Source organism: Stenella coeruleoalba (assembly GCF_951394435.1).
Source record: "Stenella coeruleoalba genome assembly, chromosome: 4".
In the NCBI taxonomy this organism is placed as follows: domain Eukaryota; kingdom Metazoa; phylum Chordata; class Mammalia; order Artiodactyla; family Delphinidae; genus Stenella; species Stenella coeruleoalba.
In genome coordinates this window covers 85,337,709-85,409,797 of record NC_137149.1, presented here as the reverse complement: position 1 = coordinate 85,409,797, position 72,089 = coordinate 85,337,709, and the positions used below count along the sequence as shown (strand labels likewise).

At 36.5% G+C, this 72,089-nt stretch overlaps 1 protein-coding gene across 1 annotated transcript; it reads left to right on the top strand.

Moving 5' to 3' along the window:
• Nucleotides 1-17,534: 17,534 nt before the first annotated feature.
• Nucleotides 17,535-65,131, top strand: LOC307186058 (transmembrane protease serine 11D-like; the record flags this gene model as incomplete). Its single annotated transcript, XM_079920724.1, has 10 exons — nt 17,535-17,545; nt 17,942-18,063; nt 19,943-20,061; nt 37,109-37,176; nt 50,652-50,806; nt 54,092-54,130; nt 56,786-56,963; nt 59,317-59,580; nt 60,694-60,832; nt 64,614-65,131. The coding sequence occupies 10 exons, from the start codon at nt 17,535-17,537 to the stop codon at nt 64,773-64,775; spliced, it is 1,257 nt and encodes a 418-aa protein (XP_079776850.1). The 3' UTR covers nt 64,776-65,131.
• Between the last annotated feature and the right edge of the window lie 6,958 nt (nt 65,132-72,089).

Here is a 72,089-nt window from a genome sequence, read left to right as displayed (position 1 = left end):
AAAGAAATGGCAGATTCAATACAATATTTTCAATATCCATGTGCCAGAAGTATAAACAAATGTATCAATGATTAATAAAAGGATATGTGATCTCAAATTTCAAGTCAGTGGATAAATAAATCCATCGAACATTTTTCTAACCTAGACATTTTTTTATTCTGAATTAAACAAATTAAAACATATAGTTTCCTTCTCTGCTGGAATATTCCTATCAGTATAAAGACATACCATGCTATCTTCAGTTTAAAAAAAAAATTCCTCCCTGATCCACAACTCTTCTCTAGCTATTGCCTCATTTCTCATTTTCTCCCCTTAACAGCAAAACTCTTGTAAAAGTTTGTTTAGACCCACTGCCTCGATTTCTATTTTCTTCTCCCATTCACTTTTCTTACTTAAAAATTTTTTATTATGAAATATATCACACACAAAGGCTTATTTAAAAGTGAACCTCTGAGTACTCAGCATTCATTAAGAAAAATAGTATCACTGTAATTTAGAAGACCCTCTGGGCCCCTCCCCAGTTACATCTTGTTCACTAACTGCCCTCCCCCAACACTGCCCTTGTAACTGTTATCTGTCGTGGTATCTAAATTTCCTTGATTATCTTTATGATATATATATATACATATACATACGTATATATGTGTGTGTATATATATATATATATACACGTGTGTGTGTGTGTGTGTGTGTGTATATCTCCCTAAAGAACATACTGCTTAGTTCTACCTATATTTTAAATTCATTACATGGGATCAAAATTAGGTTTTATAAGATGTATAGTAATAACTTATTCGTGTTCACAGCTATATGATATCCCATTGTAGGAGTATAATATAACCTACATATCCACTGTTTGGGGATTTTACCATTACAAATAACACAGCTCTGAACATTCTTGAATGGGTCCAATGGTACAAATGTGCAAGAGTTTCTCTTGGGTATGTTCCTGCAAATGAATTTTCTGGACCATAGAGTGTATGCATGTTTATCTTTAACCCATTCTCTCTTTTCCCATTACAAACAGTTTCTCATCTCCACAGCTCTCAAATTGCTCTTGTCTAGCTCTCCAGTGATCATGCAAAATCCAGTGGTCAGATCTCAGAGTTCATTTTACTTAACAGCTTCACAACAGATCATTCCCTCCTTGAAACACAGTCTTCACAAAGCTTCCAAAACATCATTCTCTCTTGATTTTTCTACTATCCCACTGGTGAAACTTTCTGAGTTTATGTTACTGGATCCTTCTCATTTTACTGTTGTCCAAATTCTAAGTAATTTGAGGTATAACTTCTTTTCTTCTGTAGCTCTGCTTACTTTCTGTGTGATTCCATCCAGTTCCATGGTTTTTACAAACTTCTCAACTGATTTTTACACACACAAAAACTTGAGAACTGTTAGCTTAGATGGTAATTGAAGTTGACTGAATGAGATCAACTAGAGAGAAAAGTGAACACCCAAAGACAGAGCATGGAGCAACACTAGACTCTTAAGGTTGAATAGAGGAGAAGCAACCAGCAAAAGACATTTAAAAGAAGAGTCAAAAGGATAAAAAGAGTGTGGAATCATGGAAATTAATAGAAAGAGAGTGTTTCAATAAAAAGGAATGGTCAAGGGTGTGAAATCCTGCTAATAGGCTATATCTTATCTTCCCTCAGAAAGTCATGAGTGCCTTAAGCAAGGACAATTGGCCATTGTTTTAAAGTCCCCAGTGTCTAGCAGAATGGCATAATAAGTATTCAATATCTATTGATCTTTCCACCACTCATTCAATAAACACTGTGTTAATACAGTGCCCACCATGTCCTGGGTTGAAAAATAAATAAATAAGACTTCAGAAAAAAACCACAGATTAAGAAAATGAAGAGGCATCTCTGTACAACCACTTAATCTCTCTTTAGATCAGTCGATTCATCTGGAGTGGATATTCCTGAAGTTCCCTTCCACTGCTAACATTCTGTGATTCTGAAGAATGTTATTACTCTTACAAAATGCCAGCATTTTGTATCTGGCAGCATTTTTACTAAGTTCTGAGGAATATATTTTATTATGTAGGCTTCAAAAATACTAGTGTCATAGACCTTGGAACTCTGCTAATTTCATTAATCATCCTGGGAAAATGATACTGAGAATCTCAATTCTTTCCCCTGCTTCTTTAGAAAATCTGGGCAAGAAGCCACTAGGATTAAGTTCAGATGGGTTTGAGTACAAGATGTTTTTAAAAATATATTGATACAACTAAATGTTACTCAAAAGCATTGGAAACAACTAATCTTGGGTTTGGTCCATGATTCATTAGAAGCTACTTTTTTTCTATGAGAACAATCATCATTTACTGGATATAGTTAAATAGAACTAACCATGATAAATACATATGGGGTTCTGGGTTCAGTCTCCACTTCTTCCAACTTACTGGTAATAACCCTTAACTAGTAGCTCTGAGAGAATAGTTCAGTAAATTTCTATATTCTCTATTCTATCATTCCTACTAACTTATTTCATCTAGTTTGTGCTGAAATGTCTTTCTTGCTTTAGACCCTTAACTAATACATTTTTACTTAACTTGTGCATTTCTTTTCTCTTTCTTCAACCCCATTTTTCATTGTACCTCCTTTCTTGCCTCCCTGCCCCACCCGCCCCAAGTAAACAATGTTAAAAATCTGGTATATATCTCTCTATACAAATTAAACAGGATTGTCTCCTTGGTAATTGTTAGAATTTTTTAATATTTGGGTCTATGTATAACAATCAAATCAAATATTAGAAGATGAACACATGTGGGGCAAAAAATGCTGCCTTGTGCTTCTCCAGAGTGTGATGTACCAAATTTCTCACCTCATTGGGACACACTTTGTAGAAAAAATAAAACAGGGAATATCCTGATACTTTAAATTTAGTATTACAAATAAGGTCACAATGAGCTAGGAGTAAGGGCCCCCAGATACTTCACCCATTTATTTTCTATAGAAAGCAAATATGTATCTAGTTTTATTTTGACAAAGCAGTAAGTTAAGGTTTTGGACATTTCATAATGATCTTATAGCAGAAAAGGATTGTCTCTGTACTTGGACTTTAGGAAACAGAGAAGAAACTAGGATGTCTTCAGTAGAAATCGCTCTGTTCTGTCTTGGAGCTACTCTTATCTAAATGTATCCAAAACCCTTGTTACACAAAGTGTGGTACTGGGACCAATAGCATCAGCATCACCTGGGAGCTTGTTGGAAATGCAGAATCTTGGGCCCAACCCCAGATTCACTAAGTTTAAGTTTACATAATAGGCAATTGATACATACATTAAAATATAAGAAGTACTAAACAAAACAACTTCAACTAAACTAAACAGCTACAAGGTAGTCTCCCAAGTATTCAAAATGGAGAGAGAGGTACAGCAAGAAGTATCTTTGTGTGTTTAAATATGAATGAGCATGCCCTCTAACCTGGGTGTGCGATAGATTTCCCATTCCTCTCCTGCAGAAACACTTTAGTGCCTTGGGCAAGTCACAACTCACAGAGGAGCATTTTCCTAACTGAGTTCCAGGAACACTGTGCTCCTCAAAATGTTAGGTATTTTGGAAATAAATGTTTCTGAGCTCAAATAAGTTTGGGAGACACTGCTATCTAGACAGGTCAGGCCGCTTAAGAAAGGAAGAAATTGGGGAATTGGGAATTCCCCAGGAGAATTGCGGAATGCACAGAAAATGAATGGCTTTTTTGTCATTTAGCAGCTGAAATTTAAATATGTTTTTCTCTAGGACTTCTTAGTTCTTTTTTTCCACCCTGACAAGTAACAGTAATATGTGTGACATACCCCCCTGGATCTAACCAGGCTTATAAGCAATTCCTAACGCACTCCTTGTAACTCCACTCAAAAAAGAAAAGGAAGAAAGAAAATACAAATGAGTGAGAGGAATGTTATGCTAGAATTATCTGCTCTAAATTGTGTAAGAAGTAAATCATTTCAAAACTCTAATGCTTTAACTATTATTTGTAACAAGTTGTTTGCTATTGTTGTTGTTATTAACAATAACACACCACTGTATTCCAATACCTAGATGAGAATTTCTTTCAAGGAAATGGCACTGAAACTTGAACTGAATGGGTTATTGAGTCCTTTTCTGTCTCTGTGAATTCAAGTCCACCCTCACTGTCAATTACTCTTTGAAAGTTTGGTAATTTTGTTATTGCAGTAAGTTAAGAATCATTAAAAGATAAACAATTTTAACAGCTTTATTGAAATGTAACTATGTATCATAAAGTTCACCTGTTTAAGTGTACAGTTCAGTGGTTTCTAGTATATTTACAGATTTGTACATCACCAAAACCTAATTTCAGAACATTTTCATCATCCCAATAGATACATTTAATTTTAAAAATTAATTTCAAATACACATTTTTAAAAGAGGATTTTGACAATAAACTATCACATGCTTATAGTGTCAAGAATATGTCTTTGTAATTTGCAAAAAGACAGCAAAATAATGTTGGTGCCGATAAAGGTTAAATACCATCTTTAGTTTAAAAAAAATTTTTTAAAGAAAAGAGGAAGAAAATCTCTTTAGTTTTTGAAAAAACTAAACAAAAAAATTTAGTTTTTGAAAACTAAATCTATATAGGAAAAATATACTATTTGGAGGAAAACAGACAAGGAAGCAAATCTTCAACTAAATAGTTATTTCTTGCTCTGAAACTAGTCTGGGCTCAATGGTTCTGTCAATAGATAGCTACACTTTCTAGAATTCAGGTGGAAAACTAACATAGAAGAGCAGTGCCCTCTAGAACAGCGGTCCCCAACCTTTTTTGCACCAGGGACTGGTTTTGTGGAAGACAATTTTTCCTTGAACAGTGTGGAGGGGAGGGGAAGGTTCAGGTGGTAATGCGAGCAATGGGGAGCGGCAGATGAAGCTTCGCTTGCCCACTGCTCACCTCCTGCTGTGTGGCCCAGTTCCCAACAGGCCTCAGACCGGTAATGGTCTGCAACCGAGAGGTTGGGGACCCCTGTTCTAGAGTACATGCTAAGCTCTCCCTAACATTAATCAGCAAGGAGATAGGTAACCTCTGTCAGGATTTTCTCTATTACAGTTGTTGGTATTGAAACACCAGGTACACGTTTTTTGACAGTGGTAGAGTCAAGAAAGCGTTGCTCCCATGACTTTGTGGACTTGGTGATTCCTAGAGAAATATTCTTAAAATATCAGCATTGTCAAGTTCCAGAAGTATTTCAACTGTTCTGTAGTTTTCAGATCACCTACGCAGGTTCACCTTTGCAGACAGTGACACCGTGTACCATAGTGCCACTGTGCCTATTTGCACATGGAAAAGCCTCCATAATCTCAGTTACAGAATCAGAACCCACCTTTAGGCAGCTATATAGTTCCAGCAAAGTTGACCTTCCTTATAAAAGCAAGTGTATATTAAGTTTAGCAGAGCAGTAACCAGAATATGCCTTTAAGTCTTTAACTGACTCTATGTCAGTTAGGAGTCTTCAAATATCCTCTACTAATAATTATGCAAGACTAACCCTTTTATTGAATTTGGAGGTATATACTGAGTAAATGAAACCTGGCAAGCTTTACTGATCTATGTCCAGCAGCATTCCTCAAACCCTCCTCAGCAGTACATTCCATTCTCTAAACCAGACCATCTGCTTGAGGAAAATGAGCATGAGTGGGACAATTCAGATATACCATCTCCTGCCTTAGTCTAAAATAAGATAAATATCAAAGAAAGATCAGAAACAAGTATCTGGAAATGCTTACTTTAAAACAATGGGTGCAAGGCTGTATTAGGGCTGTGATTTGAAAAGGAAGGACTTTGATTTTCTTTGGATAAGTCTTCCACAGTCAAGAATCTCTTCCCCTGAAAAGGCCTATGAAATCAGCCTGACTCATGAACAAAGACTCTTGTTTTTGGATGTCACATTCCTTTACAGTCTTTTCAATATCAGAATTAATTCCTGCTTCTAGTAAATGCCTTTCTTGGAACAGTTCTTGAATATGTTGAATACAGAGAAACCAGAGTAATGGGACCAGTCTTCTTAAAATAAATACATTACTCATGAGGAGGAAGGAGGGAAGGAGGGAAGGAAGGGAAAATCCCCACCCTCCTGGAGCTTCTAAATCAATGAGGGGAGACAGATAACAAACTAAATAAGTAATATGGTATATCAGAAGGCTCTAAGTGCTCTGCAAAATAATAAGGCAGGAAAAGAGGATAGAGAGTACTAGGGGAGGAGGAGCAATTTTAAGTAGGGAAGCCTCACAGAGAAGGTGTCAATTTAGCAAAGACTTGAAGGAGGGAAGGGAGGGAGGGAGCCCTGGGGAAACCTAAGAAAAGTGTTCCAAGGAGAGGGAACAGCAAGCACAAAATCCTTGAGACGGAGAGTGCCAGGATGTTTGGAGCACAACACGGAGGTAGAAAGAAGTAAGAGATAAGGTCAAAAATATAAAGAAACATGGAATCACATTAGAAATACATGGAAGTAGCATCACCATGCAGCACCAAGAAATTGAGACAAAATATTACAAGATAAATATCCAAGGTTATCTTGGATATCTGATAAACATTTCAGCATCAGCATTCTTAATCTTGAAGATATAAGAAAGTATTAAAATATACAAAAACAATATTGCCAACACAAGAAAAGCACATAGCATTCAGCATGAAGCCCTAATTGGGGTGATCAATGTGCCACCTTGGTGGTATAGCTTGTGCCAAGACCATTTTGTTTAATTAGATGCTCCAATTCCTTACTCTTTATGGGGTGAGGGGGCCAGCTCTGTACTACAAAAGGAACACACCAGCAAAATAGCAAATAAGAACAAAAGCTCAACCTATAGCTCTGAACTGGTTGGGAAAATCTATCTGTGATGAAACCTTTGACCTTGGTCTCATTATATCATGCCATAAGTACACAGAATAATCAGCTACTGAAGGACAATTCCGACTCCATTAAACCATCAATCAACTGTTTAAATAACCATACACCCAAGCACCCAGCATGAGTAGTCATTTATGTTGTTTCATTCATTTGACTATTCGTGCCTCTTTAAAGTGTAGACTAGCTAGGACTTCCCTGGCAGTCCAGTGGTTAAGACTCCATGATTCCATTGCAGGGGGTGTGGGTTCAATACCTGGTTGGGGAACTAAGATCCCATATGCCATGCGGCACAGCCAAAAAAAAAAAATCTAAATAAATAAAGTGTAGGCTAGTTAAAGAAGTACAGACAAAATTTTGTATTTCTTTCTTTTCTATTTGTAAGCCACAATAAAAGTTCATTTTCACTGGGTCATGGTTCATTGCATTTTTAGTCTCATATGTAAAAATTATTTCACTTTGGACAATGGTGTAATTATATGTGTTTAGTAGATATTAATTGATGGCCGCCTAAATTATATACACATACTGATTTTCATAATGCCAAGTGCTTTCACTTATTAATGGATACCTAAGGCTGTAGTAATGGGAAGTTCTTTATGAAATCAAATTCATGTGTTTCTGCATATCTGCCTAGACATTTACATTGTATTTTTTTAATCCAAATTTAGTGAAATGAGTTGGTTTCACACTCTCTTTTTCAGAGCTTTAAATTACTCTCTCTCAGATAATGGCTTCAGAAAGGATACCTCCAGTCCCAAGATCTTTTCTTAGGTTAGACGTACCTTTCCAGTTAACTGCTGGGAAATATCATACAAGTACTGCTAGTTACTAAAATTAAATATTATTAAAATACCTGAAAAAACTCAAATTATCTATTCATATAACTAGTATAACTAATTCCTAAGTTACTCAGGCTGAGCCTTCAGCCTCATCTTGCTCCTCTTGCCTCTGGCACTGAATTCTCTATCAGGGACTGATCCTAGTTTTCCATCTTCCATATTTCCCTCCATCCCTCCCTTTCCATCCTACAGTCTCTGCAAGGCCCTAGGCCCATCCTATCCCGTTCACGGACTAATGAGTTAGTCTCCCCAGTAAGACCTCCTGCCTCCCAACTCCCTCCCATTGTGGCCCAATCAGGCCACCAGATTAGCCTTTCTACAACACTACTGTTTTTCTGTAACTACTCATTTCAAAAACCTCAGTGATGTCCTAAAGCAAGCAAAGACTCCAAATCCATCACACTTAGTGTCTTCTATAATCTTGACTTAGTTTTCCAGATTATTTTTCCATTTACTAATCTATAAGCACAATACAGGGCCAATTACTATTTCCCAAGCACACTTTGCACTTTCTCTTTTGTTCTTGTTTCTTCATCTACTCAGAAGTCCTGCCCATCTTGCAAAGTATAGCTCACATGCCACATCTTCCATGAAGACTGGAATCAATTTATATTTCCTTTAACCAAAAGTTACTTCTCTGACCTCTCAATTTCTATAGCATTTGGAGTGCTATGTGCCACTTTTTACCTATCACTCTAAAGTTATTTAAGGAATTTTATTTATTTTTACATGTCTGGCAAAATTACAGGCATGTAAAACCAATAAATCTTTCTGAATAAAGGAATAAGAAGAGTAGAAATATATAAGAAGAGTAGAAAACTAATATTAAATTTCTTCTACTACAAAAAGGACTTCAGTAGAGGCAGCTGTGGACATGTTCCTTTCCTTTGGTCTAAGGTATATATATGATAACACCCAGGTGTCAGTTGGAGGAAATTGGAGCTCATGAAAAACATTACAACTAAAGATATAAATTAGAAGTCATCTCTGAAAAAGAATGTGTATAAAGTAAGCTTGAAAAAAGTGGAGATAGAGTAGAATAGGTAAATAGGTAAAACTGAATATTTTAAATGAAATATATTTTCTTCTCTTGATAGTATAAATTAAATATGAACAGAGGGTAATAAATAAGATTAAATTGATTAATGAAAACAATTTCTTCTTGCTCCAAAGGTGCCTTGTGCTTCTTTAGCACTTTATAGTTTATATAGCATGCATATTATCTGCTTTAATTCTCACAAAATACTGTGCGGTGGGTATTGTTATCACCATGGTACAGCTGGGGCAACTGAAACTCCACCATGTTAGAAGGACTCATTCAAGATCACTCAACAGTTACTGGAATAACAATCTTCTGTTCTTGAGATCTTTCTAGTATACTTCAGTTGTCCCTATAATAATGCCTTATATTCTGAAAAACTTTTTCAGAATTTTACAAATAATTGTCACATACATTTTATTTTGTTCTCTTTGGTTAGGGAAGGTACTGTTTTATCAATTTTTAAAATAAGACAGCTGGAGTTTGAAAAAATTATGATTTACATGAGACCTTATAGCTTAGATTTGACAGAGAGAGAACCTGAATCCACACCTCCTAACTCCAGTTCTCTTTCTACATCTCCTTATAAGTCTTTTACAATGCAGGAATTAAACACTATGCTCAGAAGTTTAAAGTCAATGAAAGGAATCTTTTATATCTCAGGTCTTTCATTTCAAAAACATGACTGATATTAGAATGAAGGAAATCTCAAAAAGAAATAATTTTTAATTTCCTTACTTATTGCAGAAATGTAAAGTGAACATTATTAACAAAGAATGTATTACAAAACTGGAACTATTTTTCAATGTAGCTGGGTCCAAGTAAATTAAAACTTGATATACTATGCTGAAGTATAATCTATAATTTTTCCCTTCTCCAATAATTGTTTAATGCAGCCCAAGATCTATCCTCAAACAGAACTCAGTGAATCTTTTTAATCAAGTAACAATTGCTGTAAAACATCTTAAAATACATTTCAATGATATAATAATAATAAACTGGAGAAAGAATGTCCATGGGAGTTCTGGGCTTTTGAACACGAGCTGGCCATTTTCCTTGCTTGGCCCTGAAATAAACCTTTTTCTGCTCCAAAAAAAAAGAATGTCCATGAACTTCCAGTATATGAAAAATTGACTCCTTCAAGTTTAGAACCAATTAGACAAAGTATGAATAGAGTACCATAGGGAAGGAATTAATTTTTCCCCCAGCAATAAGGATGGATTTGTCTTATTATGGCCACACTCTCTCATGGAGTTGAATCTGTGGCCTGGATCTGTTAAAAAGAGCCTGAGTTCCAGGATACAGCCTGAGTCCTAAGAAAGAAAGAACTTAACTAGCCTGTGAAGCTACTGAGCCCACACTCTTGGCTTCATTGGCAGCAGGTTCTCCTGAACCATCATCAACTCCCCAACTCAACTACTACATACATGCAAACATAGGCACATGCTTACATAATACCTATTAGTCATTTGTCCACATCAATTTGCAAACTTTATGAGAAAAAAATGAATCCTAGATTGGCTTTTCCCACTAGCAGCAGATTTCAAAGCTTTGACACATCATTTCAGGTCTGTTGTACACACGTGTGCAGTTTGTGCAATGCACAGAAATGCTGGTTCAGGGAGAGACTGGAAGCCTAGATGGTGCCTATGCTCCCTGACAAGCTGTCTACCCCAGAGTAGAGCTGCATGCAGACCAAGAAACACCACTGTCTCTGTTTCCCAGAGAAGTTGTCTTTTCCTAACTCTCAGAAAATCATTGTATAGGCTTGCTCAGGTCCCTTACCACTTGCCCAGTCTCTGTATCCTCAACTGGTATAAAGTGCTGTATATCCTCAAAGAATATAAACTTATTTAAATGTTACCCAAGATAAAGTTAAGTTGGAAGGTAAACCATTGAATTAAAAGAAAGTAATGTAGTGCATTCCAAAGGTACATGCACATAAAATGTTGTGGATTTGTGATTCAAGGATAGGAACCTTATCTTCCATATGAACCCAGAGTTTTCAGAATGCATCATGTTTTAATAAAACAAACATATTCAAGAAGTCTTAAAACTACGGCACTTACTCTACCATCATCCAGTTGTGCAATCCTGAATAATACAATCATCCAGTTGTGCAATCCTGAATAATCCTGTCTCTCTTTTCTTTCGGAGCACACCTAAGGTTATCAAGAACAACCAAAAAAAAAAAGTTAATAAATAAATAAATAAAAGTGTTGGACTAGATCAGTGATTTGCTGGAAATAGGAAGGTGTCCTTTTCCCACAACTCAAAATCAAACAGAGAAGCTACTCCATTTTCATCTGTTTTAATCATTAAGCTTCCAAGCCTTTCAAGACCTTGTCTGAACAAAGTATTTCTCAACTTAAAAAATTAAATCATTCAATTAGATAGTCTCTATTGCCTGCCTCATGACCCCATCCAAAGTTAATGAAAGGGACTAAAATAGAGTAAGTTCCTCTACTTTGGAACCATTTCTCATATTCTTCTTAACTCCAACATAAAATGTAAATACACACACTCAAATATATGTGTTTGCATATCCTGTAATACAAGGGCTATAGAAATATTTTTGAACTTTCCATTTCTTAGTATCAACAATAAGGTAGTAAGTGTGACAGAAATTAATAACAACAACGTGATGATTAACAGAAAACTTCCTCCCATCTGAAGTGGCCATTTGTAGTTTGAGCTTGACAGACCTGTATTTGCATTCCAGCTCTCTTACTAGCTGAGTAAGCTTCTGTTTCTTACCTGTAAATAAGGGTTTTTAATAGGGATTAAATTAAATGAGGTAGAAAAGTTCAGCCAGTACATGGTATGCACTCAATAGATGGCAGAGATTATTCTCTGATCTATATTTTTGTCACTATTTAAAATAAGAATGCACAGCATACAATCTTACATAAAGTCCCTCCAAACTATAGTAAAATTATTTTTTAAAACCCCCTTTGCAGAGTCATTCATAAATTTTTCCATAGCAATGCCTGATGTGGACTCTGTAATGGGTATTATGTAGGAATGGGGCATATCCTGGCAGACAAGATGCATCGCTACCTTTCATGAGTTACAGCCTAGACTATGGATGCACATGAGGGGATAAGGGACTGCAACAGAGAAATTCATTGGGCATTATGAGATCAGATGAGGAGAAAAAGGTATCTACCTGGAGGGAAATGAAAGACATTTAAATTATTTTAAGGATAAAATGAGAATTAACCAGGTATGACATTTTCCACGCAAAAGACATCACATACAGAAGGGGCTGTGACATTTGATCTGGCTGGGGTCAAGTGGGCAGGTGAGGATGTGGCAGACGATGAAGCTGCAGGGGTGATATGATTGGCCTTAAATGCCATGGAAGATTTGAATGCCATCTGAGGATTTTCATGAGCTATAGAAAAATTTCAAATGAGGTATTATTGGAAGGGGAGGGTGTCAGACCCTAAGATCTACATTTTTTAAATCCTTTGAAGGATTTTAAAGTGTTGACTGGAAAGAGGCAAAAATCTTGAATTCATTGGAAAGAGGCAAAAACTTTGAATTCGATCTGGATTTCTCTTTTTCCCACATCTCATAAGTGAATCATCAGCAAATCCTCTAGGGTCTAAATTCGAAATATATCCACACTCTGACTACTTCTTACCACCTCCACTGCTACCACCCTTGTCTAAAGTACCATCGTCTCTCACTTCGATTATTTAATGACCTCCTAAGTGGTCTCCCACACCATCCAGGCCCACTATTCCCCGCAAAGTACCCAGAGTGATCCTATTGAAGAAATAGATCTGAGGTCAGTCTTTGCTCAAAACCCTCAAAGACTTTGTCTCACTGAGAATAAAGACCAAAGTCCTTACTTTCAAAGCCTTAAGTGATCTTCCCCAAACCACTGACTCCCTGATCATTATCTTTCTGACCTTATTTTCCTCCAGTATCCACCACCCCTAACTTTCTCACTCCACTCCAGTTCAGCTGTCTCTCTTGCTGGTCCTCAAATTTACCATGTGAGCTCCTTGCTCAGGGCCTTCAAACTGCTGTTTATCTGCCTAGACAATTCTCCCCCTGGTATATTCATGGCTTGCTCATTCACCTCCTTCTGATCTTTACTCAAATGTCAACTCCTCAGCAAAGGCTTTCCTGGCCACTCTATCTAAATTTTCAGCACCCCATACTTATACTTCTTCCTATTTTTTCTTTTCTTTTCTTTATTTATCTTACTCATTTCTCTCCCCCCATTATTAGGAGTGCTATGATTCTTTTCATTGTATTCCCAGAAATTAAATTTTTCCTAGAACATTGCAGTCACTCACCAAATGTCTCTTGATAATGGAAGAAGGGAGAACATTTAAGAGGTATTTCACATAATACAAAATAATAGCAGCCAGAATTAAGAAAGAGATAGAGGTGATGGACAGAAAGATTTAGGCAGTAGGTATAAGCACCAATGACCTCTCGAATGTGGGAACTTACCAAGAGGGAGCAGGTACAGCTAATTCCTGGATCTTTAACGGTACCAGATAGATGGTAGTGACATTCACCAATATTAGAAATAGTGGGACATGAGTGCAGGCTGGAGAAAAAGCAAGTTCAGTTTTGAACTGAACTGTTATATTTAAGGAGGTTCTAAAACATCCATAAGATGTCCAATGCATAATTGAAAATAATGATGTAGAGCTCAAAGACAGAAGTCTGGGCTGAAGATCTATCTTAGAAAATATTACCTTATTATATGTTTGCTGAAACCAGGGCATAGGATGGGATCATTGAGGAAGAATACACATCAGGAGAAAACAACCGTGGACCAAATCTCTGTTACTATCATACCTGAAATCTTATTTAAATGGACACAAAATTGTCTAAAAGTCCTCTACGGACATACTATGTATATCTGAATTTGCAATTACCCTGTCGCTGTTTTCCTCTATTCTTACAAATAATGAAAAGTTATTGCCAAGTGACTCTATTAATCCACAACCATATATTGCTTCTAACTATGTGTCAATGGCAGAAGTTAACTAGTATTCCTACATAAATCTGATATATTAATGTAAGGTGTAATTTCAAATTAAAATTAAATCAACAATTATTTTATTACACATTTACTATGTGTAAGAACAAAATCCTAGCACTCAATTTAATAAGCACTCAATAGATGTTGATTCCCTTTGCTTCCTCCAAGTGATGTCACAAGAGATAGGAGTCCCCAAATTTTTTCCATCTCTATAATGTGAGGGAGGAAGTCTACATCAGAGGAAGCCCATGTTCTTTTATTCTAACCACCCTGGTTTCCATTTCCAGCTCTGTCATTCCTGAGTTATTTACTTTCTGAACCTCAGTTTTCCTATATTCCAAATAGGGATCATAATACCCATCTTACAAGACTAATATGAAGATAGGCAATAAGCATGTATAAAGTCTGACACTTAGGTTCTCATAATAAGAGCACAGAATAAGTTTTCTAAATTCATGTAATTTTCCAAGTCAATGAGAGAGAGAAAGAAGGAGGTGGAAGCTGGTTAAATATTTCACAACTACATATTTGTTTTGCTGTTTAAACACAACCACTAAAAATTTTACTAATCAGGATCATGCTTTAAAAGCAAAGTATTTGCTTGAAGATTTCCACTGAATATGAGTCAAAATTCAGACAGTGTTAGCAAATATATTTTCTCTAATAGTTTGCAGAGCAAATATTGTACACAATTCAGTGTGTGTTGGCATAAGCTTTATAATCAGCCACATACAGAGGTTCAATGACAAGCTGCACTGCTAACAAGAGAGCAGATATTTCTTCAGCAGTTTCTACAAGGTGGAACAACCTATTCTTATGTAATTAATAATGGCTTGTGAGATTAAGGTAATTTGAGCTCCACACCCTTTGTTTATTGAGTCACATGTCTCATGGTGCTTTTTAGCCATTGGGTTTAATATGTTTTCCATGAACTGAAGCAAGGTTGGTTCTAAAGCCATTCCCATGGGAGGCTCATCCAAGCTAAAGCATATGCTGACTCTAGCCTATGGTTTTTGCTTTTTGGTATTTTGGCTTCCAATTTAAGCCTTGTTTTTTAGTAACTTCTCATTCTACACTCGTAAATCTTGATACTTCTATTCACCTCTGGAAATACAGTCAGTCCCTTGTTTGGGGTTTTTTTTTTAAACATCTTTATTGGAGTATAATTGCTTTATAATGGTGTGTTAGTTTCTGCTTTATAACAAAGTGAATCAGCTATACATATACATATATCCCCATATCTCCTTCCTCTTGGGTCTCCCTCTCACCCTCCCTCTCCCATCCCTCTAGGTGGTCACAAAGCACCGAGCTGATCTCCCTGTGCTATGCAGCTGCTTGCCACTAGCTATCTATTTTACATTTGGTAGTATATATTAGTCCATGCCACTCTTTCACTTCATCCCAACCTACCCTTCCCCCCACCCCATGTCCTCAAGTCCATTCTCTACATCTGCGTCCTTATTCCTGTACTGGTTCTTCAGACCACTTTATTTTTATTTTTTTTTTAGATTCCATATATATGTGTTAGCATACGGTATTTGTTTTTCTCTTTCTGACTTACTTCACTCTGTCACCTTATTTTTGATAAAGGAGGCAAGAATATACAATGAAGAAAAGAAAGCCTCTTCAATAAGTGGTGCTGGGAAAACTGGACAGCTACATGTAAAAGAATGAAATTAGAACACTCCCTAACACCATACACAAAAGTAAACTCAAAATGGATTAAAGACCTAAATGTAAGACCAGACACTATAAAACTCTTAGAGGAAAACATAGACGAACACTCTATGACATAAATCACAGCAAGATCCTTTTTGAACCACCTCCTAGAGAAATGGAAATAAAAACAAAAATAAACAAATGGGACCTAATGAAACTTAAAAGCTTTTGCACAGCAAAGGAAAACATAAACAAGACGAAAAGACAACCCTCAGAATGGGAGAAAATATTTGCAAATGAAGCAACTGACAAAGGATTAATGTCCAAAATTTACAAGCAGCTCATGCAGCTCAATATCAAAAAAACAAACAACCCAATCTAGAAATGGGCAGAAAATCTAAATAGACATTTCTCCAAAGAAGATATACAGATAGTCAACAAACACATGAAAGAATGCTCAGTATGACTAATCATTAGAGAAATGAAAATCAAAACTACAATGAGGTATCACCTCACACCGGTCAGAATGGCAACAAATCTACAAACAGTAAATGCTGGAGAGAGTGTGGAGAAAAGGGAACCCTCTTGCACTGTTGGTGGGAATGTAAATTGATACAGTCCCTTGTTGTTGAGGTAGGGGGTCAATCAGTATAAAACTTATTTGGGTTGGCTTGCTTCCAGCTCTTCTTTTGACTCTCCCCTGCTGAGTACCCACTGATATTTACTGAACTTACAAATGCCAAACACTGTGCAAGTGTCACCACATGTCATTGGCACAACAAACCCAGTAGGAAACAGAAGAGTAAACTGAGGCTCAAAAAGTCAGCAAATGTCAATGGGCCAATTTTATCCTACTAGAAAATTACTGCAGTTAGTCATTCCCAAATGTTGGACTCTGGACCAGTGTCGCTGAAAGTCAGTTTTGATTAGCAGAGCAAAATGAACAAATAAGAGCAATGTAGTAAAAAGACATCATTAAGCTAGAGCTAAATTATTCATCTAATTTGTTATTATGAGATTATGTCCTTCCTACTTTTATCAATTTAAATGCCCTTTTACTAAAAAATAATATTTGAGTGTGGTCAATTTTTGTAATGTTTAATGTGTTTATTCAACAAAATTGAAAGTTGGCAAGTCTATGTCCACCTCCAATAATCTTCTGAAATGATACTGGTCCCATAGCCATAGCATACAATGTGCAGGTGGTACAATGTAAAATACCAGGATATGCCCTTTCATCAGTATGTGAGTTGGGTAGAGCCCAAACAATATCAGGCAACCCTGCTGTGAAAACTAAAGTCTGGGAATCACTGACTCTCAGAGCATTCCATTCCCACTTATACCAGAATGTTAGCAAAACAAATAGAAAAAATGGAAATCTGACTATATTCTAGATAAATGTAAGTGCTTTTCAGTTCTGTTAAGGCTTTTAAATCTAAAACACACCCAGGAGTTAACACATACAACAAATATTTATAAATATCATAAATCTATGGACCACCTATATATGCCAGGTACCCTACAAACTATCAGAAACATATGCATGAATACCATCTTTATCCTCAAGGTTCTCACAGTCTAGTGGATAACCTACTTAATAGAAATATATACTTTATACACTTAATATAACCTCACTGATTTTCAAATTAGCCTTGCGAGGCAAGTATTATTTCCATTTTTTCAGATGAAGAAAATCTCAGATAAATGACAATATGATCTCCAAGCAAACAAGGGATAAAACAGGAATTCACATTAAGCTCTTCTGGTGACCTCCCCAGTGTGAGTGTGTGTGTGGTAGGGAGAGAGGCCATGAGGAAGTACTTGGATTATATGCGTAATATAATACCAGATACTGTTAGTACAAATCTACTGACTTACACTGCTGTTGATGATTTCATGGGTGAAAAAAATTATGCAAATCCTCTGCTGCTGGTATAGTTCTAATTAATTACAGGTGCTTATTACTCTCCTGGATCTCAGCTCTCAGCCTCTAGACATATCCCCATTTTAATAACCCGGAGAATATTACAGTGAGAAATGCTACTGTCTGACTCCCTCCACCCCTCTCCCCACCCAAAATGATCTCTCTTCAGCACATCCCTGAGGATGGTGCCCAGGTAAGGGAGCTTACTACAGTAGTGTCCAACATAGGGTCTTAGAAGGAGTTGTAGTAAAACAGAAATAGTTGTTATTCTTGAGAACCTCATCAACTGGCAGAAGAAGGAAAAGCAATTGCAAACCTGAGGTCAGATTTCCTTATTTGTCTATCAAACTATCTAAATGTCAACATTTTAGTGCTGAAAAAAAAAATTGAAAGAAAAACCATTAAGGAGAGTGTTGTTCAGTTAGATTTCATTTCCAGAACTATATTCCTATCAAGAAACAATCGGTTTTCTATAATAGAGCCATGTGCAAGCTAAGAGACTTCAGAAGGCAGAAAATGATCATGAGAGCTGAAATGATTGCTTCTCTGAGTGAAATGAGTGGTCTTTGATCTTTTCTCTTGTTCTAAGGCCATCAGGGGTGCCATCGGCCTCAAGATCTGTGAATCCATCCATAGTATGTTTTGTTGTCATGGCAGTTGTGGCGATCCTGGCAGTGACCACAGGTTTACTTGTCTACTTTTTAGCTTTTGGTAAGTACCAGAAGATTGGATATACCACTCTTCAGATGAATTAACTAAATATACTTTCAGATTAAAAGTTTGGCATTCTCACTTTTATTGCCACTTCTATTTCTTAATACAACATAATTATATATTTATTCATATACCCCTGAATATATGTTCATGTCTATATTTTCTCTAATTCAGTATTTTTTCTCTTCTTTTTCTTTTGGCCTTTTTTAGTATACTAAACAACATTAAACCCAGACAAGAATTATTCTAGCCAAGGGAAAAAACTCAATATTTTTCTGATGCTAGAGTTCACTTGTTTTGTTCTTTCATTAATACCATGATTTCCTTCTTCATTTAAAATTTGCAAAGGACCTTAAGTTTCAACATCTAAAAGTTGGATGTATCTAAATATTTGTTAATTCACAACCTGTCTCCCGAAAATAATCTTAGGAGCAGAACAATTATGATAGGAGATGAATTTGAAGTTAAGAAGTAGAAAGAGGTTTAAAAACAAACTTTAAAAGGATTCTGTTCCTTTTTTTCCTCTTAGTTTCTTTAATTTTTCATTACATCATAAAAGTAGGAAACAAAGAAATAATATAAAGAATGCATATACCCTGCTCATTCACAAACAACTTAATATCTCAGTGAATATTCTTTCAGATGTTTTAATGTAGATAAAATGTGTCAAATTTCACTAGATAATATATGTTATAATCTGTTTCTTTCACCTGAAAAAACACTTCGAGTTTTTTTTTTTAATTTTGCTATAATCCTGTTAAATTATTTAAATCATTGGGGCAGGGTGGGGCAGAGTGTGAAGGCATATGGGTATGTATGAGTGTGGAGACTGAGTAAGAACAAACTTATTTATTCTAGTAACTAGGAATAATCTTTTCAGTCAATCTAGTTATAAAGTTGTGGCTAAATTTTGCTTTTGACTACATTTTGCTATCAAATTACCTAGAGACAAATATGTCCAAGGTGAATTACGGAAGAGTGAAAAACAAACATCAAGTTTCAGATTAAACTAATGAATTTTCGCTCTTAACAGCACTGTATTGTCACACTTAAACACAAAGGGTGAAGCCTTAAATAAGTCCTCTTCAAAGTGTATACCAGCGACCACTTATGGCCCTAGAAAGACTTGTCCTTCTGCCACAAAGGACCGCACAACCCTATCCCCATGATCTCAAATGCTTTCCCTGATTGAGGTATTTCTCTGCATAAATTATGTATGTGAATGATCAAATGGAAGCATGGAATTTTTTCCTGAGACAGGTTAGGTTATGTCCATGTTCATAATGTTTCTAAGGTAAGGACAAGTATGTTTTAGGAATTTTTATTTCCTTCACATAGCTTAATATATCCATTGGAAGACCCTTTGTGATGGAAATAGTTCACATTGAACAACCAGATTAGCTTTCTTGTCAGAAGTTATTTTCTAGCTTAATCCAGAGAACCAATAAGTCACTAATTCCTCTAAAAAGAATAGTATTTGAAATAATTTTTAAAACTATTCAGAATTACTTTATTCCTTAATTATAAATGAATAATAGTGTATTATAGACATTAATATTTCCTGAATGAATAAATCTGTAATCACAAATCTCCCTAAAATATAGTAAGAATGAAAATTATGACACTACTGAACAATTTAATTTCTCAAATAATGCTGCTCTGATTTTCATGCATTTTTAACACTTCCAGCATTGCCAATCTTTTTAAAAACTGAAAGAAAAATAATTTTATTATAGTTACATTATATTTAGAGTTTTCTTTCAAGGGAATCAAATATTTTTTAATTGTATAACATAGCCTCCCATAATCCTGTATAAAATACAGATTAAAGTACTTAGTAATGTGAGATTGATCCTGCCTTTTCTTTGTTTTACAGGGCAAAAAGATTACTTTTACAGTAGCAGCTTAGAAATACTAAATGTTCAATATACTGATGAGCTAAGTTCACCAATTACACAGAAATATAGACTTTTGAGTGAAAAAATTGAGTCTGCGGTAAGTTAATATTTGCATTTCCTCTTTATTATATCATAAAACAATTATGATAATAAACCTAATATTTTGTGATATATTTGCAACTCCTAGATGCTCTGCATATTCTCCTCCCCAAATGGTTAAAGATATGTTTCATTGTGCTTTTTCCAAGTCAATTTGTACACTTTGTACAATTTGTACACTTGTTCTTATTCATATTTTCTTACATCATGAGTGAAAAGTTTTAGGTCATGAGTAAACATTTTTTATGATTATGACTTCAAAGATTGGAAGTCTATTGTTTATGCAATTTGAGCATTTTTCCTACCCTCGAGATTGTCTTTTTAAATCCTTTTCATTTTGCCTTCTTTCCTTTTTTCTTATCCAACTAAACATATGGGTAGTAGGTGTTAAAATACATATTAACATAGTTTGGAGAATGTCATACTTTGGTTCAATGATTGACATAGAAAATATACAAAGAAAGCCTGGGCTCTCACTTGAAAAGACCCCCAGGCTGCTTACCAGGAAACCTCACAAGCAGACCCTTAGCACTGGTTTATCATCACAGACCAGGGTTTGGCCTTCAGCCCTGCAGAGTCAGAGCTGAACAATCTCAGGGTTGCTCACTTACCCTTAACGTTTTCTAAGATTCCTAAGGTTATAAATTAATCCAATGGTTCTAAAACTTTAGCAAAATCACCTGGAAGGTTTATTAAAAATAGAGTTCTAGGCCCCAGTGTCAGAGTTTCTGATTCAGTAGTTAGAATTTGCATTTCTAACAAGTCCCCAGGTGATGCTGATGCTATGGTCCAGGGACCACACTTTGGGAACCACTGAGTTAATCTATAATGAGAATTATCATGGCTGGGGGACTGAATCATCTACTTGTCTAACACCCTTTTCCCCTAGGGGCAAACTACACTGGGAGCCAAGTATTGAGAAAAGTGCTTGGTGAGCATTAAATTAGAGCAAGGGAAGTTAGTATATAATTTAAATGTTTAATCAGAATAAGCAGCTGAGTCAGAATAATCTGGGAACAGAATCTAGGCCAGGAGGCAGTGGTAGGGTTAATATTGGGGAACATCAGTTTATTATGCCAGAAGTGGGAGCCTCCTGTTCCTTCAATAAACTTTTTTTAAACATCAATCCTGTCTAATGCTGTGGACATACAAAAAGTGGAGTAGATATTGGATCTGTCCTCATGGAGGTTAGTCTAACATGGGAGATTAAACAAGCTTACAAATATTTATAATATAAGGTATGCAGTGAGTATGTGACATGAGAGCAACGCAGATGTCAGTTTGTGGTAAGAGGATAAATGATATCCAATTATGGAGATCAGAGACAGCATCTTATAAAAGATGACTCTTTTCAGGTTAGCTTTAGAATGAGTAGGGCACACCACAGCTAAAATATGAGCCAAGGCATAGAGAGGAGAATGTGCTTAGCTAAAATGTTTGGGTTTTATCTTGTAGAGAGAAAGTCTTGAGCTAGAGGCAGAATGATGCAAACAGGATCTGACAGATTCATGTTCCGAATATAAAAATTATACTATAAAGAGAAGAGCCTGCACACAGTAACGCTAGTTAGAAGCTCATTACCGTGGTCCAGAAGAAAGCCAAGGGGTTAAAACTTGAATTAGGGCATATTCCAGAAAATGTGGAAATGCACATAAAACTTCCATTTTAGGCTTACCAAAGCAATCCACCTCCCCAACTTCCTACTTTCTCTTCCCAACCTGCTCTTAAAAAATCAATAGGAATATTTAGTTATATCATTTGCATCATGAGAGCCCATTGTTTAGACTTCAAACCAAGAGATATTCTTTTTTTTTTTTAGTATTTAAAGAATATCCTTAAATTTATTCACATTTATTTAAAAATGCCAGTTTTTAAAAACTTTGGTACTTTGTCATTAGTAATGAATTACTTCACGACTGACTGCCCACACAGTTTAGACGTTGAAAGGTGCTGATTTATGCAATAATCGGTACTTGGGTTAGTAATACTACTCTGAGGCTGGACCCCACAAAATACACACACAAATACAAACTACACAGACAAATACAAAGAGCCTGTGAGTACCTCTGTCTCAGGCAGAGGGCAACATGCAAATCTGAACAGATTTTCTTGTGATTAACACTGCAAGAGACATTCTTAAATTTCTTGACGAAGACACTAGAGACAAACATCTCAGGAGGTCAGTCTGAGGACAGTTATTCATAATGAAGTCCTCACATCCACACAAAGACATCATGTAATGTTTCAGCTATTTACCCAGTCTAATAAAAGGGAGCAAACTGTAAGTATGTATATTGAGAATCCCAGCTTCATTATAGGGAATTAGAACCCAACTATTTGTCATTAAAGCAAGATGCCAGAGACATCCTCAGCCCTAAAGAGGTCACTCAGTTCCTGCCAGACAGATCAGATATGTCAGGTCAGCGCATCCTTCATAGAGCATATGTAAAATTGCAAAAGACTGATATGGAGAGAAACAGCATAAGGCATAAAGCACAACGTACATATTCAGCAATGTGAAAAACATAAACTAAGTTTCTTTTCAAAAGTACTACCAGCACATTTGGAAGATATTCAGTAAGTCTTTGAAATCCAATCCCAATGACAAAAAAATTATACAATCTAATTTGTTATTCTTGAATTACTCTCAAAAGTGGTCTATAAAGTAAATTGTAATGTATAAAGTGTTATCAAAATGAAAATAATTTTAGTATTGTCTTTTGTTTTAAAGATAATAAAAAAGTAGAAAAGTCAAGGCATTCAAGAAATATAAAGAGAAAGAAATATGCACAAAATCTCAATACTAATATATCCATTTTTAATATTTTGATGTTCCAAGTACTTTTCATGAAAACTGCATAATCATCCATGCACAAACACATATAATTTTCTGTCAGTGGAATAAGACTATACATGCTTGTTTACTACCACTTTTTTCTCAAAACATATGTCATAGAGGTATTTAAATATCAATGAAGAAATATGCCATTTTAAATAAATAAATAGTATTATAGTGCGTAAAGGTACAATATTTTATTTAACCAGTCCTCTGTTGACAGATGTTCAAATTGTTTCCAATTTTTCACTATTATATCCAATATTCTGATGACCAGTCTTGTTGATACATCCTTGCACACCTGAGTGATTATATTCTTGGGACATATTCCCAGAAGTAGAATTATCAGAATATAGGGTTTATGCTTTTATTTCTCTCTAGAGATTTTTAAATTTCTTCTTCAATTTTAATAAAGATTTTATTTTAGAAGCATTTTAGATTTATAGAAAAGTTGCAAAGATAATATAGAGTTCTCATATACATCACACCCAGTTTCCTCTATGATTAACGTTTTATATTACAATAGTATATTTATTGCAATTAATCATCCAATATTAATACATTGTTATTAACCAAATTCTGTATTTTATTCAGATTTCCTTTGTTTTTACTTAATGTTCTTTTCCATTTCCTGATCCCATCCAGGATAGCAAATTACAGAGTTGTCATGTCTTCTTAGGCTCTTGTAGACTATGACAGTTCCCCAGATTTTCCTTGTTTTCGATAACCTTGACAGTTTTGAGGAATACTAGTCAGGTATTTTGTAGAAATGTCCCACAATTGGAGGCCTTCTGATGTTTTTTCTTGTGGTTAGACTGGGGTTTGGGGTTTTAAGGAGGAAGACTATAGAGGAAAAGGGTCATTTTCATTACATCATATGAAGTGGGGTACATAATATCAACATGACTTACCACTGTTGACCTTGATCACCTGGCTGAAGTAGTGTTGGCCAGATTTCTACACTGTAAAGTTACTCCCTCCCTTTTCCATATTATACTCTTTGGAAGAAAGACACTATGTACAGGCCACACATAAGAAGTGGAGGAGTAACGAGTTATGCTTTGAATATTTAAAGAATATTTGAAATTCTTCTGTTTGTCTAGTTTCTCCATGTACTAATTCAACCATTTGTTTATATCAATATAGTGATCTATGCATTTTTAACATTTATTTTAATTTCTAGATTGCACTCCAGAAGTGCCCAAGTTTACATTCTTACCACCAGTATATAAGTATGCATAGGTATGCTTATTTCCCCTACAGCATTAACACTATGCATTGTAAACCTTATTAATTGTTGCTAATTCAATAGGCAAGAAGTGATATCTCACTATTACTTTGGTTTGCATTTCTTTGATTACTAGTAAGATTTAATCTGTCTCCCTATAGTAATAGGTCATTTTTATAATTTCATTTGTGAATTGCCTGGTCATGACCTTGCCCATTTTCTTACTGGAGCCTTTGTGTTTTTATATAAATCTAGGGAAAAAAATTCTTTCCTTGTTAAAATATTAAAATTTGCCTGTTATTCATTTGCATATATTTCTCTAACGAGATTTGACTTTCAACCTTGTTTATAATCTAGGGTTTTTTTTTACTGCCATATAGATTTAATTTTTTAGGTAGCCAAAATTATCAATTTTATCTTTGATTCACCTGTAATTTATTTTGTAGTAAGATAGAGATCCAGCTTTTTCCCCTAAAAGAGCTAGGTGGTGGTACCAAAACAGTATATTAAATAGTGCAATGGATTTATTTGTTGTGCCGTCTTTATCATACACTAAATTCCTCCTTTTCTTTTTTCTGTACTCCTCTCTCTTTCACTGACTAGTCTTTGTCTGTACCAGTACCCAGCTATTTACTGTGGCTTTATAATTAAACATCTGGCAGAGAAAGATTCCCCTTGAAATTCGCCTGATGTATGATTTCTACAGTTAATCTCATTTATTCATACTTCTGTAGAAACACTTTGGATAATACTCTAATGTAGTATTTTATAGTTCATAAAGCACTTTTACATATATCATCTAACCTTCAACTCACAATGGGCATGTAATTTTTATAGATGGGTAAGTGAATACTGTGAGAGATTAAGAAACGTGACAAAGGCCATTCAACTGGAAAGTGACAGAACAAAAATTCAAACCAAGGTCTCCTGATTTCAAGTTCAAGAATCATACCACTTACCAGTGGTAACATGAGTACCATCATTATCCTTGTTCCATAGTCAGCAGTGTTAATTAATACTTAATGAGCTGTGGAATAATCCCAGAATTTCTATTATATTAAGCAATTCACTTTTCTGGTTCACAGTTTATTCATTAGTAAAATAAAATCATTTAACTAGATGATTTTTATAGTACATTCTACCTCAAAAAGTCTATGATTATGTGGTTTTCACACAAGATATCCATGCCACCGAATCACCTGTTTTTCTCATCGTGCCTCTCTGGCCACTCCTTCTCCTCTGTATCTTTTATAGATTCACCCTCCTCTACACTAACATTAAATGTTGAAATTCCCCAACTCTTTGACCTATGCGCTCCTCTCCTCTCACATTATTTTCTATCTCTAGATGATCTCACCCATGACCATTACTTCTACCAACACTTATATACTAATGACTCATGCTGTCGTCAGCCCAGACTTTTCTTCTGTACTTCAGACCTTTTCCCCCAACTGCCAGCTTAATATCTCTACTTGGCTGTTGTAAAAACATCTCAAATATATTATGTCCCTAAATCAAACTCATGATCCCTCCACACCATACTAGCCTTCTTCCCATAATCCTAACCCCATTGATGATAATACCATTTATTCAGTTTTCCAAACCAGAAACCTAGAATTCATCCTTGACATACTGCTCTATGTCATTCCAAATATCCAATCTATTACCAACCCCTGTAGGTTTTATCCCCTGTATTTCCCTCAGATCCATTCATTTCTCTCCATATCTGCTACCACCATAACCATCCAAGCCATGACCTCTACACCGAAGTGCCAAAATAGCACCATAACTAATTTACGTTATTTTGTACCTAAAATTGTTTATCCACATGCAACCAGAGAGATTGTTCTCAAATTGCAAATCTGATTTTATTATCCTCTCATTTAAAACACTTCAGTGACTTCCAATTATGATGATAAAGACCAAATTCTTCACACACTAACAAGACTTTCATGGTCTGGCCTTTCTATATAACTCTAGCCTCCTTGCTTTCTAGGCTACAACTGTCCTGGCCTTTGATTCCTTAAACACAATCTGTTTGTTCCTACCTCAGGACTTTGTATGTGCCATTCACTCCACCTGTGAGGCTTTTCCTTTCTCTTCAACCAGCTAACTCTGATTCTTCCTGAAGATCTCAGTTTCATAAACATTCCTCTGAGAAGCCTCCCTAATCTCACTGACTGGATCAAATCCCTCTACTATATTGCTGCACTTATCACAGTTATAATTCTGCTTAAATGTGGATGATAATATGATTAGTGCGTATCTCCCCCATTAGATGTAAGCTCCGTGATGGCAAGGACTGTCTATTTTCTCCACCAGTGTAACCCAGTGCTTGAAAGAGGGAGCGTGAAGCATAAGAGGTGCTCAAAAACTGTTGAATGAATGAAAAAATGAATAAGGTGATTTCGAAATAATGAGAGCATCTGTTTGCAAAATATGTGTATCAAAACTATGAGTGCATTCTGATTGAATGGGCCTCTCCAAATAAAACAAGGGACTTCAATCAGGATTCATACCTGGGATCAACTGAACCATTGAAACTCCCCTTTGGCATCAGGGGTGGTATTGCAACAGATTCTGCAAACAACAATTGCCATTTTTTCCAAAATATACCTAATGACTGTACCATGAAAAAAAACTAGGGCACAGGAAGAGAAAGACAGCAGTATCAATTTACAATTAATCTTATCACATCCCTTATACCATCAGGGCTTTTAGTACAGCCATTTAATAAGCACTGGTTGCTGCCTAATGCCTAAAAGAGAATTTGGTACATAGCTAGCATTCAAATATTTGTTGAATGAATGAATAAATGATACATTCTATCTGTTGGTTCCTGTGCTAAGTGCTAGGGACACAAAATAAAGATGTCATTGCAGTCAGGATGAAGCCCACAATGGTATCCAAGATGGAGTTGTCATACCAGAGAGGGATTCACAATAATTTTATTGGAGTCATGGAAGAAAATACTCAAATGTCACTCTACATGTGTTTTTCTCTTTTACGAAAGAATTTTTAAACAAGAAGAAAAAGAAAATAGGGAGAGAAGGAGTGAAGGAACAAATAAACAAACTTAGCTTTGTTACTATTTAACAAATGGATTGACACTGGCACCTTTGTTTGGTTTTATGTCAAGTAGTTCCACACAATGTGTGTGAAAATATCTTGAGGGATGGGGTGGGCAGTAACACAACAGAACTGACTGGGCATCAGCACACTTTTACCGGCTCTCAGTAGATTTAAATGATACACAGTTTCCACTAGATTTTAAAATTATATTATCTAGCTCTAAAAGTAAACTAAACCTCCCCAAAAATTAATATGAGGACTGAGAAGAATCCTGCAAAACATAAATAAATTTAAAAACCTGCAATTTGAAGACAACCCTCATATGAAGTAATGAATATGCAATATACAATAATGAATAAGTAAATGAACAGTTAGGTAACATAAGAACTGGCTACAGCCATACTGCCAGGTTAAGCAATGCTTTTTAGAAGATGTTTAAACACACACACGCACACCCTGTCCCTTCAAGGTATAAGTGTGAGAAATTAACTGCTTTTTATTTATTTTTTTATTTTATTTTATTTTTTTTGCGGTACGTGGGCCTCTTACTGTCGTGGCCTCTCCCGTTGCGGAGCGCAGGCTCCAGACACGCAGGCTCAGCAGCCATGGCTCACGGGCCCAGCCACTCCGCGGCATGTGGGATCTTCCCAGACCGGGGCACGAACCCGTATCCCCTGCATGGGCAGGCGGACTCTCAACCACTGCGCCACCAGGGAAGCCCTTAACTACTTTTTAAATAAATAAGAGAAAACTTGGGAAATACATGTTTAACAATGTGTCCAGCATTAGGTGATTGAGTTCAGTTGTTTTGTTTTACTGAAAATTAAGGGCTTAGACATGCACACATAAAAATTTGGGAGACAAAAATTACCTACCATGTTTGTTGATTTTGAACACATTTCTTAAAATTTGTATATAAATATAATTAAACTCCTTTGATTTGATTTGAAAGGGTAGCCAGTTGAAATCAGGAAAGATGGAAAGTCACTTGCTGAACTTCAACAAAACCCTTGCATGATTGGTGGGAATGACAACTTAGTGTCATGATTTGTTAAGTTCTGCCAATGAACTTCATGCATCTGGAGCCACATAATTGTGTGGAAACTTCTTCAGTGCTTCAGACCAAGTATTTAGATTAAACTTAGAATCATACCTTTGGGTCATTTTATCACAGTGTTTCAAAAATTATAAATTCTGGGCTTCCCTGGTGGCGCAGTGGTTGAGAGTCCGCCTGCCGATGCAGGGGACATGGGTTCGTGCCCCAGTCCGGGAGGATCCCACATGCTGCGCAGCGGCTGGGCCCGTGAGCTATGGCCACTGAGCCTGCGTGTCCGGAGCTTGTGCTCCACAACGGGAGAGGCCACAACAGTGAGAGGTCCACATACCGCAAAAAATATATATATACATATTTGAAGAGTACTGTAGTAATAGATTATATTGTCATGTATTTTATCTTTTTTCCTGAAAACTGAGTTTCCAGATCTTCTGATTAAACAGAAAAGAAAGTTTGTAACTGAAGGGTGACTGAAATCACAAAAACAACATTATTACTATTACTCAGCTCATGAATATTATGCACAAAACTGTACCTATTGAGAAATGTTATGAGGTAGGTATGTGAGAGATGCTTCCACCTCATCAGTTGTTCATGTAATTTCAACATTAAATACTAAAATACAAGACAAAACAAAAAATATACCTACCAAGTAAGAAGGTACTGAAAATAAGAAGATGATTTACCTTCATGGGGTAGCTAATAAGATCTCTTCTCCCTCAAGATGAAAAATATGTGACAATTATAGACATTCTATGTGTAATGTCTTACCCTTCGTATGACCTCACCTATTAACCGGTTTAATGATGGTTACTTTGTTAGAATTTACCTAAATAATCTATATCTCACTTCAATTCTTATCGATTATGAATATTATTGAGGTTTGAGGATTCTAGGCTATTCTAGAATTCAAAGATAGTGTTGTCAAGAGACCTTCAAGATGGCAGAGGAGTAAGACATGGAGATCACCTTCCTCCTCACAAATACATCAAAAATCAAAGTGTTCATGTGGAACAACTCCTACAGCACACCTACTGAACGCTGGCAGAAGACCTCAGACCTCCCAAAATGCAAGAAACTCCCCATGTACCTGGGTAGGGCAAAAGGAGAAAGAAAAAACAGAGAGAAAAGAATAGGGATGGAACCTGCACCTCTGGTAGGGAACTGTGAAGGAGAAAATGTTTCCACACACTAGGAAGCCCCTTCACTGGTCGAAAAGGGGGGAAGCTTCGGAGCTACAGAGAAGAGTGCAGCAACAGGGATGCAGAGGGCAAAGCGGACAGATTCCCGCACAGAGGATTGGTGTCAACCAGCACTCACCAGTCTGAGAGGCTTGTCTGCTCACCCACCGGGGTGGGTGAGAGCTGAGAGCTGAGGCTCAAGCTTCGGAGTTCAGATCCCAGGGAGAGGAGAGGAGTTGGATGCGTGAACATAGCCTGAAGGGGGCAAGTGTGGAACACTTGCATCTGTGGAACACTGGAATAGAAAACAAATCATCCCAAAATTGAGGCGGTGGATTTTGGGAGCACCTGTGGACTTGGAGTTTGCTGCGTGAGACTGACTACTTTGATTTTTATCTTTATCTTAGTATAGTTTCTAGCACTTGTTATCATTGGTGGATTTATTGGTTTGGTTGCTCTCTTCTTTATTTTTAAATTACTTTAATAATTTTTTTATTTTAATAACTTTATTATTTTATTTTATTTATTTTTTCTTTCTTTCTTTTTTTTCTCCCTTATCTTCTAAGCCCCATGGCTGACACAGTCTTGGTGCTTCAGCTGGGTGTCAGGCATGAGCCTCTGAGGTGGGAGAGCCAAGCTCAGTACACTGAACCACCAGAGATCTCCCAGCCCCATATAATATCAACCGGTGAGAGTTCTCCCAGATATCTCTGCCTCAAAGCTAAGACCCAGCTTCACTCAACGACCACCAAGCTCCAGCGCTGGACACCCCATGCCAAACAACTAGCAAGACAGGAACACAACTCCACCCATTAGGAGACAGGCTGCCTAAAATCATAATAAGTTCACAGATAACCAAAAACACACCACCGGACGAGGTCCTGACCACCAGAAAACAAGATCCAGCCTCATCCACCAGAACACAGGCACCAGTCCCCTCCACCAGGAAGCCTACAAAACCAACTAAACCAACATTACCCACTGGGGGCAGACACCAAAAACAACAGGGACTACGAACATGCAGGGTGCGAAAAGGAGACCACAAACACAGTAAGTTAAGTAAGATGGGAAGACAGAGAAATATGCAGCAGATGAAGGAGCAAAGTAAAAACCAACCTAAACAAATGAATGAAGAGGAAATGAAAAAGAATTCAGAATAATGATAGTAAAGATGATCCAAAATCTTGGAAATAGAATGGAGAAAATAAAAGAAATGTTTAACAAGGACCTAGAAGAACTAAAGAGCAAACAAACAATGATGAACAACACAAAAAATGAAATTAAAAATTCTCTGGAAGGAATCAATAGTAGAATAACTGAGGCAGAATAATGGATAAGTGACCCAGAAGATAAAATAGTGGAAATAATTACGGCAGAGAAGAATAAAGTAAAAAGAGTGAAAAGAATCGAGGATAGACTCAGAGACCTCTGGGACAACATCAAATGCACCAACATTCAAATTATAAGGGTCCCAAAAAGAAGAAGAGAAAAAGAAAGGGACTGAGAAAATATCTTAAGAAATTAGAGTTGAAAACTTCTCTAATACAGGAAAGGAAATAGTCAAGTTCAAGAAGTGCAGAGAGTCCCATACAGGCTAAATCCAAGGAGAAACACACCGAGACACATATTAATCAACCTTTCAAACATTAAATACAAAGACAAAATATTAAAAGCAGCAAGGGAAAAGCAACAAATACCATACAAGGGAATCCCCATAAGGTTAACAGCTGATCTTTCAGCAGAAACTCTGCAAGACAGAAAGGAGTGGCAGGACATATTTAAAGCGATGAAAGGGAAGAACTTACAACCAAGATTACTCTCCCCAGCAAGGATCTCATTCAGTTTTGACGGACAAATTAAAACATTTACAGAGAAGCAAAAGGTAAGAGAATTCAGCACAACCAAACCAGCTTTACAACAAATGCTGAAGGAACTTCTCTGGGCAGGAAACACAAGAGAAGGAAAAGACCTACAATAACAAACCCAAAACAATTAAGAAAATGGTAATAGGAACATACATATCGATGATTACCTTAAATGTAAATGGATTAAATGTTCCAACCAAAAGACACAGACTGGCTGAATGGATACAAAAATAAGACCCATATATATGCTGTCTACAAGACACGCACTTCAGACCTAGGGATACATACAAACTGAAAGTGAGGGGATGGAAAAAGATATTCCATGCAAATGGAAATCAAAAAAAAGCTGGAGCAGCAATTCTCACATTAGACAAAATAGACTTTAAAATAAAGACTATTACAAGAGACAAAGAAGGACACTACATAATGATCAAGGGATTGATCCAAGAAGAAGATATAACAATTGTAAATATTTATGCACCCAACATAGAAGCACCTCAATACATAAGGCAAATGCTAACAGTCATAAAAGGGGAAAATGACAGTAACACAATCATAGTAGGGGACTTTAACACCCCACATTCACCAATAGACATATCATCCAAAATGAAAATAAATAAGGAAACACAAGCTTTAAATGATACATTAAACAAGATGGACTTAATTGACATTTAGAGGACATTCCATCCAAAAGCAACAGAATACACTTTTTCTCAAGTGCTCATGGAACATTCTCCAGGATAGATCATATCTTGGGTCACAAACCAAGCCTTGGTAAATTTAAGAAAATTGAAATCGTATCAAGTATCTTTTCCGACCACAACGCTATGAGACTAGATATCAATTACAGGAAAAAAACTGTAAAATATACAAACACATGGAGGCTAAACAATACACTACTAAATAACCAAGAGATCACTAAAGAAATCAAACAGGAAATCAAAAAATACCTAGAAACAAATGACAATGAAAACACAATGGCCCAAAACCTATGGGATGCAGCAAAAGCAGTTCTAAGAGGGAAGTTTATAGCAATACAATCCTACCTCGAGAAACAAGAAAAATCTCAAAAAAAACAACCTAAACTTACACCTAAAGCAAGTAGAGAAAGAAGAACAAAATAACCCCAAAGTTAGCAGAAGGGAAGAAATCATAAACATCAGATCAGAAATAAATGAAAAAGAAATGAAAACAATAGCAAAGATCAATAAAACAAAAAGCTGGTTCTTTGAGAAGATAAACCAAATTGGTAAACCATTAGCCAGACTCATCAAGAAAAAAAGAGAGAAGACTCAAATCAACAGAATTAGAAATGAAAAAGGAGAAGTAACAACTGACACTGCAGAAATACAAAGGATCATGAGAGATTAATACAAGCAACTATATGTCAATAAAATGGACAACCTGGAAGAAATCAACAAATTCTTAGAAAAGCACAACCATCCAAGACTGAACTAGGAAGAAATAGAAAATATAAACAAATCACAAGCACTGAATTTGAAACTGTATTAAAAATCTTCCAGCAAACAAAAGCCCAGGAATGGATGGCTTCACAGGTGAATTCTATCAAACATTTAAAGAAGAGCTAACACCTAACCTTCTCAAACTCTTCCAAAATATAGCAGAAGGAGGAACACTACCAAACTCATTCTACGAGGCCACCATCACCCAGATACCAAAACCAGACAAGGATTTCACAGAAAAATAAAACTCCAGGCTAATATCTCTGATGAACATAGATGCAAAAATCCTCCACAAAATACTAGCATACAGAATCCAACAGCACATTAAAAGAGACATACACCATGATCAAGTGGGGTGTATCCCAGGAATGCAAGGATTCTTCAATATACACAAATCAATCAATGTGATATGCCACATGAACAAATTAAAGGATATAAACCATATAATCTCAATGGATACAGAAAAATCTTTTGACAAAATTCAACACCTATTTATGATAAAAGCTCCCCAGAATGTAGGCATAGAGGGAACCTCTATGCACATGCACATATGGTTACCTTATCTTTGAGAAAAAAGGCAAGAATATATAATGGAGAAAAGACAGTCTCTTCAATGAGTGGTGCTTGGAAAACTGGACAGCTACATGTAAAATAATAAAATTAGAACACTTCCTAACAGCATACCCAAAAATAAACTCAAAACGGATTAAAGACCTAAATGTAAGGCCAGACTCTACTAAACTCTTTGAGGAAAACATAGGCAGAACACTCTTTGACATAAATCACAGCAAGGTCCTTTTTGACCCACCTCCTAGAGAAACGGAAATAAAAACAAAAATAAACAAATAAGACCTAGTGAAACTTAAAAGCTTTTGCACAGCAAAGGAACCCATAAAGAAGATGAAAAGACAACCCTCAGAATGGGAAAAAATATTTGCAAATGAAGCAGATAAGAAAGGATTAATATCCAAAATATACAAGCAGCTCATGCATCTCAATATGAAAAAAACAAGCCAATCCAAAAATGGGCCGAAGACCTAAATAGATATTTCTCCAAAGAAGATATATAGATTGCCAACAAACACATGAAAAGATGCTCAACATCATTAATCATTAGAGAAATGCAAATCAAAACTACAATGAGGGGGTTTCCATGATGGCGCAGTGGTTGAGAGTCCACCTGCCGATGCAAGGGACACGGGTTTGTGCCCCGGTCCAGGAAGATCCCACATGCCGCGGAGCAACTAGGCCGGTGAGCCACGACTACTGAGCCTGCACGTCTGGAGCCTGTGCTCCGCAACAAGAGAGGCCGCGATAGTGAGAGGCCCGCACACCGTGTTGAAGAGTGGCCCGCGCTTGCCACAACTAGAGAAAGCCCTTGCACAGAAACAAAGACCCAACACAGCAAAAATAAATAACTAAATTAGTAAACTCCTACCCCCAACATCTTCTTAAAAAAAAAAACCAAAAACAACTACATTGAGGTATCACCTCACACCAGTCAGAATGGCCATCATCGAAAACTCTACACACAATAAACACCGGAGAAGATGTGGAGAAAAGGGAACCCTCTTGCACTGTTGGTGGGAATGTAAATTGATACAGTCACTATGGAGAACAGTATGGAGGTTCCTTAAAAAGCTAAAAATAGAGCTACCTTATGACCCAGCAATCCCACTATGGGCATATACTCTGAGAAAACCATAATTCAAAAAGAGTCATGTACCACAATGTTCATTGCAGCACTACTTACAATAGCCAGGACACGGAAGCAACCTAAGTGTCCATCAACAGATGAATGGATAAAGAAGATGTGGCACATATGTATAGTAGAATATTACTCAGCCATAAAAAGAAATGGAATTGAGTTATCTGTAGTGAGGTGGATGGACCCAGAGTCTGTTACACAGAGTGAAGTAAGTAAGAAAGAGAAAAACAATTACCGTATGCTAACACATATACATGGAATCTAAAAAAAAAAAAAAAAATGGTTCAGAAGAACCTAGGGGCAGGACAGGAATAAAGACGCAGATGTAGAGAATGGACTTGAGGACATGGGGAGGGGGAAGGGTCAGCTGGGACGAAGTGAGAGAGTGGCATGGACATATATACACTACCAAATGTAAAACAGGTAGCTAGTGGGAAGCAGCTGCATAACACAGGGAGATCAGCTCCGTGTTTGTGACACCTAGAGGGGTGAGATAAGGAGGGTGGGATGGAGATGCAAGAGGGAGGAGATATGGGGATATAGTATATGTATAGCTGATTCACAGAAGAAACTAACACAACACTGTAAAGCAATTATACTCCGATAAAGACATTAAAAAAAAATCCCACAAAGATAGTATTGTCACCCTCATTCAGGAGGGAAATATAAAATAGTTCTTTTTTCTTTGTTTACTTGATTTTTTGTCCATTGTAATAAAAGGGTCAATAATACAGGTTACAAAATCAAAGAAGTATGAAAGCAAATTCATCCAACCCATTAAAGAAGAATCAATAATAAGTTTGAAGGGAGTGAAAAAGCCCAAAGGTTACATGTAAAGCTCACTGAAGGCAGATGCATAGCCTCTGGAAGTTGCAGTAGTCAACTGTGTACAGAACAATTTTTTAAACACACTTTGGACTGTTTTCCTTTTACAGATGAAGAAATTGAGAGGAAGAAAGTTTAAAAGATTCGTTCAAGTTCTCATAGCAAGCTAACTTTTCCCTGTCCCCTATCTACTACACTTTCCACTCTCCTATTGGCTTCCTCTTCAGGCATCTGCTCACTGATTTTCTACCAAGTATTTGATAAGTTCTAATTAAAGAGACTACAAAATTTTCACCCACTCTATGAAATACGGATTCTTATCCATAGGTCTCTTCTTTTATCCTTGTATATGGATATCAACCAATTAATCAACTTGCTTTCTTTATGTTGCTTATTACCTTAGTCCTCACTAAATTACATCAATATTTTCCACATAACAAAAATGTCATAATTAAATTATATTTTTAACATTTTGGTCCAGTGCAGCCCATGCTGATGCAATACCAAATCATGAATTAAAATATAATTACAAGAAACATCTAAATTTTAGCAATTCCTTCAGTTTTAGGTCAGTTCCTTTTACTTCTGCTAAAGTCAAGTAATATTAAAGATAAATCAGTTTATTAAACTCCCTCCTACAATATACCACATTAATAAACACATTAAAACCTATCCTTCTACATAGTTAACTAAAATACTCACCAAATGATTGCATTCTATAATTCTAGATCATAGAATTTTGAGTGACTTTTTGCTCTCTTCTTAACACTTACTAGTACTTCTTGAATTTTTTAAAAAGGAAATTATTTTGAAAAACTAACAGCCTCATAACTCTTAAAAATATTTGAGACCTCTAGAAAGAAAAAAAGTTATTTTGCATCACAACTGGTTGGTCTGATATCAGCCTAAAGAATGGATACTGAAAAAATAAATGCAGTGTAATAGAGATTGCATAAACTTTACAGTCTCAAGAAGAATTGATTTCAAATCCTGGCTTAATGTAATATTCAACATGCTACTTAATTTCCCCAACTTCACCTTTTCATGTTCACCCCCACCTTGGTCCAACCTCACAGTACAAGCCAACAGAATCCACTCGCCATTATGAAAGCTCAGTACATCTCACCCTGCATCTTGGCAGAACTGTTCCAGTCACAGAATCACTCACTACTAGTTTACTGTGAAGCTAAACCTTATACCTCAAGAGGACCATCCTTGCTGGCATTGAGCAATGATTCAGGGGGAAAGTTAAAGTTAGGTCAGGAAATACCAACTGATGCTAAAAATAACTTATGTTGCTTAGGCATTAATCAGAAACAATAAGGAAAAGACTGGCCTTTACTTCGTTTCCTCTTTCTCATCAAGCTCTCCATTGCTGCTCATTTTAATCTGGTTTTACCCATTTAAGAACAGTTGTTGCAGGATCACACACTGTAAATTGTATCAGTGGACTCACCTAGCGTTGGGTTGGCTCATGCGCCCACCTTTTTGGGAACAGCCACCAAATCACGTAACGTGGGCTCTCACTGAGCAAAACATCTGCTATGTTTAGAATGGCTTCTAGCGAAGATGCATCCTGTCCATTATCATCTTTGTGTAACAGATGAAGAAACAGGCACTGCATCAGAAGGTTATTAACCTGCCTAAATCGCTCCCATGTGTTCTGAGATGGAACTGAACTAAACTGAACTCTCTATTCCTCATTAACATAGTCAACTCCCCATTAACAACCATGTTGCAAGGTTGGGCAGAAAGAGGAAACAGAGAAAGAACGGTAATTACAGAGAGGTTGTCTTTTCCTTTCTTTCTACAGATTACTAAAACATTCGAAGAGTCAAATTTAAGAAGCCAGTTCATCAGAGCTCATGTTGTCGGACTGAGGTGAGTGGAAATACAACAAAAAATATCTATAAGCATAGATACAACTTGGTGCATTTGATTTTGTTCACAGCATAGATAATGAATGAGACATTCACACAATGTGTTGCAATATTATGAAAATAGTATCATGGAAAGTTTAAAAACCAATGCCAAAAAACAAAACATGTCATACGATCTACTTACTAATGTAAATAACCATATTACTTCAGTTCTTGGTGGGAAAAGGAGGAAAGGGTAGAGAGAGAGTTGGGTGAAGGTACAGCAACAGGGTTATTCTATTATATAACTCCAGGGGATACTATTCACAATGCAGTCTATGTAGCAAACAATGCCTTGTGGAGATGTGCAGTGTTGTGGTCCTGGGCACGATTGGAACACTAAACCAACACCAAAAATGGCTTTTTGGGTTTTGTCTGCCTGGAATGCTATAATATAAAGGATGCTGTGGCCAAACACAGATGTGTCTGCTATGAATTAATAATAGGCGAAGTAGGGCTTCCCTGGTGGCGCAGTGGTTGAGAGTCCGCCTGCCGATGCAGGGGACGCACCGGTCCGGGAAGATCCCACATGCCGCGGAGCGGCTAGGCCCGTGAGCCATGGCCGCTGACCCCGCGCGTCCGCAGCCTGTACTCCGCAATGGGAGAGACCACAACAGTGAGAGGCCCGCATACCGCAAAAAAATAAATAAGTAAATAAATAATAGGCGAAGTAGCAGCACACAAGCTAGTTATTTGCCATTCTTACCTTAGTTGAATATGGACTTATCCTTGTGATGTGATGTGATATTCCTACCAACTAAAAGAGCCACCCTTACTGACCCTAACATAAATATCTCAAATGTCCATATTGCTCAATCCTTCAACTAATATACAAAAGCTCTTCAGAGGGAGAGAAATTATACTATTTCTTTCTCAAATACTAATACCACAAGAAAATTATTTTTTCTTATTCTCGGAAGAGTCACCTAGTTAAGTACCCAGGAGCATAGAGCTCTGGTCAGTTAAGTTTTGCTGAGGAGTTCAAGAAGAATCCATAGGAAGAGCATTTTCCAAAATGCATTTCAGTCAGTTCAGTGCACATTTACCTTAGTACTTTCTTGAGAAATTCTCTGTACCAGCCACGAGCTTGCAATACTTGTAGGACTGAATCTGCATGTTTTTCTCCTTTTGTTCACTTCCCACTTACTTCTCATTTCACTGCAGTCTGGCTTCTGACCTCACCACAAAATAGTAATTGCTCTTGCCAAGTTCAGCAATGACATCTGAATCACAAACTCCAAAGAAATTATATCAGTCCTCTTCTTGGACCTCTCAACAGTATTTAACACTGTTGAGTTGTCAATCCTTTTTGAAATAGTACCATCCCTTGGTTTCTATGACCCTATACACCCCTGATTTTCCTTTTATCTCTTAAGTTATTCCTTCTCAATTTTCTTTGTTAGTTCTTATTCCTTCTCTTCCTCAAGTGTTGTCAGACTGTGCTGTAAGCCTCTCATCTTCTCAGTTCACGCTGAAGCTCCTTTTAGGGGCTTCATTGCCCCTATATGCTAATTATTATTAAAGTTGTATCTCTGGGCTAGTCCTCTCTTCTCATCTCGAGATGTGAATATACACAGCCGTCTACTTAACATCATATGGCTATCTTGGACAGCTCAACTTTAATAAGTCCAGACCAGAACCTATCATTTCTCCCCCACCAAATATGTTACTCTTCTAGTATTGCCTACCTCTATCAATGGTGTCACCTTCAACCCAGATGCTCAAGAAAGAAATATGAGTTATCTCTAAATTCCTATCTCTCCCTCAACCCACACATCCATCCATCTAACCTTCACAATTCTATTTCTTAATTATGTTTAAGATCCATAACTTCAAACACACTGCCCTCAATCATCTCTCTCCTTGTCTATGAACAGCCTTCTAATGAGTCTCCTTTCCTGCAGTCTTGCTCCACTCCACATTCTACATAGCAACCAGAAAGATTTCTTGAAATGAAATGCTAAACATAGTATTTGCTTAAAGTTCTTCTAACTGCTATTCCTTACCCTTATGATATGTCAAATATCATATATAAACATGTATATGTGCATCAGATATATGTATTCTTGATATATATATATGTCTCCTTTTATATACATATATATATATATATATATATATATATATATATATATATATATATATATATATATATATATAAAACAAAGTTTACTAAACCTTCCTATATAGGGTTTTCTCCTACCATCTCTATTTCTGGGGTAGTCTTTTACTACTCTCTACTTTGTTATTTACTCACAAGTCCCACTAGGCTGTTTTCAGTTCTCCACTCTAACCTCAAGATCTTCTTATATAAACTATTCCCTCTGTCTGAAATACACATCCACACACACACCACTTTTTCCCCTTCCCCTTCTGTTTTAAAATATACTGCATCAATAGAAGATTTGAGGTACAGTAAGGCCAACAAATCAGGAGATGATGACTTTTGAAAAGAGAGTTTGTTACTCACAGTTCCCACAAGGAAGGTAGGTACATGACTCTTATAGAGTTGTTATGAAGATCAAATAAATGAAGTATAAAACACAGTCCTGTTTGAGTACCTATTTACATGTTTATCATTCACTAAAGATACCTCTTCTTTGAATTGCATATTCATCTTTTCTGGTTTTTTTCTATGATTTGTCTTTTTCTTATTGATTTGTAGGAGTTCTGTGTCTATAGGAGGTACCAAACAATTGTTACTTTCAGTTGCAAATATATTCTCCCTATCTATAGCATTATCTTAACACTTTGTATATGCATCTTTTGTTGTAGAAAATCAGTTGCAAAAGGTCTTACTTAAGAAATCCTTTATCATCTTGTATATAAAGAAAATCTCCCATATTGACTATAAATTTAAAATTTTTGCTGTTCCTATTCAAGTGCTTTGTTTGTGTGTGACATGAGGAAGATTTTTAATTTTTTACATAAGTTATTTTCCTTCAGATTTGTGATACCACTTCTATAGTATATTGTTTACATACGTCTATGAGTCTGTTTCTGGATTCCTATTAGACTTAATTATAGGAATTCTGTTCCTTCCAATCAAGCTTAGTAATTATGTCATTCAAATAAAACCTAGCACTATGGATTTGCCTATTTCTCCTTGTTCAATATATTTTGAGCACATATTATCAAGCACCTATATGTTTAGAATTATTATATCTGCCTCATGAACTATTTCTTTTAGCAAGGTATTAATCCTTTTTATCACTAATTAATGTCTTTCAATCTTAAAATCTCTTATATCTGATACTATTATGCTACACTGACTTTCTTATGGTTCTTTTTACAACATACCTTATCTTCATTTTCAACATTCATATATCCTTACAGGTTAGATTTTTCTCCTAAAACAAGAAGACAGCTAGATTACATTTTCAAATGCATTCTGACCATCTTTGCCTTTAACTAGAGAGTTTAGTCAGTTTCAATTTATTGTGATGATAGTTACATTTGGATTTATTTCCTCCATATTATCTTATGTTCTTCATCCTGGTTTTTCTAATGCTTTTTTCTACTATCTTGCCTTCTCTTGTATGACTGTATTTTCTTCAGTTTTTTTTCGTTTACTAATTTACAAGTTCTACATTCCATTTATCTTATTTTAGTGATTATTCTTAAAAAATTCTTACAAACAAGGAGAGTTGGTTTAATCCACTACCCTTCTTCCAAATAATACAGGAAACTTGGAACTGTTATTCACGTATTACTGATGTTTTAGTTCAACCTTATGTGTAACACCTGCAAATAAATCACTGTAATTATACTGTCAATATCATTTTATTAATTTTTTTAAGTAAACATCTTATTTTGGAATAATTTTAACTTTACAGAAAGACAGTACAGAACGTTTCTACATACACTTCACCTAGCTTCCCCTAATGTTAACATCTTACATAACTATGGCACATCTGTCAAAACTAAGAGATTAACATTGGTACATTATTAGACTCTGATTTACTTCGTTTTCACCAGTTCTTCCACTAATGTCCTTTTTTTCCATTTCAGGATCCAACCAAATATACCACATTACATTTAGGGTGTTTTTTTTTTTTTTAACATCTTTATTGCAGTGTAATTGCTTTACAATGGTGTGTTAGTTTCTGCTGCATAACAAAGCGAATCAGCTATAGGTATATATATATATCCCCATATCTCCTCCCTCTTGAGTCTCCCTCCCACCCTCCCTATCCCACCTCTGTAGCTGGTCACAAAGCACAAAGTTGATCTCCCTGAGTCATGCAGCTGCTTCCCACTAGCTATCTATTTTACATTTGGTAGTGTATATAGGTCAATGTTACTCTCTCACTTCGTCCCAGCTTACTCTTCCCCCTCCCCGTGTCCTCAAGTCCATTCTCTATGTCTCTGTCTTTATTCCTGTCCTGCCCCTAGGTTCTTCAGAACCTTTGTTGTTTTTTGTTTTTTTTTTTTAGATTCCATATATATGTGTTAGCATACGGTATTTGTTTTCCTCTTTCTGACTTACTTCACTCTGCATGACAGACTGGGTCCATCCACCTCACTATAAATAACCCAATTTTGTTTCTTTTTATGGCTGAGTAATATTCCATTGTACATATGTGCCACATCTTCTTTATCCATTCATCTGTCGATAGACACTTAGGTTGCTTCCATGTCCTGGCTATTGTAAGTAGTGCTGCAATGAACACTGTGGTACATGACACTTTTTGAATTATGGTTTTCTCAGGGTATATGCCCAGTAGTGGGATTACTGGGTCACATGGTAGTTCTATTTTTACTTTTTTAAGGAACTTCCATACTGTGCTCCACAGAGGCTGTATCAATTTACATTACCACCAACAGAGAAAGAGTGTTCCCTTTTCTCCACACCCTCTCCACCATTTATTGTTTATAAACTTTTTTATGATGCCATTCTGACCAGTGTGAGGTGATACCTCATTGTAGTTTTGATTTGCATTTCTCTAATGATTAGTGATGCTGAACATCTTTTCATGTCTTTGTTGGTAATCTATATATCTTCTTTGGAGAAATTTCTATTTAGGTCTTCTGCCCATTTTTGGATTGGGTTGTCATTTTTTGACATTGAGCTGCATGAGCTGCTTGCATATTTTGGAGATTAATCCTTTGTCAGTTGCTTCATTTTCAAATATCTTCTCCCATTCTGAAGGTTGTCTTTTCATCTCCTTTATGGTTTCCTTTGCTGTGCAAAAGGTTTGAAGTTTCATTAGGTCCCATTTGTTTATTTTTGTTTTTATTTCCATTTCTCTAGCAGTGGGGTCAAAAAGGATCTTGCTATGATTTATGACAAAGAGTGCTCTGCCTATGTTTTCCTCTAAGAGTTTAATAGAGTCTGGCCTTACATTTAGGTCTTTAATCCATTTTGAGTTTATTTTTGTATACGGTGTTAGGAAGTGTTCTAATTTCATTTCTTTATGTGTAGCTGTCCAGTTTTCCCAGCACCACTTATTGAAGAGGCTGTCTTTTCTCCATTGCATATTTTTGCCTCCTTTATCAAAAATAAGGTGACCATATGTGCATGGGTTTATCTCTGGGCTTTCTATCCTGCTCCACTGATCTATATTTCTGTTTTTGTTCCAGTACCATACTGTAGCATTGTATGATTGATTACTGTAGCTTTGTAGTATAGTATGAAGTCCAGGAGCCTCATTCTTCCAGCTCTGTTTTTCTCTCTCAAGATTGCTTTGGCTATTCGGGGTCTTTTGTTTTTCCATACAAATTGTGAAATTTTTTGTTGTAGTTCTGTGAAGAATGCCATTGGTAGTTTGATAGGGATTGTATTGAATCTGTAGATTGTTTTCGGTAGTATAGTCATTTTCACAATGTTGATTCTTCCAATCCAATAACATGGTATATCTCTCCATCTGTTTGTATCATCCTTCTTTCATTAGTGTCTTACAGTTTTCTGCACACAGATATTTTGTCTCCTTGGGTAGGTTTATTCCTAGGTATTTTATTCTTTTTGTTGCAATGGTAAATGGGAGTGTTTCCTTAATTTCTCTTTCAGATATTTCACCATTAGTGTATAGGAATGCAAGAGATTTCTGTGCATTACTTTTGTATCCTGCTACTCTACCAAATTCATTGATTAGCTCTAGTAGTTTTCTGGTAGCATCTTTAGGATTCTCTATGTATAGTATCATGTCATCTGCAAACAGTGACAATTTTACTTCTTCTTTTCCGGTTTGGATTCCTTTTCTTTTTCTTCTATGATTGCTGTGGCTAAAACTTCCAAAACTATGTTGAATAATAGTGGTGAGATTGGGCAACCTTGTGTTGCTCCTGATCTCAGAGGAAATGGTTTCAGTTTTTCACCATTGAGAACGGTGTTGATGTGGGTTTGTCCTATATGGCCTTTATTATGTTGAGGTAAGTTCCCTCTATGCCTACTTTCTGGAGAGTTTTTATCATAAATAGGTGTTGAATTTTGCCAAAAGCTTTATCTGCATATATTGAGATTATCATATGGTTTATATACTTCAATTTGTTAATATGGTGTATCACATTGATTTGCATATATTGAAGAATCCTTGCATCCCGGGGATAAACCCCACTTCATCATGGTGTATGATCCATTTAATGTGCTGTTGGATTCTGTTTGCTAGTATTTTGTTGAGGATTTTTGCATACAATGTTCATCAGAGATACTGACCTGGAATTTTCTTTTTTTGTGACATCTTTGTCTGGTTTTGGTATCAGGGTGATGATGCCTCGTAGAATGAGTTTGGGAGTGTTCTCCCTCTGCTATAGTTTGAAGAGTTTGAGAAGGATAGGTGTTAGCTCTTCTCTAAATGTTTGATAGAATTTGCCTGTGAAGCCATCCGGTACTGGGCTTTTGTTTCTTGGAAGATTGTTAATCACAGTTTCAATTTCAGTGCTTGTGATTGGTCTGTTTATATTTTCTATTTCTACCTGGCTCAGTCTTGGAACGTTGTGCTTTTCTAAGAATTTGCCCATTTCTTCCTGGTTGTCCATTTTATTGGCATAGAGTTGCTTGTAGTAATCTCTCATGATCCTTTGTATTTCTGCAGTGTCAGTTGTTACTTCTCCTTTTTCATTTCTAATTCTGTTGATTTGAGTCTTCTCCCTTTTTTTCTTGATGAGTCTAGCTAATGGCTTAACAATATTCTTTTTCTTCTCAAAGAACCAGCTTTTTGTTTTACTGATCTTTGCTACCGTTTCCTTCATTTCTTTTTCATTTTTTTCTGATTTGATATTTATGATTTCTTTCCTTCTGCTAACTTTGGGGGGTTTTTGTTCTCTAATTGCTTTAGGTATAACTTTAGGTTGTTTATTTGAGATGTTTGTTTCTTGAGGTACAATTGTATTGCTATAAACTTCTACCTTTGAACTACTTTGCTGCATCCCATAGGTTTGGGGCAGTCGTGTTTTCATTGTCATTTGTTTCTAGGTATTTTTTGATTTCCTCTTTGATTTCTTAGTGATCTCTAGGTTATTTAGTAGTGTATTGTTTAGCCTCCATGTGTTTGCATTTTTTTAACAGTTTTTTTCCTGTAATTGATATCTAGTCTCATAGCGTTGTGGTCGGAAAAGATACTTGATACAATTTCACTTTTCTTAAATTTACCAAGGCTTGATTTGTGACCCAAGATATGATCTATCCTGGAGAATGTTCCAAGAGCACTTGAGAAAAATGTGTATTCTGTTGTTTTTGGATGGAATGTCCTCTAAATGTGAATTAAGTCCATCTTGTTTAATGGATCATTTAAAGCTTGTTTTATTTATTTTCTTTTTGGATGATCTTTACATTGGTGAAAGTGGGGTGTTAAAGTCCCCATTATGATTGTGTTACTATTGATTTCCCCTTTTATGGCTGTTAGCATTTACCTTATGTATTGAGGTGCTTCTATGTTGGGCGCATAAATATTTACAATTGTTATATCTTCTTCTTGGATCGATCCCTTGATCATTATGTAGTGTTCTTTTTTGTCTCTTGTAATAGTCTTTATTTTAAAGTCTATTTTGTCTGATATAAGAATTGCTACTCCAGTTTTCTTCTCATTTCCATTTGCATGTAATATCTTTTTCCATCCCCTCACACTCAGTCTGTATGTGTCCGTAGGTTAAGTGGGTCTCTTGTAGACAGCATATATACAGGTCTTGTTTTTGTATCCATTCAGCCAGTCTATGTCTTTTGGTTGGAGCATTTAATCCATTTGCATTTAAGGTAATTATTGATATGTATGTTCCTATTACCATTTTCTTAATTGTTTTGGGTGTGTTTTTGTAGGTCTTTTCCTTCTCTTGTGTTTCCTGCCCAGAGAAGTTCCTTCAGCATTTGTTGTAAAGCTGGTTTGGTGGTGCTGAATTCTCTTACCTTTTGCTTGTCTGTAAATGTTTTAATTTCTCTGTCAAATCTGAATGAGATCCTTGCTGGGTAGAGTAATCTTGGTTGTAGGTTTTTCCCCTTCATCACTTTAAATATGTCCTGCTACTCCCTTTGGGCTTGCAGAGTTTCTGCTGAAAGATCAGCTGTTAACCTTAGGGGGATTCCCTTGTATGTTATTTGTTGCTTTTCCCTTGCTGCCCTTAATATTTTTTCTTTGTATTTAATTTTTGAAAGTTTGATTAATATGTTTCAGAGTGTTTCTCCTTGGATTTATCCTGTATGGGACTCTCTGCAGTTCCTGGACTTGATTGACTATTTCCTTTCCCATGTTAGGGAAGTTTTTGTCTATAATCCCTTCAAATATTTTCTCAGACCCTTTCTTTTTCTCTTCTTCTTCTGAGACCCCTATAATTTGAATGTTAGTGTGTTTAATATTGTCCCAGAGGTCTCTGAGACTGGCCTTAATTCTTTTTATTCTTTTTTTTTTTTATTTTGCTCTGCAGCAGTTATTTCCACTCTTTTATCTTCTGGGTCACTTACCCATTCTTCTGCTTCAGTTATTGTGCTATTGATTCCTTGTAGAGTATTTTTAATTTCAGTAATTGTGTTGTTAATCACTGCTTGTTTGCCCCTTAGTTCTTCTAGATCCTTATTAAATGTTTCTTGTATTTTCTCCATTCTGTTTCCAAGATTTTGAATCATCTTTACTATCGTTACTCTGAATTCTTTTTCAGGTAGACTGCCTATTTCATAATCTTTTATTTGTTCTATAGGTTTTTACCTTGTTCCTTCATCTGTAACATATTTTTTGTCATTTCTTTTTGTTGTTGTTGTTTTTTTGATGGGTGGTGCTGTTTTCCTGTTTTTCTAGTTGTTTGGCCTCAGACCTCCAGCACTGGAGTTTGCAGACAGTTGGATATAGCTGGGGTTGGTGCTAAGATGAGGAACTCTGGGAGATCTCACTCCGATTAATATTCCCTGTGGTCTGAGGTTCTCTGTTAGTCCAGCGGTTTGGACTCAGAGCTACCACCACAGGAGTCTGGGCCTGACCTCTGGCCTGGGAACCAAGTTCCCACAAGCTTTGTGGCACAGTAGAAAAAAAAAAAAAAGCGAGAAAAAAGAAAAAAGGAGCAGTACAATATCAAAGAATAAAAAACAAAATAAAATCAGAAAGATAAAAAATATATTAGGAAAAATAAAACTATAATGGGAACAACTGCAACAAGGTAAAATAAGACCACAACAGAAAAAAGGAAACAAAAAGTGGGCGGGGGAAGTAAGCCAGACGGAGAGAACAATAACAAAGCTTAAAGAATAAGATAAAGTTTGAAAAATAAAATATTTGTTAGGAACAATAAAAATATAAAAGAATCAACAACAATGAATCAACAAGGTAAATCAGAACCCCAATCTAAAAGAGGAAAAAAGAAGAAAAAAAAAAGCCTTGGCTATGGGGGTGGAGTTTAGGTGGGGTGGAACTTAGGCAGGGGCGGCATTCGGTGTGGGGCAGGACCTAGGCGGGTGGGGGGTGACGTTTTTGCGTGGGGCGGGACCTAGGCTCAGGACCCACGTAGCTGGAAAAAGTCCTGGGGGCGGGGCCTAGGCAGGGCAGAATTCAAGCATGGGGGGCACAGGGGGTCTCTGCTTAGGACCTCTGTGGAAGGGGAGAAGCAGCACGTGGAAAGGAGGGTCTCCAGAGTGTGGGGTTCCAGAGTTTAGAGGTAGGCCCCTGGGTGAGGGTGTGTGGGTAGGGTTTAGGCCCAGTGCGTCGGAGGGGGTCTCAGAGGGGGTCTCCCAGTGTAGAGGTGAGGCCCTGGATGGGGGTGTAGGAGCAGGGCTTGGTCTCTGCGCAGCAGGAGGGAGGCTCCGAGGGCAGAGGATTAGGCCGGGGAGCCCAACAGGCTCCCCAGCTGCTCAGCTGACAGGGGAAGCACTGGCTGTGTTCCCTTCTGTTCCTTCACACCACTCCCCAACCATCTCCCTCAGGGTCTCCCCCATTGCCACTGGACCCCTAACCATGGGTGGATCCTGCTGGATGTAGGAACTCCTCCCCTCCCCCAGCCACCCCTCAGGGGTTCCAGTCCCATAGGTCTGGCCTTTACTTTTGCTCCCCCTTCCCTCCCTCCCACTCCCTCAGGACCACATGGCTAAAGGGGGCCTCCGTGGGCAGAGGATCAGGCTTGGGATCTCAGCAGGTTCCTGGGGGCCCAAGTGGGCATGGGAAACCTGGCCATGCTCCCTTTTGATCCTCTGCCCTCCCAATCGTTCCCCAATTTCCCCCTTTTCCCCTCCCCCAGCCGCCCTTCAGGGGCACCAGTCCCGTCCTGCCTCCACTTCTCCTCCCCCTTCACTCCCCCCAGGCCCCACGTCCTACCCAGTGCCTGGGGGTTCCTACCGTCCCCTTAGGTGTCCACAGTACCCCACCAGTGCCTGGTAGGTGCCCCAGTTGTACGAGACGCAAATTCCACGTCCTCCTAGTATGCCATCTTGACTCCGCCCCCATCAACGTCTTTTTAGATTACCAGTTTACCATTTTCTTTGTTTCCTATGTATTCCTGTACCTAACAACCAACCTTCTTCTGGGTTCAATTTCCTTCTTACTGAAGTACTTCCTTCATAAATTCTTTAACAAGAGTACATGAACAATAAACTATACTTTTATTTAGTTTTGTTTTTGTTGTGTTGCATGAAAGGTCCTTATTTTAGCCTCATTCTTGAATAATACTTTAGTGTGGATATAAAATTCCAAGTTGATAGCAATTTTCTCTCAGCATTTTGAAAATACAATTATATACTGCCTTTTATCACTGCTATTAAGAAATTGTCCTTCACTCAAAACTTTCTTTGGTAGCTAGTTTTTTCTCTACTGTTTGAAAATCTTCCATTTGCCTTTGGAGTTCAGAGTTTCATTATGATGTATCTGTGTGTTTGTGTTGTTTTATTGAGTATGCTTCAGACTCATCTCGATCTGAGGCTTAATGTCTATTAATTCCGGATAATTCTCATTATCTCTTGTAATACTGCTGCTCCTTTATTTTTCTGTGCTCTTCTTTAACATTTCACTAAGTAAACTTTGAGATGTCTCCTGTCTCTTAGCCTATATTTGATCTTTTTCATACCTTTATCTATGTTACATTCTGTGTGATTTCATCTCTTTCAGTTAACCAGTTTCTCTTCAACTTTGTCTACTATTCTGTGTAACTCATCCATCAAGTTTTCATTTCAATTAAAAAGTATGTTTGACTATGTTTACCTGTCTGTTTTGAAAAAGTACTATACTTTTCTCATATTTATAATTCCCCTTTAATGTCATTTGTCATTTCAAATTTACTTACCTGAATATCTGTTAATTTTATTATGTGGACTTTTTGAGGATGCTCTTCTTATTCTGATTCTAGCTCATGATGTATTGTTTACCATTGAGGTTGTATGCTTATCTTTAATCTCACTTTGTAATTGGGATGCTATGCAGTCTGGATTTAATATACATACCTCCAAAGCATTTGCTTCTATCAGATACTCTAGGAGGATTGGCATCACATGGACCATTTTTTGGTTAATTTCTTAGATTAAAGTGTCTGGGACCATGCAGGTGGTATTAATGTAAATCCAAAACTTTCATGAAGTCAGGTTCATAATTATGAATTCTCAGGAGAACCTTTTTTCCATCCAGACCTGGACCTCTGAGACAACTAAACTTTTTTTTCTTTTATGATGTGAGTTCTTCTTCTTTCTAAACTATGCTTTCACTGAATGCCTAGTTCTTTGAGAAACCTAGCCTTATTCTGGAACCTCATGTCCGTCTCCCTATTTTTTACTAGCCCATGACCTCATCTCCAGTATCTATTAATGCTGAAACACAAAACAATTGCAATTCTAATGCTTACCATGTAATATTCATATTCTTTTATTTTTAGTCTTCTAAGATTTCCCTTATTTTCATAGGAGCCCAACTTTGCATTTCAAATAGAATTTATTATATTTTCGCTAGCATTTCTGGTTGTTTTATATGAAAAGCTTCTTTAAATTATTTAGGTTTTCACGTTGCTAGAAATGTAAGATGTAATTATTTATTCAGTGTCTGCTTCTTCATCTAAACTGCCCTATTCATGAGAATGGCAACTGTGAATCTTGGTCATAGCTAATTTCTGAAACTAAGAATAACGCCCAGCACAAAAAAGGTGCTTATTTAGTATTTATCTAGTAAATATTAAATTAATATCTGGGGTGAATATTATGGCAAAATTAGCAATTGAGATGAGAGGAGGCAGCCTAGAATATGAGAGCATCAAAACCAAATGTGCCTAATGCACATTCATTTTCAGAAAAGGAGAGCGCCAATATTAGGTGGAGGAAGTGATTTACATGGTAATTTACATGGAAGGAAATGGATATTATATCGATTTTAGAGAATTATAACCTTTAGCCAAATTATCAAGGTTCTTGTGAGAAATATCAACAGTTAATCGAAACAGAGATAAAAATCTTAACGTATGACTACAGAAGTTAAAATGTGCTTTTGTAGCCAGATAAGGGGGTGTAGGTACTAGAAAATTAACTTGAGCCTATAAGTCACATAAACTTGGAAGTTCATCTCTTTATAAGTTTGTTTAATGAGATGAGTGGGGTTTTTTGAAGATTTGTGAAGTCTAACCATAGCTAATACTTACAGCATACTTACTGTATGCTATGTACTCTTCCCAAAAGTCTTACATATGTTAATTCATATAATCTTCATAATAACCCATTTTAATGTGAGCATACAGGTACAGAAAGATTAAGAAACAAAAAACTTACCTAAAGTCCAACAGTAAATAGCAGAGCTGGTGTTCAAACTCTGCCATTCTGACTTTAAAACAAGCTATCCTGAATGGTGGGTACAGTGTACTATGCACTGAAATCTAGTGTTTGTGGGGTAGCAATGTGATATATCATTACATACAGAAACACTGTTATGTGAATCTGTTCTAATGTTAAATTTCTTAAGTAATGTTTTTAATGCTTAATCAAGAAGAGTATATAAAAAGAACGACAGAAAATTATCATAATTATACATTTTAAAAAATATCTTTATGGTTTTTCAGGCAAAGTGGTAGTAATGTGATAGGAGATACTGTCATGAAATTTAAATTCGCCAGGAATAGCAATGAACCATCAGTGAAAAGGAAAATTCAGTCTGTTTTACAGCAAATGCCGAATAACCCTGGAAACTTGACAATGAACGCAATTGACTTAAAACGCAAGTATCATTTTTTTAGCCATTTCATTTCAATATATCTCTCTACCAGTTCTAATTCATGTTTCAATTTAATGAGAGACTGACTTTTTCCCTTGGAATTAAACTTTATGAAAACAATGTATTATGACGCTAACTATAATATATAGCTCTCCAATATAAAATATTCTAAAGTTTTAAAGAATCATTTAGCATTCATTTAGTAAGTTTTATTTGCTAAAAATTCTTTATTATTTTTCCCTCTCCACCCTCCTTATAAGGGATGTTGCTGTCAGATGTTCAATTTGTAGGTATGTTATAAGAATGGTAAATAGCTGTTCGAGGTCAGAGAACAATTTAATTAAGGATCTATCTCCCTGAGAACAGAGCATGCAATTGGAAGGTGTCTGGTAAATACTCGTAGAATAAAGAAGGAAATTAGAAGATTTAACAATATCCCTACCTCCTCTCTGAAAATCCTCTCTACTTCTGCCTAGAATGGAATCTACTTCCATTGTTTTTCATCCCTATTGCTATCACTCTGGTCTAAGCCAACATCATTTCTTACTTGAACTACAGCACTAGCCTCCAAGCTACTCTGCTTCTATACTTTCTTGGCCCTTTCCAATGTATTGTACACATACTGATCAAGGAAATATTTTAAAATATAAATACAATCTTACTTAAAAGCTCCCATGGCTTCCCACAAAACAAAACAAAAATAAAAACAAAACATAAACACCACATGTAAGAAGAATACCATATTTCCTGGCTTACCCAGGACAGTCCTGGGTTCATGCCAATTGTCCAAGAACCATTATTAATATTAGCCTTTACGTTTTCTGGTTTGGACAATAAATGATATGGTGATCTCATCTAAAGCACTGTATGATCTGGTTCATACTTACCCCTCTAGCCATTTATTATACCATTCTCTTCCTCATGCACCACAATCTGGCCACACCTTCACTTTCTCTGTTTGCAAAAATTCTCTCCCTCTTGCCTCAGGGCCTTTGCATACATTATTCCAGTTTCTTATAACACAGGTTAGATCACCCCCTTGCATCTGTCAAGTATCATCTGAATCATTTCTTTCTAATGTAAGTCTTTTCTAACTTCCAGTACTAAATTATTTACCTCTGTCATACACACCTTCATTTTCCTTCACAGCGTTTATCACAATTGAAACTATAATATTATTTCTGTGTCTTCATGCTACTCTGTAAGTTTTCTAAAAAGGACCAGTCTGCCTTGTTCATCCTACTGTCCTTCTACTACCCAGTGTCTAGCACATAATAAGTACTCCATTAATATTTTTGCATGACTTTAAAAAAAAAGGAATTACTTAATATATGCATAGAATTTAAGGACACTCCTTCAACTCTGTCATGTACTGCTAGCTTAAGAAACCATGATTCCCCTCATAATAAGCTCACAATTAAGGGATTTTGGTGGCTCCCACATTGGACTGGTAGTTAATCAGCAAATACCTGTTATAGTTTTACTAGTTGTTAAAATATTGAAATTCTTTCCTATCTGTTGGTAAATAACCACTGCACCAGGCCTACAAAGGTGCCTCCCCAACCCCTCCAAATTCTCCCATCCCTCTCCTCCCCTTGCAACTACAGCATTAATGCTTAGCACAGCAAGGACTTCCAAGACACTGATCCAGCTCCATGGGTGGCTGTGTCCTTCCTGACTAGCTGATGCTCATGCATTACAGTTTGTTAATCCTCACAACAACCACGTGTTATAGATTCTTCTATTGTCCCCACTCAGAAAAGATAGATAATTGCCCAGGGCATACAGGCAGCATGTAGGGGAGCCAGTATTGAAATAAAGTCTTTCTTGCTCAAAGAATGAAAAGGAATGGTCAGCTCTTTTTATTTCCTTTCTCCAAAAGGATGTTTTGCCTCCTCTAACACTTACAAAGCAGGTGTGATACCCAAGCCCTGTGAAACTTCTGGCAGCAAAAAAGTTTGTTTAAGTTGACTTTAGAGAACATGAACACCTGTCTGAGAGGTTTAGATTTATCTTATAGGAAATAAGAAGCTGATTTCTCATTAAAAGATTTCAAGCAGAGAAGAATATACTCTGATATGATCTACATTTTTAGAAATGTCAGTCTGGTAAAGTAGAGGTGGATGCATTAAAAAGGGAAAAAGTGGAGGCAGGGAATAGGTGTCAAATGATGAAAGTATGAACTAAAGTAGTAGCCAAAGGGAGGGGGAAGATGGTGCTAATGCAAAGGATCGTTAGAGGGTAGAAGGTACAAAATCTGGAAAGCAATAAGATGTAGGAAATGATGAGAAAGGAGGAGTCAGAGACCATTTCAGATTTCTAGCTATTGGTGGAAGTGGTGTCATTTACTAAAGGAGGAAATATACGTAGCAAATTTGGAGTAAAATTTGGTGACATTGAGTTTGAGATGGCTGTAGCACATGCAGAGAAAACTGTTCTATAAGTAGACATTAAACTGGAATATACAAACTGTCACGATCTGGCACCAACATATTTTCCTTTCTGTGCTCTCCCACCACTTCCCTACATGCAACACCTGTATTAGCTCTACTGACTTTATTGCTCCACAAACATCTTACACCTCCATGCATTTGTGCCCACTATATCTCTCATCTGGAATGCCTTTTCACCTCTTGCCTGCCTGAAAAACTCCTTTTAGGTATTCAAAATACAACTCAAATGTTATTTTCATCATGATAACATCTGTGAACCAGAATCACTAGTAACTCTCTCCTTTATCCTCTCTACTTCACACTTAAATTTATTTGAATGATTTCTTGATCAATTTCTACCTATAAATTATGTGATGGCAGACCCCCTATATTTTGTTATACCTGCAGTACTACAAATAGTATCAGTAAAGTAACACAGATATAGTTATATGTACATAAATATATATTAGAAAAAAATGAAAAATTAACTTCCCTTATAGCATTTACTACATTGTATCTCCATGACTATGTTGCTGTCTTCCCAAGTAAACTGAGTGACTTGAGAGCAGAAATATCTTTTAAATAACTTTTAACTATCTTTTAAGCATTTGATGAGAAATTAAAGCACAAACTTTAATGTGCAAACAATAAATTGAGGGAATATTATAAACAGTTTTCTGAAGCCCATGACTCAGATTCTTTCACCGGTTCTGATGGAGTCAAGGAGTCTATTATAGCAGTCCTCTAAATGATTCTGATTATGGTTGTCTGAGGACTACACGTTAAGAAATTAAGGTCAAATGGTATATAGTCCTTTTTGTATTGATCTTACTCTCTCTCTCTTTTTTAACACCAGAAATAACTCACAAGGATACAGAAGATATTTTAACTAAAGGTAAGCTTTTAAATTACTTTGTAAATGTGGTTTACCAAAATAAAAAGAGTAAATGTTCAAGTGATTTGTAGTCTTTGCCAAGGCAGTGTCTATTGAGATGGTATCTTTATTCTTAGTTCACTCATGTGGGTTGTTGTTGAGATAAGATATTGCTGATTCTGTTGGCCTATGAAGTAATGTTTAAGTTTTCCCCTCCTTTTAGAAGGAAGAAGTAGCAATGCCATTCCACCACTCTGTATCAAGTTTGGTCTCATTAAGGTTTTCTTGGCAGCTTTGGGAAGTTTTTCCTGCCCTGGTTCCATGGCAGCATTTCAGTAGACTTGCAAATTATGTTTAGTTGCATCATTTATATGCCTTCTCCTAACCACCAGAATAGCTTGCTTTGTTGTGGATTTAAGTTAATCATAAACTATAATAAAAAAATTACAAAAAGCAATATGAGTTTTATGTCTATAACATATTAGAAAAGTCACTGCTTTCCAATGTCCTTAGGTATACTCTCAGGCTAGGATAGCAGAAATATAGCCCTTAGAAAACAGCAGTTTACTTCTCTGGCTAATAAAAGGTAGTTAGAAATTAGTTCAATATATCTTGATAGCTGGCCTATCTCACATACTTAAGTGATGTTATAAGTTAATGCTTCTTCCTCTGTGGGTGTTTTTCAATTTCACTATATATTTAATTCATGCTTCTTTTTCATTAAAATGTGCTTATATAATTTACTAGAGAATCTGGTTGGAGAATGTAGCAAAGGAACCTATATTCCATGTATATTCTTACTGGAAGTCTAGTCCTCCTCTATCTGGGAGATCTGTTAGAAAAAATACCTTTGGATGGTGTCCTATTGAAGCAATGTCACTACTTCAGAGCTGGTCCAGCAATAGAAACTGTTGGTGGTGATTTACCTCTAATTTCTCAGTAATAGACTAAACAAGAGAAAATAAACCATGGGAGTGGGAGTTAAGAGGAGTTGAGTGATCCAGCCCACTCCAGTCCGTTTCAGCTTTGACCATTAGAGAGTCATGGGCTCTCTTAAAATATTTAAATAAACCTCATCTAGATACTTAGAAACCTTCAGTTACCCTCAAGAATATTCTGTGGACCTAAAGTAACTCTTTTTCCAGGGCACATTTGGTAAGATAGAGTCAGTTGCAGATGTGGACTGAACTGTCCACAATGAACTGAATTACCACTATAGAGTCTTCATGATGAGAGCAGTTTCCCTCCAACTTCATTGTGCACATGAATCACTTGTTAAAATACAGCTTCTAGTAAGTTCTGAGAACATAATACCCAGCTTGGTGACTAGTTAGTAATATGGTATTGTACACTTGAAAGTTGCTGAGAGTAGATCATAAGTATTCCCGTCACACTTACACACACACAAAAAAAAGAGAACTATGTGAGGTGTTAGATGTGTTAAATATCTTGAACTTGGCAATCATTCTACAATGTATATGTATATGTATATCAAATCATCGCACTGTATACTTTAAATATATATACATTGTATCAATATTTGTCAATTATTCCTTAATAAAGTTGGAGGAAAAAAATGCAGCTTTTGATTTGTTCCCTGATGTGAGTCTGAGAGTCAACATTTTTTTTTCTGTCATCGCTGTTCATCTTTACCGTGGGACAACTGACAAATAAAATTACAAGATATTTAAAGTGTACAATGTCATGATTTGATACATGTATACATTATGAAAAGATTCCCCTCATCCAGCTAATTAACACATTCATCACCTCACGTATTTATCACCTCCCTCCTTTTTTATTTTTTTAGCAAGAACTCAGCAAATTTGCTACTCTCAGCAAATTTCAATTATACAATACACTGTTGTCAACTATAGTCACTATGTTATACATTAGATTCTCAGACCTTATTCATCTTACAGCTGAAAGTTTATACCCTTTTACCAAACTCTCCCTATTCCTCCGACCCGCTGGCCACCACTTTCTACTGTTTCTAGGAGTTCAACTTTAATTTGCACATATAGGTCATACCATGCAGTATTTGTCTTTGTCTGGAAAATTCCCTTAGCACAATACCCTACAGTTACATCCATGTTGCTGCAAGTGACAGGATTTCCTTCTTTTTTAAGGCTGAATAACATTCCTGTGTGTGTGTGCATGCTTGTGTGCATGCTTATGTGCACATATATACCACTATTTCTTGATCCACTCATCTACTGACAGACACTTAGGTTGTTTCTACACAGAGCCAACATTTCTAACAAGTTCCTAGGGGAGGCCCGTGCTGCAGATCCACAGACCACACTTTGAGTAGCAAGGCTACTGAGAAGATGGAAATTTCCCAGGGAACCTGTGGCCTGAACTGGTGCCTCCAGTACTGACCTATCTTAACCCCCACTCATGAGGAATTCCAGAGAACTCTGAAGCTGCTCCAGAATTTGAAACCTCCATGCCAATTAAGTTCAGCAATGTTCTCTAAAATGCAGTCTATAGGCAACAGTCACATAAGTACTCTAAAAATATAACATATTGATCATGCTTTTGGAAAGCCTAGCATGTCGTGGGAAAGAATACATAAGAGACATAAAAGTCATAAATGATGGTGAAATTCTTAAAGCATCTGCCAAGTGTAAGAATCATGATCTTCTCAGCACATTAATTCCCTTTTCCCATTAGAATGTGGGGTCCGTCCAGACCTAATATCATTGTCTGCTGTGAGAATCATAGGAGGCACTAAAGCTAAGGAAGGAGACTGGCCATGGCAAGTCAGTTTACAGTGGGATAATCTTCACCACTGCGGAGGTGTCTTCATCAGTAAAGAGTGGATCCTGACAGCAGCTCACTGCTTCAAAAGGTAAGACCACAGTTAACTACCCATCTTGGCATACCTTAGTTGTCTCAATTAATAGTTACATCTGTGTTAGAGGGATCAATCAATCACACTTTATGCATAAAAAAACTGATCATTAGCGATATTAAATAACATGCCCTGAATAACACTGCCAATATGCGACACAGCCAAGATTCAAATCTAAATTCAACTGGTTCCAAAACCATGCTCTTATTCATTTGCTGAAAGAAAGGAAAGGAAGGGATGGAGGGAGGGAGGCTGACAGGGAAGAAAGAAGAGTATCTTTTACAATCTTCACTATAAAGACCCTGAGGCAAAAGAAGTTTAATATAAAAATTCATGTATTTTCTTGTTGTCAAATATTTTTTCTTTAGAATTTTTAACTAGCATTTACTCCTTTGCAAGCTACTGTACCTCATGAAAGTATCTCCTGGATATATAATTTCTATTTTCCGTATAACTCCACTATCTAAACTCCACAAAACCCTCAAATTATTTGGTTACATTTTGCTTTTATTCAACCTTAAAAGTATGTTGCATTAATCAACCTTCCAATTCATAGATCCTTATTTTCATCAGTTTGTACAAGACCTTTCTCTCCTTTTAATTTTTCTCCTGTCATACCTGTATTCCACTACTACTACCTTCCCTGCCCCCACAGGCCTCACACAAATATTTGACATGTCTTTAAATATGCAGTTACCTGCAAAACCTTTGGGGGGGGTGTGTGTGTGTCTTTAATTTATATAAGTGGCATTGTGTATAAGTCTCATATTTCCTTACTGTTTTTGCTCAATCCTGGGAATTTTAATCTGGTCCACCACTGCATCCACCATATCCCTTCATCCAGCTAGGTTGCTCCAACTTCCCACTGCCACAAAGAACAGCACATATACACTTTCTCTCATGCCTTCATATGTGCCTCTCTATAAACCTTCAAGAATTTCTCTGACATACATACCCAGAAGTATATATACAGTGTGCTAAATACACTACAATGCTTTCCAGAATTTTACATCTTCACATGTAATGCAAAAGAGTTCAAACTTCTCTCTCACCAACACAATACTATTCTTTTTCAATTTTTTGTCATTCTTATGAATATACATTAGATGCCCATTATTGTTATAATTTCCATTTCTCTGCTTATTAGTGAGTTTGAGTATCTTTTCATATGTCTACTGGCTGTTTGGGCTTCTCCCATGAAATGCCTATTAATATTTTTTGCTCATTGTATAATGGTTTCTCCCTCCATTTATTGCTGGTTTACAGACTTCTGTATATTCTACAAAAATTTTAGATATTAAACATTGCAAGTCTTTTCTCATTCATCTGATAAATATGTCTATGGTACAGTTAATTTTGTTTTCAGTTTTTTTATGTCTTTTAACTTTATTTTTTATTCTACATACTTTTTATTGAAGTATAGTTGATACACAGTATTATATACTATAGGTGTACAGTATAGTAATTCACAATTTTTAAAGGTTATACTCCATTTATTATAAAATGTTGGCTATATTCCCTGCATTGTACCATATCCTTGTAGCTTATTTATTTTATATATAATAGTTTGTACCTCTTAATCCCCTAGACCTATCTTGCCCCTACCCCCTCTCTCTCCCTCTAGTAACCATTAGTTTGTTCTCTATACATGATACACTTAATTTTGATCTCATGAAATTCATCCATTCTTAACTGTATGGTTTGTATTTTGGGAGTTTGGCTAAAAAGTCCCTATTCCTAGGTCAGCAAGATAATGCCTTATATTTTTTTTATATTAGTGCTCCCTCTCTCTTTCTCTCTCTCTCTCTCTCTCTCTTTCTCTGTATGAATACATACACACACACACACCCCAAAATCTTCAAGAAGCATCACACTTAGTACAGAAAAATCATTTGTCAATTAGTAAGACAAGGAGCCCCTTATCATCACTACTATTTAAATGGAACTTCTGGCTAAAGGAAAGGAAAAAAATAACAGTTGGAAGGAAAGAGTTAAAACTAAAGTGAACATTATTTCAGACTTCTTAGTTGCTTGAATGGAAGAATGTAGAAAAGGGAGAAATCAAAGAAAAGTTTTGTGTTATACTAGTGTTCATCAAAGTGTCAGTATATCCTTATTGGAATAATGGAACACCAGGACGTTCATCACCCCAAGATATGTTTTCTAAAATATTTCTGTTTCTTTAGACAAATGATCACTCATTGTACCAGTAAAGAATTAAAGAAATAGATCACAAAGAAATGTTGGTCGAATACTTCCTAGATTGGGGGTGGAGGGGACAAACACAAAAACCAAATATTTGAAATTCTCACAAGTTCTCTATTCAAATAACATGTTTTCATATTTTTAGCCGCTCTGATACTCTTCAATGGACTGTCACCTTTGGTATTTCCACAATATTTCCTAAAGAGAAAAGAAGAATAAGGACTATTTTAATGCATAACAATTATAACCCTGAAACTCATGAAAATGATATTGCACTTCTACAACTTGATAGAGAAGTCACCTTTACCAGAAATATCCGTACAGTGTGCCTCCCAGATGCTAGCCAGAATATTCTACCTGGTTCCCTTGCTTATGTAACAGGATGGGGCTCTCAAAGATACAGCGGTGAGTATCTCAGGAAAAAATAAAACAAAAACAACAGCAATATCTCCTGGTACTTGCTAGTACGCATTTTTTTTAAATTAAGGAACACCTGAAGGGTAGGTTCTATGGACAGAACCATGCTACAGTCTGGTCATCCTAAGATCTAACTAGAGTTCCTTCAGCAAATCAAAGCAATGTCCCTAGAAACTATACAGAATTCTCACACACAGTAATACGAAAATGTAAAAGCAAGTGATACAGAAACATGAGTTCTTCCATGACCCAGAGACTCTACAGACTTGAATGGCTCCCCTATAAAGAAAATTTTAAAAATTTATAAGAGGATTTAGATAGGTATTCTCTACGGGTTTTAAGGTATTCTGAAGTGAAAGAAATCCTGCCTTCAGAACAAGAAACTCTGTGTGTACATAAGTATTGTTCACACTTATTTATGAAGCAAATAAAATGAGAAAAAGAAATAAGGGTGACATGAAAGAGCAAATATAGCCAAGGGGAAAATGAGTATCAGCTAGGGAGTGGAAGGATAGCATTAACAATATCCATGGGTTTCTAACTATTTTGTAGATCATGTCTCCAAGAAACAAAACAAAGGCTGAATTGTCCTAGAAAATATTTCATTGTGTTTTCATGGCCCAAAGTAATCTGGTGTAGTAAATAAAATCTGTGCCAATCACAAAAACGGCAGTGCCATATTGAAGGAATATCAATATAAAATAAATTCATTCTTTAGTCGTGAAACAAGATTTGTTTCTCTTTTGTTACTATATTAAAGGTTAGTTAATATTTAATTTTCTAATTCTAAGTTAGTCAGTGGATATTTCAAAATCTACTAGTCAATTTTAAGTAAGCAGATTTTTCCCCCTCTTAAGGTCTAAGGGGCACTGTATCACAAACCTAAAGCAAAAAAAGAAAAAAACCAATCTATGTAAAGGGGTAATCCATCTCTACTATGGAAATCTTTGCTGAGAAAAAACTACTAGTACATTTTCAATAGCCTTCTTTGCTGAATAAGAGATAATGTTTGGAGTACAATTATTCCTTCCTATATTCACCATAGAATCATTAAGTTATCTACCCTGAAGTCCATTTTCATTCTGCTTTTATACTTAACAGGCAGCCAAGTTCCAGATCTACAACAAGCACGGGTCAAGATAATAAGTAATAATGTATGTAATAAACCATCTAGTTATAATGGAGCCATCCTGCCTGGAATGCTATGTGCTGGACTACGTGAAGGTGGAGTAGATGCATGCCAGGTAAGTTCAAGACAATGTTATCCACGTCATCAGCCAAGTTTATAAGCACTTACTAGCATGTCTTATTGTGATAGACAGAGAGGTATCATTATAATATACAGCCCTGATCCTCTAAAAATGTATGGTCTAGATTTTACAGATTCTTATATGAAGTTGATCTATCATGAAACACTGATTCTGAGAAGCCAAGTTGCGAAGTGGTTAACTATCAAGCTCAAGAACGAGACAGACCCGGGTTTGAATTCCTTAACCTCTATTACCAATCCTTTCATCTATAAAATCGGGATAAGAATAGTATCTAACTTTTTAGGTACCACTAAAGATTAGATGGAGATTAAATATGTCAGGCACGCACTAAGCAAGAAAGCTCAGCTATCTCAACTATTTCTACTGTTGTCAACCTAGACCATGATCACTGACATCAATAACTTTCACCTCAACCTTCTACTATGAAGACTTAAATAAATCACTCATCTAAGAGTTGTAGATAATTGATTTTAAAAATATAAATAACACCTGAATATCAGCACCTTGAAGATAAAAAATTTATACAAAGAGCTTAGTTACCTGAGTCACCATAGCTCCCATAATTGTTAAATAGCACTAATGAAGGAAAAAAAAAAAACTATTTAGATCTACTTTGTAATTTTCAACCAAATATAAAAACACTAACAATAAATATGAATTCTTACTCCAATGTAATAAGATTTTTTTTTGGAAGGTATGTTGCTATTTATTTATTTATTTTTAATAGATCTTTACTGTAGCATAATTGCTTCACAATACTGTGTTAGTTTCTGTTGCATAACAAAGAGAGAGAATCAGCCATATGCATACACGTGTCCCCATATCCCTTCCCTCTTGAGCCTCCCTCCCATCTTCCCTATCCCACCCTTCTAGGTCATCGCAAAGCACAGAGCCGGTCTCCCTGTGCTATGCTGCTGCTTCCTACCAGCCAACTATTTTACATCTGGTAGTGTACATATGTCGATGTTACTCTCACTTCGGCCCAGCTTCGCCCTCCCACCCCATGTCATCAAGTCCATTCTCTTTGCCTCTTTATTCCTGCCCTGCAACTAGGTTCACCAGTACTTTTTTTTTTTTTAGATTCCATATATATGCATTAGCATACAGTATTTGTTTTTCTCTTAGAATAAGATTTTAATCCTCAATTTTTAATTAAACTATCTAAACAACTGATGTGGTTATATTTTTTAATAGATTTTATTCCTATGTCTAAAACCCAACCCCATACAGTAACAGCAACAACTACTTAGTATCCAAAATTACATTTTTGGAATTAAGAAAAATCAATCTGTTTTTTTTTTTTTTTTTGGTACGCGGGCCTCTCACTGTTGTGGCCTCTCCTGTTGCGCAGCACAGCCTCCGGATGCGCAGGCTCAGCAGCCATGGCTCACAGGCCCAGCCGCTCCGTGGCATGTGGGATCTTCCCAGACCAGGGCACGAACCCGTGTCCCCTGCATTGGCAGGCGAACTCTCAACCACTGTGCCACCAGGGAAGCCCCAATCTGTTTTCTTGATGAATCTGCTACTGCTTTCCTGACTGAATCATAAGCAGAAAAATGAGGTTTATTCTTTCCTTAAACATTGCTGACTTTTATATTTAGTGCTTACATTCTTGAAAAAGAGGATAACTAGTAGTTCTTACATAGTTTTGGGAAAGACCCCAATCCATTTCCCCAAAATGAAACATTTTTCTTGACTACAAGCTGTGTGGGGGTGGAGGGGAATTGTTTATCAATTTTCAAGACACTGTTAATTACCCACTGGTTTTTATTCACTTTAAGTGGAGATGTCTTGATGGTAGGGAATGCTTCTTGTTCCCCTTCCCATTTTCTTCTTTTCTATTGCTAGCCCTGTAACAACAAATTCTCAACTTTCATAGTAGTTTTACAAAGAATTCACCAATCAAGTAAGCAACAAAACTTTACACGATAATTTCAGATCTACTAAGAGCATTAATTAGAACTGACTTAAGGATATACATGAGATATGAAAGGGTGTTTTTTCATGCTTTACTCATGATACACTTTACCTTCTGCATATACAGATTCTGCTCTTCCTCCAAGCTCAGTTCAGGCCATAACTCACCAAGAAACTTTCCTGTGTGTTCCACTCTGGGTCTCACTGATTTTCAGCTGAAATACTATATATAATACATAGAGTTTATGCCTCAAAAAAATAGCACTTTACATAAGAGCTTATGAGATCCTGTTTGTTTTTGTTCATTTATTTTTTTTAATTGCATTATTTACTTTTTATGTGCCAGACTCTGTGCTTACACAGTATCACCTGAACTCAGCAAGTCTATGGTCTAGAAGAGAGACCACAGGCTCAGATATCTGCCCAATCAGGCAGTGAAGCTGCCCAGATATAGGAAAATTTACATGTCCCACTTAGTTTAATATTTGCTTGCCCACTCTTGGTAAGACATTATGCAAAGAAATCTCTTACTATAGAAGAAGTGGAAGAAAAACACAATGATGGGAGAGTGCTGAGAACTGGTAAACTGGAGCACATGTGCAACATCTAAAGGAGGCAGATGCCAATCACCTCCATGCAGTGCTTGCTATCAAGCTGGTAATTCAGACACTAACCCTTCTCCCCATCTAAACCAGTAATTAAGTAGGCATGGAAGAACTAGCTACTATTAAGAGCAGTCAAATGAACAGCAAACTATTCTAGAAGCATACTTGGTAATAACAGCTGAGTTTTATTAGTACTATTTACCAGGCTATACTCAGATTGCTACGCATGTTAAACTCATTTAAACACATTAAAATATTATTTACAGATGAGGAAGCTGAGGTACAAAGGGCTATTAAGTAGCTTACTGAAAATCATATAGCTAGTAAGTAGAGGATTCAAACCTATGCTAACTCCAGAACCCACAGACTTAACCCATTATACAGCATGTAAGATATCCTAATTTTTCTCCCCAAATAGATTATTACATGCACAGATATTTAGTTGGTTGGCTTATTATTATAATTTGCTGGTAAATATTTCATACGGAGTGTTTTACTCATTGCCATATAAATTTCTATTATTCACCAAAAGAATACTTTTTGATACACTGTATATCAAACACCATGCATTGTGCTATGAATAGGAAGATAAGTGAGATTTCTAAAAACTTATTCATTCAACAGACATTTTCTTAGCATTTCCTTTGGGCTAGAGGCTTAGCATATAGCAGTGTCCAGAATATGTATGCCCCCTTCCCTTATGGACCTTACAGTAAAGCCTGAAAAACAGACACTGAACAAGTATCATAAATGCAATGAGAGTTGCAGAAATGTGCAGCTGCTACAACTAGGGGAGCTAATCCAGTGGGAGTAAGTTCAAACAGGCACACAAATGTGCACGTACAAAATAATGAAGCAGCAGTGAAAGTACCCACAGGATGTGGGAATGCAGGCAGTGAAAAACTAATCTAGCCCAAAGCTGGAAGCGGTGACAGTGGGGAGGAAAGGTGCAGGTGAGGGATGGCACCCTGAAGGAGGTGAGCCTGGAATGAGTAGCACACTGGTGGAGTCTGGAAAATATGCTTCTCATCTTCTTACAGTTGCTGAAGGAGCAACACGTGTACTTGGAAGATTTTGTTAATTTTTGCGTGACTTGGTATTTAGTATTTCAACAGGAAATGTCAGACTAACTTTACTGTTATACTGGATGTGACTTCTACTGCCATAGAAGTAAACTCAATACTTTGGCATTGTTTTCACACTTAAATAATCAATCTTTCTGTTTCCTTCAGGGGGACTCTGGTGGCCCACTAGTACAAGAAGACGCACGGCAGCTCTGGTTCCTCGTGGGGATAGTAAGCTGGGGGTATCAGTGTGCTCTGCCAGATAAGCCAGGGGTGTATACTCTAGTGACAGCCTACCGTGAATGGATCCACGAACAAGCTGGGATCTAGTGCAATAAATAACATCTCTGTTGCAGAGTCTGAATGCAGTTGTGCCTGTCTAAAATTCTAAAACTTTTCAGCTGCAAAAAGAAACAAAGTGCTCTATTTTAACATTCTGTTACATAAATACTAAAGATTAAATACTATTTAACTTTTAGCTGTTACTATGGGTTTTATATTTTCTCAAGAAAATTATATGAATGTTGCATAGTAATGTGCCGGGGGAACACTGTAAACTAGTTATAGAGGTAACAATTATACTATACTTGTGATAACATAAATGCTAGTAGTGAGAGAAACAGATACCCTGAGAGTGGAAACTAAAGGAAACTGGGAAGAGTTGGTTTGCAAAAAAAACCCAAAAAGTTAAATAGCTTAATTTCAATAAAATTATCTTAATGAAGAAACTTTTCTCTCTCTCCTTCTTTCTCTTTCTCTTTCTCCCTCTCTCCTGCCCTCCCTCCCTTAAACACACACACACACACACACACACACACACACACATGCACACACACACCAAAAGAACACAAATAAAATTTAACATTTAATGGCACAGCAATTTATACAGTCTGAATTATGATTGTTACTGAATTTTTACGGGATTCTAGCAGAGTTAAAGTTTGCTTATGCATGATCATCTATGTGTCAGAACTTCCTCATTCTAAAAGCTAACTTATGACACCTGGGTATCAGAACAACTACATGCATTGTGATGAAAACGTCTTGTATTTCCTCATGTAAAATTGTGAAGAGACCTACACTGAAATCACTTACTTTACAGAAGTTGAAAATTTAACCAACTCTGTGAAATGTACAAATAAATCATTGGTATACCTTACTTCAAATCAACTATTTTAAAATCATTTCTCTGCCTAAATATTTACGGAAGTTATGACTTACGAAGGACAATCCAAAACAATTTATTTAACTGGTTCTCAAACAATAGAACGGCCAACTAGATTCTGAAGGCTTGGCACTTTCTGCTGCCTTATAATCAAGCTCTGTAACTAAAGCAAGCGTCCAGCTTGAAACTCCCTGGTTGCACCCTGTGAGGACAATATTAAACTGGCCATTCACAGTAAGCCTCAGGGGAGTGTGTTTGTGTATGGGTGTGTTGGTGTGTTTGTATGTGTGTGCATGTGCCTTCACATAATCATAAACATACTAGTTTATTTCTACACATTGAAAGCTATATAAAGGAACGTACTTATTTAGCAGAAAATAGAGCAAATTCAATTATTTATTGAAAATAAAATAGTAAATATTCATAGTTTTATGAAAAGATATTTGAACACCAGAAGAACACCTGTTTTAAGAGATTTTTTTTAATGTTCTGATGAGATCTGTCTTCTTGATAGCTAAGTAACTCCATGAAAGCAATTTTGAATATTGGAAGGCGTGGTGATTCATAAATCTTTTCAGTTCTTAAAAAAATCATTCTGGAAACTCTGGAAGAAACATTGTAGAACCTTAATTCAGTGCCAGGAAGAGTTATTAATACGAGGGAGAATCCTTTTCATCATAGAGAAAACACACAGATGAACCAATTTTTTTAAATGGCAAACAAAGTGAATATTTGATGTTGAAACTAAATACTCCTGAGTTTAAAATAGTCAACAGAGCTAATAAAAAGGGAATTATTCAAGAAAGTTTAGAGCAAGCAATTGACTGTTTCACTCCTGGGAAGTCTTAATTACAGAGTGTAGATCATTCATTTGGCAAATTTATTGAGCCCTATATATTTCAGGCTCTCTACTATACTACTCTCTACTATACACTAATAAAACTAAGATAAACAAGACATAGTCCCTGCCTTTAAGACACTCAATATATTGTATGACAGTAATATAATATAACGGAGGCAATGATAAAGAGTAGGATATTTATTATAGGATAACAAAAAAAGGGGGTAGTTCTAGAAGACTAAGGGAAAATATCTTATAATAATATCAAAAGTGAGTCTTCCAGACCATCAATTTGCCATGAACAATACTAATTACTGTGTGGTTAGAGAGAAGGGAGCTAAGAACTCCTAAGGTTATTTATTTAAATATGTCACAAGCTCTAATTTATACAATTCAATTCCTATTTTCCTATTTGCTAAACATTAATTTTCAAACAGAGCCAAAATACAATTTTTTATGTCCACATAATCCAAATCTCAAAATCCAGTCCATTCTGCTTCTGATCAGTTTAATTAATCTCCTTTGGGGAAAACAGATCATCCCCACTTCCCTACATTTCTAGTGATTCATTTCTGTAAGAATCAGCTGTCTTTTGAAGGAACAGTTTTCTTATCATGAGAGATAATTAAGCAGAAGCTGGATAATAACCTGAAGAAATGTTTTAGAAGATTTCTGCAATGGGTCAGGCTTAAAAGCAGATTATTTCCATGGTGATTTCCAGACTAAGATTCTACCCATGATAAGTAAATAGTTTTGAGGGAGCATAACATCTGAGAAAAAGAAGAATTTCAGCATATTAGGATATCTGTTTGTTTAATCTGGTTCACAACCATGAAACAAATCATCAAGAGCAAAGAAATCAAACTGATCAAAATTCAAATTAAGCAGAAAACCATTCTGGAGAAAAAGAGAACTGAATGAAATGAGAAATTAATTCGAAAAGCAGACAGAGCTCAGGCATTTTCCTACCTCCAATCATACAACTTAGACTGAAATTACTTATGCAACAAAAATCTGTTGATATAGTATTAATAAAGGTTTTCTCCCTGCAAAATTCATCCATCTAACCATTCATTTTTTTACCCATTCATTTGTTTATCAATAGCTTTTGAGCACTGACAATTTGCCAGGCACTATTGTAGGCTAGCCAAGTCAACTTCAAGGAAAGAACAAGAAAGGCAGAGGAAGAAGCAAGTGTAAAAGTCCTGAGGTGACTACAAGTTTGTGGGTTTGAGGAACAGTAAGAAGTCAATGCGGCTAGAGCAAAACTAATATAAGAGATACTAGTGTTTGAAGAGGTTGACGAAATAAGCGTGGGGGCCATCTAAAGAAGTTTTGATTTTATTCTAAACGTGGAGGCAAAATTCTGAAGGGAAATTATATGATCAATTTTCTATTTTCTAAAGATTAAACTGGTGAAACCAAGGTTAATCATCAGTTAGATCCATTAAACCTGTAACCTGCCTTCACTAATCAAGCTCCCTTTAATTGTTACTACAAAAACGTGCATGCCCTCCAAGTGGCATGTAACCTTAAACAATAAGATGTTTGCCCAAGTTGTGTCCAGTTCAAGCTCCAGCCAATTAAGACTGGTTGGGACCACTGACCCTCCAACTGCGCATGCCTGAATGACCACTTGGTGACTTTTTAATGTCAGAGGGCTAGGTGTTCTCGCACCCTCAGAACATGCCAACCCCACCATTTTCTGACCATGAGTTCTGTGAAGAAGCCTGTAGCTTAGTTACACTTGTGCAGCACCATGATTACCTCACCTTTTTCTTATTTCCAATCATCTTTCCCCATGCTCCCCACACCTCAGACCACCCTGCTTCTTTATCCCATAAATATCCCAAGCCTCTCCCTCCTCCCTTTGGGGAGGCCGATTTGAGATTTTGTTCTCCCATCTCCTCACTTGGCTGTCTCATGAATATGAAACAGTCCCCCTAAAGCTGAGTTCCTCTGCTGAGTTTATGATTAACCTCTCTATCCAAAACTTGTTCCCTTTTTTGCCCCATACCTATTCCCCCTCAAGATTGAGAAGTATCAAAGAAAACGGGGGATTGACACTGAGAAGGACCCTATGGGGTCCTCCTAGCACAAAAGTCTTACCATGTCCCCTCTGTTTCTTGCTCATAGGCCTTCCCTGATTTCCAAAGAGCAGATTCAAACAGTTACTAATTAGGGAGGTTAGGGAATACAGAAACAAAGAAAAGCAGCGAAGAGAAAACTGTGCAGTGATAAAGTAGAATACTAGTTCCTCCTCAAAGTATATACACAACAATCTGATACTTTTCTTTGAGTTCCTTGACAGGAACTAAAGCCCTCACCCAGGTGGAGGTTGGTAACTTCAGGCTGAGCATAAGCACATTGACCCCAGACCACTTAGAACCAGAAGGCTGATGACTGAGATTCATGGACCACCACCCTGCTACCTTACCACCAACCAATCATGCATCCTGCAGCCCTCCCCCTAAGTTTGTCTTTAAAAATTCTTCCCAGAGCTTCCCTGGTGGTGCAGTGGTTGAGAATCTGCCTGCTAATGCAGGGGACGTGGGTTCGAGCCCTGGTCTGGGAGGATCCCACATGCCGTGGAGCAACTAGGCCCATGAGCCACAACTACTGAGCCTGCGTGTCTGGAGCCTGTGCTCCACAACAAGAGAGGCCGTGATAGTGAGAGGCCCACGCACCGCGATGAAGAGTGGCCCCCGCTTGCCACAACTAGAGAAAGCCCTCGCACAGAAACAAAGATGCAGCACAGCAAAAATAAATAAATTAAAAAAAAAAATTCTTCCCAGAAGACTATTGGGGAATTTGGGTGTTTGGGGCATGAGCCTCCCATACTCCTTGCTTGGCCCTTGCAATAAACCTTTCTCTGCCTCAAATTCCAATGTGTCAGCTTGTTTGGTCTCACTGTGCATCAGGCACACAAACTTGAGTTCAACAACAAATACACCCTTTCTCTGCTGCAACCCTCTGCAGTCTCAACGTTTGACTTGCTGTGCATCAGGCAAATGAACTTGGTTTGGTAACACTGGCTACCCTAAAGAGAAAGAGCTACAAGAGGACAAAAGAAGGGAGATGAGTCAGAAGACTAATGCAGTAATCCAGGGAAAAGATGGGACTGACTTGGATTAAGGAGCTAACAAGATGGTGAAGATGGTGACAAATAGTGGAATTCAGAAAATATTTGTAGGGAGAAACAATAGGAATTTCTAATAGACTAGATTTAGGGACTGAGGGAAAGGAAGAGACCTAGGTTGACTCAAATTTTGGGCCTGAACCACTGAGATAGGAAATTTGGGAGGAGCAAGTTTGGGGTGTGGAGAAACTATAACAGTTTCTTTCTGAATCTGTTACGTTTGAAATTTGCAAGCAATAAGGTGAGGTAAACAACTATGAACGCACATCTGTAGCTCAGGGGAGGGATTGAGACCTGAAATATCTATCTGATGGCATTTACAATTTCAGGGAAGTAGGAGACAAAAGCCATATTGGATGACTAGAAGAGGGAGTGGGAAATGTAGCTTTTAGAAAATATAAGGAAATATCTTAATGATCAAGATATATTTTGATATCTAAAGAAGATGAGTGATTTTAGTATCAGAACAAAACGGGATTTAAAGGAAAGTTAAATTTGATTTTATTAAAATTAAGAACTTTCTATTCAAAAGACACTATTAAAGAATAAAAAGGTAAAATGAGAGTGAGAAGATATTTGCAATACACATGACAAATACCTTGTATGTAGAATGTGTAGAGAATGTGTACAGATCAAAAGGAAAAAGATAACTCAATAGAAAAATGGACAAATGATTGGAACAGGCATATCAGAACAAAAGAGAAATTTAAATGGCCAATAAATGTAAGACAAGGGGCTCAAGCTTATTAGAAATAAGGAAATGTAAAATAAAGCCACTGTAATATATCACAACTACACACTTACCAATGGATAAAAATGGAAAGTCTGAGGATATCAAGCACTGGTAAGGATGGAAGAGTGTAAATTGCTTTAACTTGGGAAAAAAAATTGGCATTATCAAATAAAGGATATCATATGCAGATCCTATGATCTAGCAATTCTACTCCAAAGTGAATACTCTAGAAATGGGTGCACATGTGCAGGAATATTCAAAGCAGCATTATTCTTCATAGCCAAACAGTGGAACAACCAAATGTCCATCAACAATAAAATGAATAAATAAATCTTGTTATATTCATACAATGGAATACAATACAGCAACAAAAATGAATGGACTAGAGTCACACCTAACAACAAGGCTGAACTTTAAAAAACACAAAGTTAAACAAAAGAAGCCAGTCACTAAAGAATGCATACTATACTATTTGTTTAAAGGTCTACATTGTTTAGGAATTCATTCTTACTCATTAAAAGCTATTTTTTTAAAAAAGCAAGTAGTTTATTACCAAAAAATACAAGACAATATTTACCTTTAGAGGAGAAAGGTGGAATTGTAATCACAAAGGGAAAGGCTGGTTTGTTAGTAAACTTCAATGGATATATGCTTTATAGCAAGCCATTAAGTTGTACGTTTATGTTTTACATGCTTTCCCGTATGTGTATTGTTTCTCACATCTCTGATGCAGAACATCTGTGGGCATTCCAAACATGGTGAGGGGAAGCAATCTATAATTCTCAGGTCATTCAGGAAAGAATCTTTGAAGGAAATATATGAAACTCTTTTTTTAAGGTATATATCATGACAGCAGAAAAAAAGCATTTTCTTTCTGTTCATGATCCACACTAATCTTTTAAAACTTGTTTTTATTTGAATTTTAAAGATCTAGCAGGATCGCCTATTAGTGTTAACATTGTTACTATACTTAAACATTTCTAATGTGCATGGTACTATTCAAATATTCGATTCTATTTCTTCCACAATTAGTTAATTTTCCTAAACTATAAGTTTTTGAGGGTAAAATAAAAAGATACATAAAATCCCATTTTTCAACAAGAGGCCAGATCAAATGATTCAGAGTTAAATTATTCATGTTAAATGATTCAGGTTAAATAATTGTACTTGAAATAATAAAAATGGTTTAATAAAAGGTTGTGCGTTTTGTTTGTTTGTAAACAGAAGATTTCTTGAACATTTCAAACAGCTTGTACTAATACACCCCTTCCTTAAAATCTCACCGAACTCCTTATTATAATAAAAATGTTCTTCTGTTGTGGGCCTTAACTCTTAAAAGAGTGGACAATCCCAGCGACTTGATACATCCTCTGAACTCCCCCTAACCACTGCCTCCAATAAAACTCCCTTGATGGAAGGAAAGAAAACTAAAGCTTCCATACATATCAATGCAATGAAAGCAGATGCTGAGAGGAAAGGTACAAAAGGTACTGGTAAAATCTTCTGGGTTTCAAGTGAGTCAGCCAGAAGTAGTGTTCTATTACAGTTTTTAAACTACTGTAGCTTTTTCTGAATTTTTAAACTTCCTTTCTAGTTCTAATGCTGTCCTAACTCAACACCTCTCATACTCATATGGGCCACTTGAAAAAAACCCTGCTTTTTGCTCCTTTTGTGATGATTTTATGCATCCTCACAGGGTAATTTCACTGACATTTTGTCGTCCTGAACAGGCTTAGGATGCAACCTTGTTTCTTTTCAACCTTAAA